General features: G+C 38.5%; 2 protein-coding genes across 2 annotated transcripts; both read left to right on the top strand.

Moving 5' to 3' along the window:
* Positions 1–23866: 23866 nt before the first annotated feature.
* On the top strand, positions 23867–33389 carry LOC108425502 (cysteine and glycine-rich protein 1-like). The gene is made up of 6 exons (XM_017694190.2): positions 23867–24037; positions 27897–28006; positions 29762–29930; positions 30033–30162; positions 30429–30522; positions 31859–33389. Exons 2-6 carry the CDS (start codon positions 27898–27900, stop codon positions 31933–31935), a joined length of 579 nt encoding a protein of 192 aa, XP_017549679.1. The 5' UTR covers positions 23867–24037; position 27897; the 3' UTR covers positions 31936–33389.
* A 14943-nt stretch (positions 33390–48332) lies between these two features.
* On the top strand, positions 48333–51445 carry LOC108425483 (cysteine and glycine-rich protein 1-like). The gene is made up of 5 exons (XM_017694161.2): positions 48333–48492; positions 48730–48895; positions 48998–49127; positions 49445–49526; positions 50567–51445. Coding segments are annotated over exons 1-5 (456 nt in total). The 5' UTR covers positions 48333–48491; the 3' UTR covers positions 50644–51445.
* Positions 51446–61245: the final 9800 nt, after the last annotated feature.

Raw genomic sequence — 61245 nt, 5'->3', positions numbered from 1 at the left:
ATTCAGCACAGAAAAATCCTTGGATAATTTGCATACCAAATGTACTATATAAACCATAAACTATATGTTTCCCCATCATTCTAAAAGTTTACTCCGATTGTTTTTTTTTGTTTTGTTTTTTTTTTTGTTTTGTTTTTTCAGAAAACAATATATTCTGCTTGTTTCCTTTCCCTGTACAATCTCTTGAGTCCACGGACTGTCTAGACTCCAACTCCCAAGAGCCAGTGGGAGATCACATTACTCTCCTCCCATCTACCACTTCGTTCCAGCGTTCTTCCTCACCGGATTTCTAAGCTGCCACACCCCGTGTGTCATTTCATTCCGTTCAGTAGTTAATATATAAAGCCCGGCTTTAGTTTGTAATTTATGAAGTATTGCCAACACATCATTTTGGTACCAACGAGGCATATTTTGCACATATTTTGTGTCTGCTCACATACATATAGTGGTCCTTTTTGACAATTAGCATGTATACATAAAATGTGAAATAGCACACTCTTCAAACTGGGCAGAGCTGAAAGACCTACCCAACAATCTGGCAAAATACATATCTAGAAATCAGTAAAATAGATCTCATATAAGGAAAATTAACAGACCGCTTAAGAGTAAAAATGAGTTCAGCATCATAATTCACCAGTTCCCAAGGTCAGTTATCGTTGGCAGTTATAAGAGTCAAACTTGTGAGTTAGGGTTTAGTTCTTCCCAACAGAGACATTAACGTCAAACTAAACATTAGATACAGGAGTTACCATACAAGGCTTTCTTTGTTAAGGAGGGAGACCTTAAAAGCATGGGTCTGTATATTAAAATCCGAGGTTATTGTTGACTCTTCTTGGGTAAACTGACCACAGGTCGCCACTCTGTTGCTCTCTTATCAGACTTTAACACTGCCTTGCCTGTTTGCCGCGAATGATGCAGACACCAGAGTAAAACTGCAGGATGAACCTCAGTCACTCTCACTAAAATTTGTGCTCGATTGAAACATTTCAAACTGTTTAAACAACTTATATGGTTATATGATCCATCATCTAACTAAACCAACCTTATATACTATAATGTTTCTGTGGCTGCAGAGTAATGGGAATAACTGTTTTATAAAATTATAACTGTAATATAATACTGAATTAAAAGGAGTTAAAAAAACAAAACATGCACAGCTGTGTAGTTACATTAAATTGGCATTAAAAAAATCATAGTTTGGGCATCTAACCTAATTAAGTGAGCACACATTTACTGCTTGGTTTGGGAATTACTGTTGTAAAATAATCACAGGATGTGACTCCGAAGTTAGTAAGCAAAGGAAACTTTAAAGCCAGAAATGTACCAAAGGCTTAGTCATACCCATGCCTATTCAGACTGTACTCAGGCAAATGGTGTTAAACAGGAACTATGACTAGAAGTATATCCACTTCACAAACCACAGCCCCAGAGCACTGCTTTTAAGAAGGCTATCTAAACATGTTGAGTACTACTAGATTAGACATGTCAATGTCCTATTTACCTTCAACAACCCGTCTTATTTATGTCTTCAAAGGATGACTTAACACAGTCAGCCATGAATGTAGTTCATATAAATATGCTAAACCATTAATACCACACAATCCAATAATATTTTATATCTATAGGAGGAGCTATGTTTGGGGAAATTCAGTGAATGTCACAGCCTTAGCATAAATCACAATACTGTCATGTACATGACATGTTCATTAATCACAGATCAATGATATAAAAAAGATAAAATAATCAATCATGTTATTTGCAATTTATGATAATAACTCATGTCTAGCCAGTTTTAGCACTTTTTAAAGATTTTGTACAATGATGTGTGCAAATGACATGTTCTATTTTTATTTATTTTTATTAAGTCCTGGAAAACATACATCTTAGAACTTCCTCTCGTATACAATTATTTAACTTCTCCTATGTGTTCAAACGTTGAAGTAATTAGTGACTAAAACTTATCCAATGGAACCCGTTTTTTTCTTTAAACTGAGGGACTTGCAACTTATGTTCTTAACTAAAACAGGCGAAACAATGCCATCATTAATATTAAAGCATTATATAAGCTTGGACCACCGGGATAGGCTCCAGCACCCCCGCGACCCAGAAGGAGAAGCGGCTTAGAAGTGTGTGTGTGTGTGTGTGTGTGTGTGTGTGTGTGTGTGTGTGTGTGTGTGTGTGTGTGTGTGTGTGTGTGTGTGTGTCTGTGTGTGTGTGTGTGTGTGCATAAGCTTGAATTAAATTACAGTAACTGACAAACAGCTGTACAAAAAGTCACCTGAATGACTTACACACTTTAAATGTCTGGGTTTTAGTCAGAAGTAGCGTCAAACCCAGGCTAAATCCCAAACGTGCAACATTTATAGAGTATGGATGTGACTGAGTCCTAAATTACTATGTCATTACATGTCAATTATTATTAACAATAACTCATATTTGCCCTGCGATGGACTGGTGACCTGTCCAGGGTGTATCCTGCCTTCCGCCCGAGGACTGCTGGGGTAATGCTCCAGCACCCCCCAACGACCCTGATGGAAAAGCGGCTTAGAAAATGGATGGATGGATGGATGGAATAACTCATATTGTTTTTTTAAAAATTGTGTATTTTATCATATTTCACATAGTTTTATAAAAGCCATAAGGCACTTGAGACTGTATGTTACTGCAGTTTTATTCCTGTGATTCAGCTTACTCTAGTATTACAGCTTGGAGCAAAAACAACCTCATCTCAGTTTCAGTGGTTTGTTAACTGACAATTGTTATGTTACTGGCGGAGTGGGAGTGAGCATAACTGAGACAGGGAGTCATGTTAGCAGTGCGGTAACCATGCTTGGTTTATTATTCCAAAATGACTGGGAGTGCAACATACAACAAGGTGTGTGTAACCCCCCCTTGCTATAGCTCACTGTAGTTCCACTTTACAGAACACCTCCCCCTTTTTAGTAAGTCCCCCTCACAGGCATTCTACCTTAAGACTCACATACTGAGCTCTAAAACACTGGAACATCCTTCAACATTTCTTTTTTCTCTCTTATTCTTTTTTTTATTTTCTTGGTGTACTTGCTACAAGTCCAGACACCTGGGAGGACATGACATCCTGCTCTAGTTACATACAGCTCATCAGTCACAACTGTATGTTTGTGGTTGTCTGCGTGTGTCGTATTTTGGATGTGTGCCTCTGTGTTACCTTGTTCCAATGGTGTGTCAGATGTAACTGGTTGCGTCTGCTGTTGTGGCTGATGTAGCATGTGAATTTGTACATGGTTTCTCCTGACCTGGCCTTCCTCAGTGTCAATAATGTAAGATCTAGGTGCTGTTGCCTGATGAACGACCCTGGTTTCCTCTCTTTTGCCAGCCACACTTTTTGACCAGCCTGCAGTGGTGGTAGAGGGCGTACGCTGTTTCGCAGGTTATAATTGCATTTCTGGTTCTCCTTTGCCTGCTCCTTTGCCTCCCTGAATCCTCTGATGTTGATGATGAGGAACTGTGCAGGGAAGTAACAGCACTCCAGAGATGTTATGTGATGTCATCACGCTTTTAGCTTTTCCTCTCCTCCATTCCACAAGCCTTTACTGTAGCCACCGCATGCTCAGCTTCACCATTTGCCTGCGAATGTCTCGGGCTACTGGTGCAGTGTGTAAATCCATATTCTTTGGCAAAGTTTCTGAAAAGATCACAGCTGTATTACAGCCCGTTGTCTGACACAACTGTCTCTGGTATCCCAATGGCTGCAATGACTGTCTCTGCTGTGGCAACATTGAGGTGGGCTACCTCAGTGTTGTGTGAAAAATAATCCACTACCAAGGGATATGTCTTTTTTTCCCAGAAGAATAAGTCTGTACCCACTCTTTGCCAGGGTCTATCTTGCACTGGAGTATGTAGCAGGGCTCTCTCTGTTCTGATCGGTGCTGTGTGCAGGTGCTGCAGTTTCCACTAGATGACTGATGTGGACAGATAAGCCCGGCCACCAGACAGACTGGCAGGTTTTCTCTAAAAGGGCAGAAAGCCCCAGCGAACATAGCCAGTGTATGGTCAACTGTAGGGAGAGTGTGTCTCTCTCACTGTACCCACTTATTCAGATGTGTAAGATCGACACAGAGCCTTATCTTTCCTACCATGCTGGCACACCATGGTGTGGGTTTGGTAACTTTTGAAATTACCCCATGTTTTCCATGTGATTGAGTTCTGCTCTCACTTTATCTCGCAAAGGCAGTCTGAACAGAGCATATGGAACTGCAGTGTCCTGTGGCTCTTGTTGGAGAAGGTACTGCTTGGTATTGCTGTAACAGTGGTTCCCGTGTCCAGCTTCAACATCGGCTTTTCCCTGTTTAACTGCAACAGTTAACACCACTCCTCCTCCTCTTCAGAGCACATTTCTCCCAAGAAGGCAAAATCCTCTTAATTGCACTCTTGCTTTACCTCTGTGATGTTATGGACGCCACCACTTGACCTGCATCCAGTCCAGTCGTGAAATTTCCTTGCTATTAAATATTCCACATTCAACTGTCAGGGGTATTATAAGAAAGTGGAAGTGATGGTGAATGACAGCAGCTCAGCCACAAAGTGGTAGGCCATGTAAAATGACAGAACAGCATCAGAGGATGCTGAGGCACATAGTGTGCAGAGATTAGCAACTTTCTGCAGAAAGTTCCAAGCAGCTGCATCCAAGCCATACATCACCAAGTGCAATGCAAAGCATCGGTATGGTACTTGTCTGACTGCATTGTGCCAAGTTTAAAGTTTTAAAGTCCCAGTTTTGTGGGAACAGTTTGGGGACGGCCACTTCCTGTTCCAACATGACTGTACACCAGTGCACAAAGCGAGGTCCATAAAAACATGGATGAGCGAATTTGATGTGGAAGAACTTGACTGGCCTGAATTAGAGCAGAGACAGTGAGCCAGGCCTTCTTGTCCAACATCAGCATCTGAGCTCAAAAATGTGCTTCTGGAAGAATGGTAAAAATTTCCCATAAACACACTCCTAAATGTTGTTGAAAGCCTTACTAGAAAAGTTGAAGCTGGAATCAATCAATCAATCAATCAACCTTTATTTCACATTGTACATTGAGGGCAACCCTCATTTTCAATGTAGCCGAGCATTTACAAAAACAGGGATTGACATGACAAAGAAAATAATAACTACATAACATAACTACATTTAATCATTTTAAATTAAAAGAAAATTTAAAATAACTGAATAAAAGATAAAATTAGATAAAAAATAGAACTTGAGATATAAATGGTAAGAAATTAAGATCAAAAGCAGATAAGAAATTAGTAAGGTAATAGTACAATATCACAAATTTAAAAAGTAATGATAAAAAAAACTTAAAATAAATAAATAAAAAGAGATAAATAACTAAGTAGAACTAACACAAAAATAAAAGTTACGAATAAATATGATTAAGTAAAACAGGTACAGGCTGTCTGTAGGTGGTTTGATATTAATAGTTTAAAATGACTGAGTGACACCAGTGAGCTGAGTTTTAGTGTTTCCTGTAGTGAATTCCAGCTCACTGGTGCACTGTGACTAAAAGCAGATTTTCCCAGTTCAGTAAAACTTGGCAGCTGATCCAATTACTAGAGCGAGTCTGATAATTACTGTTATTTGTATTCATCAATGAAGTGATATATTCTGGCAAATGACCGGAAAGTGTCTTATAAATAAAAATCAACCAATGTGTTTCCCTTCGTACCGTTAAAGAGGGCCACCCAACTTTTGCATACAGCTCACAGTGGTGAGTTCTGTACGGATCTCCAGTGATGAACCTCAGGGCAGAGTGATACACTGGGTCCAGTAATTTGAGAGAGCTGGAGGCAGCATATTTATAGATAACGTCACCATAGTCCAGCACTGATAGTAAAGTTGCTTCAACTAATCTTTTTCTGGCGTGCATGGAGAAACAGGACTTATGTCTATAAAAATAACCCAGCTTCTGTCGGCATTTACTGACTAGTTTATTTATGTGTGGTTTAAAACTGAGTTTATCATCCAGCCATATGCCAAGGTATTTATATTCCATGACTCTCTCAATAGTGGATCCTGGCAGGTTAGTAATATTTACAGTACTAAAATCAGTATTAAAAGATCTGGAAAACAGCATGAACTTAGTTTTAGTGGCATTTAAAACTAGTTTGTGCTTATATAACGCCACCTGTAGAGCATTAAATGAGCTCTGTAATAGCTGTAAAGGGTGGGCTGACATCATATTAAACCCTATGGATTAAGAATGAGATGTCACTCAAGTTCATATGCGTGTGAAGGCAGATGAGTAAATACTTTTGGCAATATAGTGTACCTTTCTCTAATGTCGACTCACTGTCCAGTTGTAAGTTTTCTGGTAGTTTAGCATCGCTTATGTTCATCACAGTTCTGTCCCTTGGGGGCAGTCATGGGCTGGAGGTTAGGGAACCAGCCTCATGACCGGAAGATCGCTGGTTCGATCCCTAGAACCGACAACACATGACTGAGGTGTCCTTGAGCAAGACACCTAACCCCCAACTGCTCCCCAGGCACTGTAGATTGGGCTGCCCACCACTCCAGGCAAGTGTGCTCACTAGAGTCTATGTGGTGTTTCACTTCATGGATGGGTTAAATGCGGAGGTGAAATTTCCCCGTTGTGGGACTAATAAGGGACACATAATCTTAACTTCTCATAAATTGTTTTCTCAGAGCCCCAAACTCGCAGTGTTCCGGCAGTGTATGTACAGCCGTTAGAAATGATTCACCTCTCTCACCCGGCTCTTGGCATCTTTGGTTGAAGCGTGCTCTTTCAAAAATGCTCCGTGAGCACCCGTGTGACTTTTTCCACTCCTCAGTTAATGGCAGCACATTAAAGATGTCCTCAGCATCGTCACCAGCAGCATGAACGCATTCACTTGAAATTCCTCCAATTTCTTGTTCAGTTCAGTTGCTATTCTATAGCGTTCATAGCGTTTCAGCCATTTATTAGCATCAGTGAAATCAAACTTGCCTTGCGGTGCTAACTGTGGTGCTGTTACACCTCTGTCTCTGTATCCTTCCATTTTCAGGTGTTTTTTCCCTTCTTTCAGTCTGCTTTAACTTCTGTTTTCCCTTCTGACTTCTGACACCATGTTATGTTACTGGCGGAACAGGAGTGAGCATTACTGAGACAGGGAGTCATGTTATTATTCCATAACAACTGGGAGTGCAACATACAACAAGGTCTGTGTAATCCCACTTTGCTATAGCTCACTATAGTTATACTTTACAGAACAACAATGAGCACAGCAAAATAAGATTGTGCAATAAATAAAGAAGGAAATGTTGCCATACAAAGTATATGGATACAGTGAAAAGACGTTCATACAGTAGGAGTAAGCAGAAAGCCTAAGACAGCTTTGTACTTAGTTATATATTCTACTGAATTACTTTAGAAGACCTGTATTCTTCCATCTTCAGCCAGTGTATACAAATTTATAAGAAACCTAGGTCTGGTCTCACGCCGGTCCCTATTCCATGTCAATATAACCTTGGGATCTAATGTTTTGAAGACGTTAGATTTTGGTTACTTTACATCACAACTTAAAATCAACAAAATATCAATGTCTCATGATGTTAGAATGTTACGTCAATGTGACATTAAGGTTATGACGTTAAAAAGATGTTGGGTTTTGGTCAATATACCTCACGACTGCAATTCAGTACTCTATGCCAATATGACTTTGGGATGTGATGTTCGGAAGACGTTGGATTTTGGTTACTTTACATCATAACTTAAAAACCACAATTTATCAACATCTAATGATGTTAGAATGTTATGGCAATGTGACTTTAAGGTTATGACGTTAGATAGACGTTGGGTTTTCGTCACCATACCTCATGAGTACGTGTCAGTATTTATGTTGGCATTTGACATCTGGAAAACATTGGATCTTGGTTAGTGAATATCACACTTTAAAAAAACAACAAAATATCAACATCTAATAATGTTAGAATATTACGTCAATCTGACATTAACGTTATGACGTAAAAAGACGTTGGGATTTGGTTACCATACCTCACAATTGTATGTCATTATTCTACGTCAATCTGACATTGGCGTTTGACATTTGGCAGAGGTTGGATTTTGGTTACGTTACATCCATCCATCCATTTTCTAAGCCATGGTTACGTTACATCACAACTTAAACCAACAAAATGTCAATGTCAGCTAACGTCATTATTCTACATCAGTCTGACATTAGAATTAGATGTTGTATGTGTGTTGGATTTGGTCATCCGATGTCACAACCAACATTCAACCAGATATCAATGTTTTTTGACGTTGGTGGCCAGCTGGGCTTCCAGTTAGGACCTTAGGGCCTGAAAGGTGAGGTAGGGCAGACTGGTGGCAAAGAATACAATGTTTAGAACAAATATCCATAAGTATGTTCCATGTTGTTTGTACTATGACAACAAGATATTGCTGATGGTATTTTTGTTTTACAGATACCGGAAGTTGGAAAACCAAAGAACCAACCAAGCATACTTCCAGTTCCACTAATAGATGACCATCCTGTGTTCTACAGGAGACAGTATCATCAGTGATCAATTTCAAAGGCTGAAATTTCACCAACCAAGATGTTCAACATAAATCCGAAATTTGTTTTTAGTACTTTCATTTTGTTCATACCATACACATGATTCCTGGGCAATCCTGTCTATAATGTAGCCAGCAACAGCACATTTAAATCTAACAAGACAAATGTTGTTTCCAGGACAATGTTCGTATCTTGCACCCAGTAAGTGTATCTGCTGGACTAGCATGGTCTGGACATGCTATTTCTCACTGCCATACATGTACTGTACTACATACTAATGTTCTAAATTTCAATGTCAGTTCATGCCACAACGTAACCTGGCCAAAGACCACTCAATGTTGTACACCTGGCATGCTAACTTGTGACCAAACATATGCTCCATCATATAATATTACAGACATTATAACTCCTTTTAAATTACCCTGGTTTGTTGAAAAACATTCAGTTACATCACCATTTCTAGGGGAAATTCCCAAAGCATTATGTGGTTTTGTGATACAGCTTAATCAGTTAAGTCATACATCCCAAAATCGATTACATTTTACAGCAAAAACAATATAAGACTGCATTCCTGAAAATGCTCAATGGATTAATTGGCTGTCAGTAAATTAATTCTGCCATATCACTGCACCATCAGGGACATATTGGTTATGTGGTAGCACTGCTTTCAGTGAATTACCCACTAAATTTAACAGTCGCTGTTCATTAACTTATTTCTTACTAGTAATGAGACCACAGAATTTCACACATTCTTTCTCAGATAGTGGTAATAAAGGAAATCATGTAATTTTAATGTATCATCCTGAAATACATCTGAGCTGAATATGTCTGAAATATCTCTACATGCTCCTAGTACTTGTGGGCCAGTAAATTGCGATGACCAAAAATGTACATGGTACAAAGACACTGAAGCATTTGCCAGTACTAAATATTTGGTACCAGATAATGTCCGGCTACAAAAGAATGGTACCCTTGATGTTTTGCCTCCTCATAAAGGATTTCAGCTTATGCTGCAAAAACAGCATAAAAAAAAGACACAACACAACATTAACTCCTGAGTTGTCATCCATAATCTCTTCTTTATTAGACATCAATGCAACACCTACTCTTGCCAAATCTGTGCATCAAACAGTTGCACTCAAACTTTCTGGTCTTGTTTTTTATGTCCACTCCTTCCAAATTATGGAGTCATGATTGCTTTAGATCAAATAAGATAATTATCTTTTGAATTATGCAATTGAGAGGTTAGCAAATGACACGGTTCACTCTTTAGGTATTATTTCTACCACCCTTCAGTCTCAAAGAATCATTATTTTACAAAATAAATTTGCATTGGATTATGTTTTGGCTGAACAGGGAGGTGTTTGTGCGATAGTTGGACCTGAATGCTGCTCTGATGTTATTGATCCCACTGCAGATCTTAATAGGTATATTAATGATCTAAAGGACCTATGTAATCATGTTACCCAAATGGATCAAAACAGAGGAGATTGGCTGAGTGTGTGGTTGGGTTAGTGGTGGCTGTACTGTCATGAAATTTTTCTGATCTTTGTCACATTTTGTGTTATTGTACTGATAATTTATTCCATGATACGATGTTGTATTTATACAGCTAAGAATATGCAACATGTACATATAGAACAAACAGATGTAGAACTTACCATAATAAGGGAAATTTCTGTGGTGACGAACAATTACATTTAAGTTAAAATGCCTGTACCTGATGTCCAGACGGGTATATGAATAATTAACCTATGTTGAACACAATTCTGTATGGTCAAGAGGAGGGAGTGTTAAATATTATTTTACTTTATTTTATTTTATTTTATTTGTTCCCTTCTGTATTCCCTTGCCATTTGGGTTAATCTCATTTGCATTTTGTATGTTTTTTCATGGGTGATGTGTGGGGGCTTTGGAGGTCCTTCGTCATGTAACGACCCCCAATGGTTAGCCTATCTTGATATCTGGTTATCTATACCTCCAAATCTAGCAACAGGGGAGACTGTAAATTCCTGGGTGGACCTCAACACCTCTATTTTAATTACAAAGGTAGAGGCAGCCGGCCATCAAGTGGGGGGGCCTTTTGAGTTCGTTGAGTCAAAGAGATAACTGGTGGGTGTGCTTTTACCGGAAGGAATATAAGAGTGATGGTTGTCTAAGCTAAGCAGACTCGTTTGGTGGAAAGACGTGTGTTCATTAAACATCTTTTTCCTCGAGTCTCCACTCCTGTTTTTCATCAAGAAACAAATGCTTGCCAGCAGTCAACAAACCTAACTTTTACTTTGGAAAAAAAATAACTATGATTCAAAATTAAGAACTTCAAAAATTCAGTCTCTGTTGAGTCCCGATAGAGTGGTGGGATACATTAAATGGCCAATATTGGAAGTCAGCCTCAACCAGTGGCTCTATGGGGCTGGGAACCCATAGGCTTGATTGACCTATGAAGCTATGCAAGGCTGGTCTAGGTCATAACTGGATGTGAGACCATGCTGCCTTGCCAGCATTTCACAGCCTATCAAGCAAACCTTTATTTTGAAACTACTTTATTTTAAACTATGGATACAGTGAAAAGAAGTTCATACTGTGGGACTAAGCTTTGCTTGTTGTAGCCTCATGTTCAGGTCACAGTTAGAATCATTTTGCTTTTAAAGGAATTCTTTTCACCACATGGGCAATGTCCATAAGTATACTTCTTTTTACTCCGTATCATTTGTATACCTCTGAGAACAAGTAATATGCTGTCCACTGTCCGGCTGTAGCTCTGTGTCTGAGTCTTCTGTTTTTTTTTTGGAAATAGTGTCTTTTTACCCACTTCCTTTCTTTTCTGGATATTGAAGCCTGGTCTAAAAGTTGTTATACAACTTTTTAAAACTTTTACTGACTTTCAGACTACGACTGCACCGAGCACCCTTGCTTTGTCTACACAAGGAATCAGCATTGAGGAAGCTGGTAAGGAGGTCTCAGCTGAGACCTCCTTACCAGGGCTGCAGAGCAGGAAAGAAACAGCGAGAAAAGAAGTGGAGATACAAAACAAATCTTCCTGCAGTAATTATGGGGAACATAAAGTCACTGGTTAACAAAATGGACGAACCTTCTGCTCTAACACAGACACAATGGGAATACTGGGAATGCAGCATTTTGTGCTTCATGGAGTCATGGCTAACTCTCATGTTCACCTGAATGGTTTTACTACTGTGAGGGAGACAGAGACAAAAATTAAACAGGTAAGATGAACGGAGGAGGGCTGGCTCTGTTTGTGAATAACAGATGGTCTAATCCTGGTCACATCAAATCAAATCAAATTTATTTGTATAGTGCTTTTTACAGATGTTGTCACAAAGCAGCTTCACAGAATTCCAGAAAAGCCCCCTGGCTATCAAGCCAGTGGCAAGGAAAAACTCCCTCAGAACTGAGGAAGAAACCTTATATAACTCCAAGGAAATCAAACTTCTGTGAAATCAAATTGTCCACTTAGGAAGCAACACTAATAGACAATCAATTTCACATGCTGTTGGGCAAATGGAATAGACAACAAGTGGAAATTATTGGCAATTAGCAAGACACACTCAATAAAGGAGTGGTTCTGCAGGTGGGGATCACAGACCACTTCTCAGTACCTATGCTTTCTGGCTGATGTTTTGGTCAATTTTGAATGTTGGTGGTGTTTTCACAGTCGTAGTAGCATGAGATGGACTCTACAACCCACACAAGTGGCGCGGGTAGTGCAGCTCATCCAGGATGGCACATCAATGCGAGCTGTGGCAAGAATGTTTGCTGTGTCTGTCAGCGTCGTGTCCAGAGGCTGGAGGCGCTACCAGGAGACAGGCCAGTAGACGTGGAGGATGCCGTAGGAGGGCATCAATTCCGTATTGATTATAAAATCCTTTTATTGACTTATAAAGCCCTACATGGTCTCCCGAGTACTTACAAGACATTGTTTCTCATTATGAGCCATCACGACCACTCAGATCACAGAGTGCTGGCTTATTAATAGTCCCCAGAATTCAGAAGGTTTCAGCTGGGGGAAGAGCTTTTTCTTATAAAGCCCCCAAACTCTGGAATGATCTTCCAGAAACTGTTCGGGACTCAGTCTCAATCTTTAAGACTAGGCTGAAAACTCACTTGTTCAGTTTAGCTTTTGGTACTTAATGTTCCCCCTTAGATAAAGGCAGAAGATCCAGGGGCCCATGGACACAGGGAATTATAGTGAACTGAGACACTGGTGCTGTCGTCCCGCTGCTCATACGCGGTCACTCAAGTTTGTGGACGGTGGAACGGAGGGATGCCAAACTGTTTCAGAGTGCTGCCGTGTCTGTGTCTCCTTCTGGTTCTCTCCTTTTAGTTAAGCTGTCATAGTCAGATCTGCCGGAGTCATTAGCCACACTCTGTAAATGTTTACATTCCCTGTTTATGTACAAACGGATAGAATAAAACTACTATAAGAATAAAACTTTCTTTCCGAGTATACAATCACCCATATGTCTGGCCGGACACTGAAGGACGACCGACTGCCGAGCCCTCCTGCTACTCACTTCAGAACAGCTGCCCACGCCCCAGCTGCCACCACCTGCCTTGGACAAGCTGCCCACCCTACACTGATGTTCTCATAGACTCCTAGTTATACCTAATACCAATATTACTGCTATTAATATTAGTAATATAATCACTTGTAGGTAGTTTGACCAGAGGAGGATGGGTCCCCCCTGGTGAGCCTGGTTCCTCCCAAGGTTTCTTCCTCAGTTCTGAGGGAGTTTTTCCTTGCCACTGTTGCCCCTGGCTTGCCCACTGGGGGGTTTCTGTACATTCTTACAGTCCTGTTGAAACTTTGTCTTTTCCGAAATTCTGTAAAGCTGCTTTGTGACAACATCCGTTGTAAAAAGCACTATACAAATAAATTTGATTTCATTTGATTTCATTTGAACAACCCATCAGCAGGACTGCTACCTGCGCCTTTGTGCAAGGAGGAACAGGAGGAGCACTGCCAGAGCCCTGCAAAATGACCTCCAGCAGGCCACAAATGTGCATGTGTCTGCACAGATGGTTAAAAACCGACTCCATGAGGATGGTATGAGGGCCCGACGTCCACAGATGGGGGTTGTGCTCACAGCCCAACACCGTGCAGGACGCTTGGCATTTGCCAGAGAACACCAGGATTAGCAAATTCGCCACTGGCGCCTTGTGCTCTTCACAGATGAAAGCAAGTTCACACTGAGCACATGTGATAGAGTCTGGAGACGCTGTGGAGAGCGATCTGCTGCCTGCAACATCCTTCAACATGACCAGTTTGGCAGTGGGTCAGTAACGGTGTAGGGTGGCATTTCTTTGTAGGGCCGCACAGCCATCCATGTGCTCGCCAGAGGTAGCCTGACTGCCATTAGGTACCGAGATGAGATCCTCAGACCCCTTGTGAGACCATATGCAGGTGCGGTTCCTCCTAATGCAGGACAATGCTAGACCTCATGTGGCCGGAGTGTGTCAGCAGTTCCTGCAAGATGAAGGCATTGAAGCTATGGACCATTCCCCAGACCTGAATCCAATTGAGCACATCTGGGACATCATGTCTCGCTCCATCCACCAACACCACGTTGCATCACAGACTGTCCAGGAGTTGGCGGATGCTTTAGTCCAGGTCTGGGAGGAGATCCCTCACGAGACCATCTGCCACCTCATCAGGAGCATGCCCAGGCATTGTAGGGAGGTCAAACAGCCACACACAATACTGAGCCTCATTTTGACTTGTTTTAAGGACATTACATCAAAGTTGGATCAGCCTGTAGTGTGTTTTTCCACTTTAATTTTGTGTGTGACTCCAAATCCAGGCCTCCATTGGTTAATAAATTTGATTTCCATTGATGATTTTTGTGTGATTTTGTTGTCAGCAAATTCAACTTTGTACAGAACAAAGAATTCAATGAGAATATTTAATTCATTCAGATCTAGGAAGTGTTATTTGAGTGTTCCCTTTATTTTTTTGAGCAGTGTATATGGTTCTTATGTAGATATGAACTAAATTGTTGGGCCACAGCTTTTTCTAAGATCTTCGATATAAATGGTAAATTAGAAATAGGCCTGTAATTAGACAATATGCTAACATCAATATTTGGTTTCTTGATCAGAGGTTTGATAACTGCTAGTTTAAAAGCTTTGGAAACATAGCCCAGACTAAGGGACGAGTTTACTACAGTTAAAAGAGGGTTTATAATGACTGGCAGTACTTCTTTGAGTAATTTTGAGGGAATTGCATCGAGTATGCAGGTTGTGCAATTTGCAGAGGAGATAATATTCTATAGCTCTAGCTGTGGGAGTGGGTGAAAATTTTCCAGGCTCTTTTCTACAACTGCATTTTCTTTTATATCAGCCAAGTCAGATGACAGCCAAGTTGGATTTAATACTGTGGGCTGAATTTGTTGTCTAATATTTTCAATTTTGTTATTAAAGAAGTCCACAAAAACTTCACTGGTGAGAGTTGCTGGGATTTCTGATTCAGTACCTGCCTGGTTTTTTGTGATTTGGGAAATCACACTAAACAGAATTCTAAGATTATATTTATTGTTTTTGATCAGCGAGGCCAGATATGCTGAGCAAGCTTTAGTGAGAGCATTTCTATACTCTATAAGGCTGTCCTTCCATCATGGTTAAAGAAATAATTTGTAAGCCGGACATTGAACTGTGTGTTGTAGCTATGTGTCCTTACTGTCTCCCCTGTGAGTTTTCTCACACCATCCCATGCGCATCATGCATCACTGACTACATCAACTTCTGTGCATACCCTCCAGGAATGTCTGATGCTTTCCGAACAACAAACCCTGGGTCACCAGTAACTTCAAGTCTCTGCTGATCCAGAAGAAAAGAACATTTATAGCAGGAGACAGGGAGAAACTGAAGAGGGTACGAAGATAGCTTAAAACCTCACTTAAGTAGACCAAAGAGGAGTACACGTCCAAGCTGGAAAACAAACTAGAAGCAACCAACGCAGCCCTACTCCAGCAGAGTGAAAGCATGAATAGGCAAATGAATTAAACCAGTTATTTGTGCAGTTTGACAATGGCTCCTTTCCTGCTCCAATATGTCTGTCTCCTACACAGGTTAACACACCTACACAACTACACCATGGTCCATTCACAGCCTCACCTTCCTCCACCACAGCCATTCACAATTTTGACCACCAGCCACCACTGTCTGCAATGGATGCCTCTCACCCACCCCTCTCAACAGGAATGTCTAGTGATGACATATTCACTGCTACTCAGATGAAGATTACACTGAAAAAAACTCAAGCAGAGCAAAGCAGCAGGACCTGACAGCTTTGAACTTAGGGTGCTGAAACTATGTGCGGAGCAGCTGTATGGAATTCTTCAGCACATCTTTAATCTGAGCAGCAGCCTGAAGAGAGTACCAGTTATGTGCAAAACATCTTGTGTGGTTCCTGTACCCAAGAAAAGGCAACCAACAGCAATGATTGATTATTGACTGGTTTTACTGATACCCCACTTAATGAAGACACTTGAAAGGCTGATGCTAGGTCATCTGAGACCTTTGGTCAAAATAGCTCTCAATCCTCTGCAGTTAGCATACCAGGATGGAATTGGAGTGGATGATGCAGTTATCTACCTGCTGGACAGTGTCATGATTTTTGAAGAAATATTTCCTTAAATCACTGTTTAATAAAAGCTTTGTAATAATCATTACCTTAGGAATTATTAAAGAGAGAGTTATGAGCAAGCATTAAACGGCGACAAACAGACCCATTTGGCAGAAGAGCAGGCCTAACACTTCCATGTATGGTGTGGAGAGAGAGTTTCCACTCCAGAAGCAGGTACTGTAGGCCATGAAAGAAATCTTTGATGGTAGAGGCACCTCGCCTAGGAGCCTGAGAAACGCTGCACATTCAGCGAAAACAAACTAGCCACTAATGAGCAAAATAGATAAGAGCCGGTAGAAACTTGCCAATCAGTCAAAATTAATGAGGAAATCACCCAACACTTGGTCAGAGTGACCTAGTGTGCCAGGTTCCTAAATAAAAAAAATATGGGTTCCTAAGAAAGCTACAAAAAACAGATCTATTGGTAACAAGGGTGATTTCAGGACATATTAAAAATAGGTGGGGCGATAAACTTGCCCAAGAGTGGTATAAAATATAAGGAGTTTGGAGTGTCAGTACATTTTAGTTTTCGGGCACCATTTTTCACATTGGAACTAATAAATGAAGAAAGCCTTTTCTTCCCTTCGAACATTTTTCCACATCGTCTGGGACTTTGGAGCAAAGGACAGGGAGCTCTGGGTCCCAAACAGAACAAACTCTCACCTGGACAAATCGGGTAGCACTGTGAGGTTCATGCTCTTAGTGCATTCAGTACCATACAGCCTGTGCTGTTAGGGGAGAAGCTACAGCTGATGCAGGTGGATGAATCCATCATCTCATGTATAATGGACTATCTGACTGGACGATCCCAGTATGTGTGACTGCAGGGCTGTGTCTCAGACATGGCTGTATGCAGTGTTGGGGCACCCCAGGGGACTGTGTTAGCTCCATTCCTGTTCAACCTGTACACCTCTGACTTCAAGTCAACACAGAATCAGGTCATCTGCAGAAATTCTCTGATGACACAGCCATTGTGGGGTGCATGAGGAATGGACAAGAGCAGGAATACAGGAAGCTGGTGAAGGACTTTTTTGACTGGTGTAAGCTGAACCAGCTGCAGTTAAACATCAGTAAGACTAAGGAGATGGTTTTGGACGTCCAAACCTAGCCAAAGCTATCTCTACTTCCTGAGGAGGCTGAGGTCTTTTGATATGTGCACTTAGCTCGTTTGGACATTCTGCCTGTCTGTTGTAGTGAGTGCTTTATTCTATGCTGTTGTGTGCTGATGCAGCAGCATCAACAAAAGACACCAGCTTCTGGCAGCGTTCTTGAACGAGCATTCCTGTTGTCAGCCTAAGGTGCAAGGTATACCCACACAGCCCATTTTCCTGTCGGTTCACCCCCTCTACTGGGTGAAATAAATATACTCTTTGTCTTAAAAGACTAAATGATTTGACATTCTCAGCACTGTCACAAAAATAAACAACGGTGTACTAACGTTCATAATAAACAAAACGTAAGAAAATCAAGTCAAAGGAATATAACAAAAAAATGAAATGTGAGGGTCCCTATTTTACTGAAACTAATAAACCCTTTTATTTTTCAGTTCTCTACACTACCACTCCAGTCCACTGCTCAAACTGGCTACTAAAGTTAGCTCATGGCTAGCTTATTGGAGTTTGTTAACTTACTTTAACCTGTGCACAATGTTTTAAAAATACATTTTGGGATGGAGTGGTAGACACAGGTGTTACATCTGATTCAGTTCTCCCGTCACAATTCACGCTCCTCTTCACAGGGATGGAAAGAGTAAAAACATTGTTACTGTAGTGATACTTTACTTGAGTACCAGTAAAAGAATATACAAAGAAAATTACTCAACTAAGTGTAAAGAAATATTTTATTAAAATCTACTTGTTGATTCAGCTACATTACTGGAAATAATCTGTAAACACAAAACTAATGGCAAACATGGTATTACATCCTTTTTTTCCTAAGCCGCTTCTCCGTCAGGGTCGCGCGGCGGGGGGGGGTTGTGCTGGAGCCTATCCCAGCAGGCATTGGGCAGAAGGCAGGACACACCCTGGACAGATCGCCAGTCCATCGCAGACACTCACACATTCACACCTAGGGGCAATTTAGCATATCCATTCGGCCTGACTGCACGTTTTTGGACTGTAGGAGGAAACCGGAGAACCCAGAGGAAACCCATACAGACACATGGGGAGAACATGCAAACTCCACACAGAGAGGACCCTGGTTACTTGGCAGGGTAATCAAACCCAGGCCCTCCTCACTGTGAGGCGACCATGAAACTAACAAAAATTTACCTGTTCATGTAAAGGTTGTTAGTAAACTATATAAAATATAATATGTAATAATATATAATAAAATATAAAATTATATTAACTGAGGTTCATACTACTTTATGCTATAATTTAAGGTATAGCCGGTGAGCTGCCCAATGACATGCCAGAGTAATAATTAACTAGGTAAGTGTAGTATTACATCAAGTACAGAGTAGTATATAACAAAAAATTGTAAACAAGGTAAGGAGTAGCTTGAATGTGTGTGTCTCTTCACAGTCAAGTTGCAGGTGGGACTATTTTCAGAGCACAAGAACAAAAGTTCTTCAGGCTGCTGTTTCTTGCTCTGATGCACTTTGGTAATGCTTCCCAGATGGTAGAAGGTAAAACAGGCTGGAGTTAAGGTGCGTAGGTTCATTGCCATTGTCAGTGTAAGTGCTGGGCTGGAAATAGTCCATCATACAAATACCGTCTATTCAACAATGATTCTAAGGCATAATGGCCATAATTCCACTGATAATCTTTACTTATATAGCACTTTTCATTTTGGTTACCACATCTTAAAAGTGCTTTGCACAACACCATAATCAGAACACATGAAACCAAATTAATGATTTAAAACAAATTACCAGTAATACAATTGCAGCTTTAAGGTATATATAATGTAAAAGTATGATTAGATTTGTTATTGTACCTGCAAAACAAAGCTCGAACTTGTTTTCTGTTTCAGTTGATTCAAGGAATTCACTGGCTTTTTTGCTGGACAGTTCATGGACTGTTTGTGGATTGAGGCAGTCAGACATCATAAGTGCTGTTTCCACTCAAAGTTCTTCTAGCTAACACCCTGTCACAGACAAGACAATAATTATTGAGCACATCAATAAATGTGAATTTACTATGAAACAAAAAACTTAATTCCTTAAACTGCTTTTAATTTAAAAATGTTAATGCATTTAGAATCACCACACCTCCAATTCAAGTTGCTTTAGATGCTTCCTAAATCTTGAGCTCCCTCATTTCAGAAGCAAGCTGGTCTGCTTGCCCTTGTGCTTTCAAGTCTGCAGCCTCCTGAATATATTTGTTCCTCTCAACTTCTCCTCAACTGCTCCACATGCTTTTTAATATCATTGTGCCTTAAAAGACAAAAACAGTAAGTTAAAAAAAAATTAAACTCCTTCTCTAGGATATTCACAAGCATGAGCATGAATATCATTAAGTGGTTTTAAAACTTTCAATGTTTATACACTAGTGTACAAAGAAATATAGAAGGGAAATGTTACAAACCACATCAGCCCTTACCCTTATTTATAAAGAGGTCAAGACAAAAAAAATTGTCTGCCGACAGCTCTCGTGTATGCAATCTAGACTTTGTTACTTTTGACACAACAGCTGCAGAATGTAAAGGTCTTTTGTAGTTGCCTTTCCAGTTCTGAGAAACAGATATTCATTAATTTAAACAGAAAAACTACATAACACCTCACATGACAATGATTTTAGATTACAACCATGCAAGATAAAATGCATGTGCTGATACGTAAAACACTTAAAATTCTATAGCCCTATTCAGAGCAGATTAGTTTTACTTGAGAAGGTGGATAATGTAATTTTACACCAGTGTTTAATGATTTTAGTCCCATTCGAACATGCCACATCAGTTGTTTTTATACTGACTGTGCACTCAGCCATGAGTAAATATTTTTGCTCTTTTTAATTTCTATTAAAACGTAATATAAATAAGCCCAGCATAATGACATGTCTGTGAAAATGCAATTATATTATGTGGAAAAGGAGCTCCTTCAGTATGGAGGCACTCAGAAGTGTTTACCTTTGTTCTCTGTGGCTGACATGTAGTGTCCTACCTCACCCTCAGAACTTTAACACTTACAGGAAACTTACACAAAAACAATTTGATTTCATGCAGTGATCTTCGCTGCTGGTCATGAATTTCCAAGCTAATGACAATGCTAATGTCACAGTGCACCCAAATAGAAAGGTAGATGGTTAGCGTAAACAAAATAACAGCTACATTTTTACATGTTTTCTACTCTGCAAAGTACAAATCTAGTAGCCACTCCCATATCTGTCATTTATACCAAGATTTCTCATCCAGCATGGATCAGTCATTATGGACATCCTATGTTAAACCAGCATTATCCATCTCCTCATGAAAAATCTCACCCAGAAAGGGCTTAAGACTAAAACCAATTAAGTTCACCTCGACAAAATTTTGCTGAAGGGAGTATGTTATCGCGAATTAACATCACGGCTGTGATGATCTACCTGCGACTAAACACAGCATTATGTTATTTCACAACCTTGAGTGTTCTATTGCTTTCACATAACAGTTAAATAAATAAAGTAAGAAATAAATACTTTGAGTCGCGAACGTGCCATTTAATAAATTTGAACATTTCCGCCAAAATATAGTTCCTTAACAAGCAGCTTGTTGCTACCTCAGAGTAACGAGCTCCGCTCACTTGCTGCACAGCTGGCAGTTCTTTCTCTAGCTCCTTACACACACCAACTGACAGTTTAAGAATTTTGTGTAGTCTCATCTTCAGAGTCTGAGCAAATCAGCTGTTGTCAAATGTAATCTTATGTGTCCATTTTCTGTTTGTGCACAAATTAAGAAGTTAAAAACATTCAAATGGCTTGAGCTTCTCCTATAACTGTCAAAGTCTCAGCAGAGTGATGCAGTGCTTGTGAAAATCCTGTGATATTATGGCAAATTAACATAACAGTTAGCGCTTCTTAACCAATCAACTAACTGTTGTAGAACAGCAGTTAACACTACATGTAATATACATCCCTACACTACATAAAAAAAGATTAGCCTGCCAGTATCTGAAAATTCTAATGATTAGACTGTGTAAGAAACTTCAATACTATCCAACCTCAGGATGTCTCAACATGGGAGTTGGCTGACATTAGAAACATTACCTCCTTGCTTGCTCTGAGCCATCCTACCCTGAAATACAATATTCCATCACAAGCTGTACTCGACTGACAGAACCATTTAGCTGTCAGAACCTGACCAGTGCATTTAAACTTGCAGAAGACAAATATAGCATTAATCACAGTAAGGTACTTGTTACCTAAATGACACCAACTGCCAGATAGGCCAAGAGTTTACCAACAGTCTTTGCATAAACAGGGACATCCAGCTAATTATTTTAGTTTCAACAGAGCAAACATGTTACATTTCCCAAAACTATTCTAAACTGCTGGCTACTTAGTTGGATTACATTTTATGGAAATTATTTAAAAAATGCTTTGATAATGGTAGTGATTGTTACTAAAGTAAATTTTCTCTCTATTTAGTTTTTATTCTGACATTTTTATACAACTTACCTTGATACAACATACAGACAAAGAACTGAAAGACAGAAAATGTGGTGGGAGTATATAGAGAGAGACAGAGGAATGAAATGAAGGACAGACAAATAGAAAGTAATAGAAGTGGCTCTTAAGAGTCGTTGGGGTGAAGACAACGGTTAGATTGCTGGCTGGCTAAGAATGAACACTATATGGAAAAGAAGAAAAACATAGTTACAAAACCGAAGTCTGCAATATTTTAAATGAGCAAAGACTTCAGTAAAGTAAAACTGGATCTTTCGTAATTACACAGAAGGACTGCTGTATCTTAATGTGCTGTGTTCACATACAGCATAATGTTACAGACGTTAGCAGGATTAGCAACACATTTAGGGTTATCAGAATTCGGCCAGAAGATGCAGCTGAACGCTATGGTTACAGTTAGCATTAGTTTAGCTGTTGGTTTCAATGCTTTGAGGCATGTGGTAGCTAGATAAAATTACTTTAATGGCAAGTTTTAAAAGTAGCCATTTTAACAGCAAGATGCACTTTTTTTGATTGATTTAACAAAAAAACGTGAACATGCAGCACAATAGCGAAGACAGGGCCTTTAAATCAGTACGGCAAACCACGTGGTTGCTTTTCATGTCAAGCGGGGAGACTGTCAATCATTTCTTGCATCATCAAATCACATAACAGATGAACTGTTAATCAAATCTTGCACTGGCCAATCACAAGTGTGAACTGGCCATCTCTCATTTTTTGCCTCAGCCAATGGTTTGAAGGAAAGTTCAAAAAAGTGTCACACACTGTTCAGGCATGTGGAAGTGGGAAGAAGTTTGAAGTTGCCTTAAATATCACCTAATTCCTTATTTTAGATGAATACATTTTTATAACTATTGTTTCATACTTTTCATTATATATATTATACACACACACACACACACAGCATGTACTTCGTTAATGTATTTAATTTTTTTTATGTATCTTTACTGAAATATTTCTATTTTTTAGTGATTTTTTACTTTAACTCCATTACATTTCAAAGTCACATCTCATTTTTTTCTCCACTACATTGTGTGAAATCTGTCGTTCCTTTTGGGTTATGTGTGCATGTGTACATGCTTATAAGTACATGCTTAGGTCTCTTTGGTAAAGGTAAAGCAGAATGGAGTTCATGCAAACACTGATTGACCATCATACATAAAACCATTAGTGAACTGATAGAACATATTCTTCCTGATTTTGTGGGTAAATACATGAACACAATATACTGTAGAAATACACAGTTACAGTTACAATACACATATACATTTATGGCTGGCATGTGTCTTTTTCTGAGTTTATACAAACACTGTTTCCACCTAAACCTTTGCTTTTGCTTCACAAAAAGTTATTCCATAGCCCATTGGTTCCTAATGGAAATGGTTTGCTTTAGTGTTTTGTGCTTATGATCATTTCTCTGGTCTGCTGAATTTCCCCTTCTCACAATATCTAGATTACATATTAACGTTTGGCTGCTTCTGCTTAGTGATATCATCACTTATTCCATGTATCATCCATAACACAGCTAGAGGATGCCATTTAATGTACAGTAGTAGCTAATGGTGTTCTGGGCTTACATCACAGTGTAAGAGATTCAAATTATTTAATTAGGTGTTCTGGGACTGATTCTATATACAGTTTGTTCCTAATGGTCTCTAAAGGCAACCATCAAGCCAATTCCCATTAGGAAGCAAAACCATCAGGTTTTATTCCTAACGGTTCTAATCGTCTTCAGCATGGTTTTCATGAGTTTCAGTAGTCTGTGTTTTTTCTGAGAATGTACCAGATATTGTTTTATTGTCGTGGTTTTCTTTTGAAAGTTTCCCTATTAAATTTCCTCATAATTAGTATGACAAAGTTAATATACATTCAGTGTAACTCTTGTTGCCCAGCAATACGTGGTTCGCAGCTTTTCTTCCTTCCATGGACTGGGGTTCTTGCTGGTACCATTTGGTGTAATCCATTACATTACCAGAAGAGGGGGCAAAAGCACTTTTGAACATGATACCAGGTGGCAGTATTTCTTTAATGTCTCACCACAAAGCATACTTTTGACTCACTTCCTTGTCCCTCTCGCTGTTGTTTGCCCCACCCCTAACCCTTGAGTAGGAAGCTCACACAGCCACGTACCACCAGTCGAAATTTCAAAACAACGTTCAGGACTCACAAATCTACAAATATAATCTGGATCATAAAACCAATTCAACTGACTTTAAGCTTCTGTTTAACGGCTAACTTAGTCCAGGTAATGTGATTTTTTTCATTATCTAAAATCATTCGCTTCTTTCTGGCGTTGTGCTACGGAGCTATTTTCAGTCTTTACAATAATGAAAACTTAGTTTTACAACTAAAGGCATTATCTGCATTTTACTGTACTGATTTTACTGAATTTACAAAGATTTGTGACGCGTCAGTAAACACTATGCGCAGACACTGCTTAAATATGCTTATCAGCCTGTGTGACCTGTCGTATCATGCCCACTAGCACTTCCATGCTGCACTGGCTTGAGGACATGTTTTGGGTGGGTCTGGCAGTAAATTTGGATATCCGGCATATGCAGTATTTCTCTGCAACGTAGTGATACTTGTCCATTTTACAGTAGTTTTTAGAGAAACTCTCTGTAAAGTCTGTAAATAAATAAATAAATTCTCTGTAAAATACACAAAATGTACAGAGGTAGCAGGACCTTCCTCTCGTTTAAGAAAATTAAAATTTGTTTTTAAATCTTATGTAATCCTAAAATAGTCCTCTTTTCTTAATAAAATTTCCCTGTTTGATTAAAAGGAATTGTTCCAGCAGGGAAGTGCCAGATATATTTCACTTTTAATAATTAAATATTTGTCATATTTTAGATTTATTTTTATTTTGTTTTATTGTTATATATAGGCAACTATAAAGAAACTAGTTGTGCACAAGTATTCTCAAACTAGTAGTCTCTCACTGTTTTATAAATAGTAAAACATAGAAAAGGCTTTTTTTTTCATTTATATTTATATGTTGGGATTAAGAAAGAGAGTCTAAACTGGGTAGCTAGGCACTCACACTTCTTGCTGTTTAATGTCCTTGCTGTTGGAAAGCTGTGTTTTGAGCCAGAAGGCAGAGTCAGTGTTTAGTCTGACCAAATCTGAATTATGTAGGAGTTCAGGAATTCAACTGCAGTGATCCTGTCCTTTTATGGAAAACACTTATTTCAACAATTACATCTGACAAAAAGATTTAAAAATCTCTAGTGCTGTGGAGGGCCTAAGCCTAAGCCTGGTAAATGTTGTACGCTGATGTCTGTGCCGCTCATCCCACTTACAATTTTAGGCAATTAGTGTCAAAGCAGCTGTGTTATAAGACGACAGAATGTATCCTGTAAAAAAAAAAAAAACGTGTCTGAACCCTGAAGCAGGTTTTGCAAAGTGGAAAAGGAGCGGACCAGATTTTATGCTCACCACAGCACACATCCCTAAACAGACAGATGGAAGAATCTTGCACATACTGCACTCTATAATGAAGGAGAAAAAGTCCTATGTAAGTTACTATGTAAACATTAGCGACATTAGCAAGTGCCTTGAACACCACAACCAGAACAGAGACACAGCATAGCATTTATTATTGATGCATTTACGAATGCAGCAACAACAGCAGTGTCAGCCATTCTTTACAGTGTCACTGGAAGCCGTTTAAGTCTTTTTATACATCCTAACAAACTTTAGCAGGGTTAAATCACATCTGCTCATCTTAACTAAAGCACTGTTACAGCGCTCAAGAAGTTATATGAGTGTTAGTTAATTTCCAAGCAATGAAATTGAGAGAAAGAAGTGGGTTCATGCAAGTTACAGCTTCGTAGATTCACCATTCATCATTTTCAGTAAAATTTGTTCAGTTTGGTCGTTTTGGTTTCTGTTGTTGTTTAAATTCAATTTAAACTAGCCATTTTTAGTTTTTATTTTAATCTAATCAGCTCCACTTACTATATAGGTGCATTTTGTAGTTCTACAATTACAGACTGTAGTCCATCTGTTTCTCTGTGTACTTTTTTAGCCTCCCTTTTCTCTGTTCTTCAGTGGTCAGGAACCTCCATGGAGTCTCACGGAGCAGGTACTTTGGGTGGTGCATCATGCTCAGCACTGCAGTAACACTCACATGGTGGTGGTGTGTTAGTGTGTGTTGCGCTGGTCTGAGTGGATCAGACACAGCAGTGCTACTAGAGTTTTAAACACTGTCCACGCACTCTCCACTCTGTTAGACACTCCTGACTTGTAAGTCCGCCTTGTAGATGTAAAGTCAGAGATAGCGCATCTGCTGCTGCACAGTTTGTTCTTTTAGTCCTTCATCAGAGGTCACAGCATGCTGCCCACAGGATGCTGTTGGCTGGATATTTTTGGTTGGTAGACTATTCTCAGTCCAGCAGTGACACCGAGATGTTTAAAAACTCCACTCAGACCAGCGCAACACGCACTGCTCTGTGAGGGTCCATGGGGGTCCTGACCACTGAAGAACAGTGTAAAAGATGGCTAACAAAGTATGCAGAGAAACACTCTGCAATTGTAGAACTACAAAGTGCACCTATATAGTAAGTGGAGCTGATAAAACGGACAATGAGTGTAAAAACAAGGAGGTGATCATAATTCTATGCCTGATTGGAGTATATTAAATTAAGTTTATGTACTTTTAAAAGTTATTTTCATGTCTGTTAAAAAGAATCTTAAAAAAGATGGTTCTTCAAAGGTTCTTTATTAAAGAAAATTATTCGTAATTGAACCGTGAACACTGAAAGAACGCTTTGATTTACTAAAAGGTTTTTTGCATCATAAAATGGTTATTCATATTGATGGAGAATGATCTGTAGATGGCTAAATGGTCTATATAAAGCCTTTTTGAAAAGGGTTATATAGAGCACCCAAAAGAGTTTTTTCTGTTGTTACAAGCTTGACATTGTAACAATAGAAGAAGCCTTTTGGTTGCTATGTATAACCCCATTAAAAAAAGTTCCATATAGAACCATCTGCAGCGCTCTTAAGAACTCTTTCATGAGGATCTGTGTACCATGGATTTTGTATTTTAGTTGGAAGGGTAACAAAAAAGTAATGAAAATTGAACCTACAGCCACACACTACTAACATGCTGTTGCTAAAAGGCCATAGTACTACTATTTTTCAGTGTTATGACCTTAAAGTAGCTGAAAATTGCATACTAACTTGTTTAAACTTGAAATTAGAACTATTGACTTTGGTACTCAAAACTCGTCTGTACTGATTCGTGGCTTGAATCAAGACTGAACTATCTTGACTTGGGACATGTCTCGGGACTTGTGTCAAGATTTGAAACATACATGTTACCTGCAACTTAGTGACTTGTTCCCGCCTCTGTTATTTACGCTTCTGCAATACACAGAGATGTGAGAATGGTTCACTGTAGTGAACTTCAATGATGAAAGAAGACCTAAAAGTCAGACTTCAGTGGCATTAACTGCAGTGTGAATCTCTTACACCAGACAAACATCCTCTGCACATAGTAACCATCATATATATTACAGTTCTTCAACCCCCCCCCCCCCCCCCCAACTACTACGACAACATAGAATATTCCAAATGGCTGCTAGCTTATGTTTGAATACTGCGATATGCTCCGACATTAATGTGTTAGGAGTGATACAAGTAATGGTGTGATTCATCATTGACGTGTCAAGCCAGTTAATGTTTACTGTTCATTTATGGGAATTTTTGACCATTCTTTCAGAAGCTCATTTGTGAGGTCAGGATGAGAAGGCCTGGCTCACAGTCTTTGATGGAGAACAGACATTTTCTTACTAATTTTTTAATTTAAATTGAATTTCATTTGTCTGAAAAAAATAAACTATTAAAAATATCATGACTTTTAAGCACAGTGTGGCTGAATATTTGAATAAATTAATCTTAAACAAGGGTCTTTCTTAAAAATCCAATGATTTGTTTTTATGACACGAAATTTGTTTATGCTGCTACTTTGTCTTAAAATGTTGCATGGTTCCATGTTGCTTCCTTTCAGTAAAAGAATGTGATGTATTTACTGTGCTTAGGTACCTAAGGACACACAGAGTACAGTATATGATCATATCTTTTGATGTGTGTTTCAGGATGCCTCTTGGGGGTGGAAACAAATGTGGCTGCTGTCAAAAGACAGTTTACTTTGCAGAGGAAGTGCAGTGTGATGGGAAAAGTTACCACAAGTCCTGCTTCCTTTGCAGTGAGTTCATTGTATTTTCCCAGTTTTATGGCAAGCATTATCTGAGTTAACTCTGTTCTGTATGTTAAATGAGCAGAATTTATTTGTAACATTTATAGAACACGTTGTCATACACTAATTGCTACAGAATATCTGTAAAAATAGGTTATCATAGGTTATCACAGATCATCATCTCCTTTATTTTTTAACATCTGTGGCAGACAAACTAACACTCTAGGTGGAGCTACAATTGGCAACTTCATTTGCAGACCTGCAGATTAGCCTCTTTGTTTTATGACCAAGGCCATAAGCTATAGGGCACATTGGTACCATGACACACAAAAACACATTCTGTGTCTCCTCATTGAAAAATAAAACTAATTGGTTTTATAGTAAATGTCTGATCGTATGACGAAGTTGTACATAAAAATGGGAATGAAAGTATGGATTAATACTCAGAGTATTAATACTCTTAATACTAAGAGTTTGAAGAGGTTGTGAGTGGTGGACTGTTCTTTGATGCCTTCTCCTATCTCACACAAAAAATTTTCTGTTATGTAGGCTGCATCCATTGCAAATGCTTTATGTGTAAAATGCATTGTACACATTCATTTGAATGCAAACATACATTTTTGAAGAGGTTAGAAATTATTTAGAAAAGAGACTGTCCGTGCCTTTGCTTTAGGAATATATATTTTGAATATTTAAGGCAAGGCCCCACGGCCCAGAAGGATGTAGAAAATTAGAAAGTGTGTGTGTGTGTAGGGCAACAAGGGCAAGACTTTGAAGCATTTTGTAATAGTTAGCAGATGAATGTGCATATTTGAGGAAGAATCTGAAAGCAGGAAGTTATTCATCTTAAGGAAGTTTTGATGCTGTTTGAGTTTGAGGAAAGTTCCAGACTTGATAATGTTTTAACAGAACTCCAAACCACACTTATTTACACACATTCTGTTAGCTACCAAAGCTAGCTAAGTATTCTAGGTATACTATTGTTATTTTTGTTTTTCTTCTCAGAATTTAAGCATTACCATTTTAAACTAGGATCACAAACTCTACTTGGGTGGTGTTTTCAAGATTACCAGTTGACTTTTCAAATATATATTACAGCTGAAATAGTAATAACATTTGTTTGCTTAAGAAAGCAGAAAAAAATCATTTAAAATGAAACTCAATTTTAGAAACGGTGACTAGGCTAAGCCACTGAGCGTTTACACCTGGGGTGTGTGATATTTATAAAGGGGCTGTGTGGCTGCATGTTTCAATTCCATTTATGCAGGAGCACACCTGATTCCAGTTGTCTGTGGGCCCCTGTCTTTTTTTTTTCATTCCAAAAAGTAGTAGTAAAGAGACTAGCTCACTCAATTTCTTGTGAAAGTTGTTGGAAAAATGTTCTTAGCAGCTGTGACACTGCAGTATCACATACATCACTGGTATCACTAGCTGTACACTGTTGTTGTCTTTGCTGTCATCAGGTATAACAGAGTAAGCATTGAGTGTTTCAACTTTTTAACAGAGCTAGGGATTCATAGGAATGTCATAGGATTGTTGTAGTAATAAGGGAAAACAAACTAATAAGCAGCATAGCAGCATAGTTTCCAGAGTAAAGGTTTTTGAAATGCAATATTACAATGGTGGGCTCCAGCATCCCCCCGCGACCCTGACGGAGAAGCGGCTTAGAAAATGGATGGATGGATGGATATTACAATGGTAGTAGTGACATCAAAGTGTATATTAGTTGTATATAACCACGCCTTGTCTCCCCTGTGCTTTCAGTGGTGTGCCGTAAAAACCTGGACAGCACAACTGTGGCCATCCATGAGAATGAGGTCTATTGCAAGGCCTGCTATGCCAAGAAGTATGGGCCAAAAGGCTATGGCTATGGTGGAGGAGCTGGAACGCTGAGTATGGACCGAGGCGAGTCATTAGGAATTAAACATGAAGTGTAAGCTTTTGATTCAGACATTTTTATTTGAAGAATTCCACAAAATGTATATACATTTACATCATAACAAAACAATGTAAATTTCTCTTTCTCTCTTTCCAGTGCCAAGCCTCATCAATCCACTAACAACTCAAACACCTCCACTTTTGCTCAGAGGTTTGGGGGCTCTGAGGTATGCCGACGGTGTAACAAAGCTGTGTATGCAGCTGAGAAAGTCATAGGAGCAGGAAGTGTAAGTGTAAAACAAATGTAATGGCATCGTTGTAACATTAAAACATTAAAATGTCCAAAAAAAAAACACTTTGTAATATTATTGAGGTGTTGTCATCCGTTGTCTGTTACACTTAAAGACTTTCATTGAGTGTATTATATAATCAAGAAATTTTAGCTATATTTTATGGATTTTTATAACAGTTCACAAGCTTGTAGACATGTTTAAGAATAAATATAATTAACATTGTTTTGAGACTGTAACAACATTTCTAATTCATTCTTCAGTCGTGGCATAAGACCTGTTTTCGTTGTGCTAAATGTGGGAAAGGTCTGGAATCCACCACTCTGGCTGACAAAGATGGAGAGATCTACTGTAAAGGTATATTCATGTTCAATACAGCACAATTTAGGTCAATTATATAGATAAACAATATATCATTTTTTTTTCTCTGTTTCTCTCTCTCATTTTCATGCTCCCTTTGTTCCTTTCTCTCTGTGTGCACATATCATTCAATTTTTGGTCAAAACGGCCATCATGTACATTAAATTTCAGTGTCAGGAACAAAAAGGAGGAAACATAAACATACACTCAGAGATACATACTTATCTCTGAGCTCATTATCCATTTTGATGTTTGCATATCACATAGATGTAGTTTATAGTTCTACAACTGCAGATTGTAGTTTTTCTGTATTATTTGTTAACCTCCATTTACTCGATTTGTCAATGGTCAGTACCACCACCACTGAGCAAGTACTATTGGGTGGTTAACCATTCCCAGCACTGCAATGACACTGACATGGTAGTGGTTTAAGGGTGAGTCGGGGCACATTTACTAACAATTTTCACCATTACAAATCCCATTTTGGCTTTAGAAAGTGTCAGTTGCGATTTAGTAAATTGCGCAATGATCCATGAGCACCCATAAAACAATTAAATGGGTAGTTACTGATCTTTTGCCTCTTGTATTTGTCATATGCATTTATAGGGGTTTATTTTTCAAAGTGCATAGTAAAGGGAGGAGGTTTTTATAATGAATCACCTATTCTGATTAATGATATCTGATAGTATAAATAAAGTGCCATTGAATAAATGAATAAATGCCTGTCATGTCACATTCTTGGTGTGATGAAGGAAATATAATAACTAAAACCAAATAGTTTTAGAAGCTGTCATTTCCTACAATTTTGAGTATGTTTTACAACATTGTCAAGGAACAGGTTTTGCCTAATTTATTATTTGACTGTTATTATTTTCCAAACAGTTGTTAAAAATATATCAATGCTGTCAAAAAAAGCAAAAAAAAACCTCGAATGTATCTGCATTTTTAGCAAGTTTAAATTTTTTTGCACCATTTGAACACTGTGGCTGTCACTATCTTTATTCCTTCCCTTATAAAGTTACTATTTAGAGGCACATGTTTCTTTGGACAGAGGTGATATATTAAAACTTTGGCTCTGCATGACCAAAACATTATAAAATGTTTTGTTTTAATGTTTCAAATACTAGGCATTCTCAATATTACCTTTAGGAAAACTTAATTCTTAATGTTATATAGCTTTGAGTAAAATCTGTTAATTTGCTTGTTACCTTATAGTTTTTAGAATGAACTGATTAACCATTTTACAGTTATTAAGGTATTACCTGTATTTAAAGCCGCATTTACATACATATATATTAATTGATTCAACCTTTAAATTTTGTGTTTTGTTTAGGTTGCTATGCAAAAACCTTTGGTCCAAAGGGGTTTGGGTTTGGCCAAGGAGCTGGAGCCCTTGCTCATGCTCAGTAGAACGGCATGATCCAAGAGAGCTACATGATCCAGTGCTTCATTCCGTATGCCTTATTTCAACTTGTCTGAGGAGACTCAGACCAGCAGGCTGATTCTTTCTGTGTGTACGATTATGTGTGACTCATAATTATCAGGTTTCTTAGAGTACAAATGCTTATGTAAGATTACTTATGAACATGACCAAAGGACAAGAACCATATAACTTTAATCTCAGTCGCAACATATATCTATAGAGACCAGGCCTGGGCGATATCTAAAAATAATCATTATGATATTTTCTAGTTAAAAAAAAAATCATGATTATCAATAATATGCAAAAAATAAAATGAAGTAAAATGCTGGGGCAGCTTTGTCCTACTGTCTGTTTCATTTTAGTCTATATGCTTTTTAAATATTGACTGTTTTGATAAAAATCTTTAATAAAACTCACATATTACATAAAATGATACTGTGAAAGCCTACATCATTTAAGAACTTCATCTGTCAGTACAATAAATGTTACTGCAAACACGTATTCAAGAGCTTCTTCTGCTGCAGATTTGCAGTGGCTTGCGTGCTAATGGCGCTCTCTGCTGAAGAAACATCAGGCTGCAAGTGATTTCCAAAGCTATGTAAAGGCACTTTTCACATTTAAGAACAAGTTTTTTTTTTTCCCCAATTACTTCATAATTCTCTCTCTCTCTCACTCTCTCAAACTGACAACTGGTGCACAAGCTTGCACACTTCTTTAAAGCACACTTTTTTCCCCCCATTTTCAAGCTGTTTAAAAAAAGTTAATTAGTCTTTTCTAATTCTCTTGTAGTTCTTCTAACACAATTACGATAATCAACATTTACACATTAGCATCAGGTTACTTGTCCATTATCTGCAATATCCAATTGTATAACCCCATCGCCCAGGCTTACTACAGACTCATAATTTCGGCATTCAATGCCTTTTGGTTGTAGTAGAGATTTCTTTGCCATCTTGTTTACTGTGTAATAATGTCACCATACTAGTATTCATACTGTAGACTACCAAACAATTGAACACTGCACTTCTATGTGATGCTTTAAGTTGTACTGACCAAGCTCTTGGCCTCATATAGTACTCTGGATTAAACGTGGGTTTTATCAAACTGGGTTCCTTCCAGGCCACAGCTCTGCAGTGAGTACCATTTTCTTTCTTTAAACACTCAAAGTCTGCAGTGCTGTTGTGGTCTTCTGTACTGTGCTGCTATATGCACATGCTACATATCGGGGTTGCACAACGCTGGTCCTACAGGTCTGGTGTTCGTAACAGTTTTGTAGTTTGCCTTCTAAAACATGCCCACTAAACATGGAAAAAGTGTTGAGTCAGGAGTGTGCACTCCTGAGCCAAATATTTCCAATAATTTTAAAATGCATTGTAAAAGTTAATTTCAATCTGTAATTGTTGTTTTGCCACCAAACCATTAGTAAAAATTTAACTCTTCAGTAGTTGTCAAGCCTGTTTCTTTTCAAATCCAGTGCACTCTGAGAACAGTACTTTTTCAGAGCTTGCTGAGAATAGTTAAGCTGGGTTAACCATTCAACCTATATTTTTGTTCATAATTGGCCAGAAGACAATTCATTTTACCCCCACAAAATGGTTGTTACAATAATAATACATACATACTTACAGTAATTATTGAAAAAAAAAACCTAAACAAATACCAATGACTGTAATGAAACCCTATTTACAGAAATGACCACCATCACATCCTTTGCCACCAGATCCTTGGAATTAAGTGTTCATTTAGCAGGCAAATAATACTACATACATTGTACAAGTAAGTTAACACTCCTGTGTTGATGTTTGCATATCACATAGATGTACTGTATAGTTCTACAATTACAGATTGTAGTCTCTGTTTCTCTGTATTATATGTTAAGCTCCATTTACTCGATTCATAAATGGTTGGGACCACCTGTCAAGTGATGAGTTTTCGGCTATCCAGTGCTAAACAAGTGGCCAAAAACAATGCTAAAATGTTACATTTCTACGACCAGCAATTATTAGCTGGCTCAGTACATCAGTGATGGATTACACCGCCTTAGGGTACATTACACTGCTCAGGTGCGTCGACGGACGTGAACGCACTCCCCCTTTAACTGGCCGCATAAAAACGTGACAGACATTCTCTGATGCATCCAATTAAATCACGTCCTGTCCAATTTGATTTAATAAATGTGATGATTTTCTAATAATCAAAAATCAAATTTATTATGTTATTAACTACAAAAAACACACACATATACATATGTACATATGTTTATGTTTAGGGGGTGATGGGGCAGAGGTGATCAGTGCTTGTGTTCGACACCGGCTATTTCATAGGATATTTACATCCAACCAGATGTTTTCCCGCTTGGATTTTGAATTCTGGAGGGACTGCTGTTGAGTATAAATATGTGGTCCTTCAAATTGCTGTTCTTATTCATCATGGATCGCAAGAAGAGGATTGTATCGAGGTAATTATGTTGCAAAACCTGAGAACCTGTAGGACTTGATCTGAGAACTTGTGGAATCTGTGCTTGTATTTTTGATGTGAGAACTTGTAGAACTCAAGAACTTGCATGTAAAAATTTTCACTCCTAGAAAATAATCTCACAACTGTGTTTTAAATTTGAAGTCACAGAGAAAAAGTCATCTGTGTCAACGAATACTAAGATAAAAGATTCGAGCCCACAACCTCTTAAACATGACTGCACAACTTCAAATCTGCTCGCCTCGACTTTTGGAACACTTCTCTCTGTAGACTAGGCAAAACCGATTTGTGCACTTGAAGATGCTTCATTGAAGGAGCAGAGCTTGGAAGGGAAGGCGTGATGGGGATGAGACGTTATTCATTACCAATCAAAGGAGCTTATTTTAGTGAAAAAAAAAAAGAGAACAACTCCTGGACGAAGCAACCCACGTTGCACAACACCAGTTAACTAGCTAAGAAAGCATCCCGGCTGCTGGATTATGGAACAACAAGCTCAGACGGTAAATTTATTCCTAATTTTGGTAACATTAACATTAACATTAATCTGTCTTAATTTTTGTAATAGTGTTGCCATGGAAGTAACGGTAGGTGATGCTTGCACTCTAGTGGACAAGTTAGCTAGTTAGCGTAGCTTTTTAGCTAATGCATTTACATGTAAACATTTGATAACATTAGTTAAGTGTAAAAATCAACTTATGGTTTTCACATTCAGAGTTAGATAGTTCTATCCAACATCCAGGATTGTTATAGGTATGTTTCTGGAATGTTCGGTGAGAAGTTGGTGGGGCTAGCTTTTTTTTACATTTAGAATTGCATGTAATGTTTATTTAATGTTAGTTAGCGTTAGCTAGAAAAGAAATGGATAAGCTATGGACTTTGTTTCGTATGTCCACTATAACCTAGGAGTGATTAAGTAAACTAACGTATTTTGCTATAGAATTGAAACCTCTGTATAATGTGGGCTAGTATTAATTAACCTATTTTACTTTGTTTTTAGGAACTGTTCCTCTGCCATTTATTGGAAAGGCTCCATACTCGACTTCTGAGTTGGCTTGACCGTGTTGCTCTTGATATAGATTACTTAGAATTTGTGTGTTCACAGGAGCTGGTACTCCTTAGTTCTATAATAGGCCTAGTTGATAGCCGTACATTTAGCTGTGTATCATAGTGAGGATATTGATCACCAGACAAAATTAATTCAAAGATTGAAGTCAGGAATGCCGTTCTCTTGAGCCTTTGTTTAAATGTATTTATTTTCCTCATTTGTATTTTTCATGTAGATAACGTATCTTGGTGTGTCAAATAACAATTTGGCTTCAACAACTCAGGCTTTCTTCAGTGATGCAGCTCAAAAGTTTGGTCTTCCACTGAGGTGTAAAAAAAAAAACAAAAAAAAAAACACCTTGTCAAGGCAACCAACATTACCCTACATAAATGTTTATAAATGCTTATTCCAGTAGGCATCTATCAAAGCTTTATAAAGCATCAGTTTGATCAAAATTGACAAATGCAACCTTTATAGCCTACTTGAATAAGCATTTGTAAACCATTTATGTAGGGTGGGGTGCCAAACTTATCCACAAAGGGCCAGTGTGGCTGCAGGTTTTCATTCAAAACACCTGATTACGCTTGTTTAATCAGCTGGTTTCAGTCTTTAAACTGCTGTCTTTGTTGGAATAAAAAACATGCAGCTACTGTCGGGATTCAGAGCAGTCCAGCTTCCACCCTAGGTCTCTGATGTAGTATTATGTTACAACTAATTAACTTTTTAATTAATATTCTAATTTTAATTTAATCTATTTTCTAATATAAAAAAGTTTACTAAATCAAAAGATACATTTTCTTGCAAAGTATAAAAAGCAATACCACCAAAAAGTTTAAAAGATTTTCTTGCAAGAATGAAGAAGATGAAAAACCAAATTTCAGCTGTTGGTTCTTTTGAAGGAAAAAGGCTTTTATTAAGTTTCAGGGGACAAGTCGGCTTCTGGATAGCCAAAAATGCAAAAATTCAACACATTACATCAGTTTTCATAATATTTTTCGAATATGCTCACTGCCCCTCCCCAGGGCGCTGTCTTCACTCCGACCATCTTAGGGTTTCCATTGGCTATCATTATATTCACTATGTTAAATTTACTTTTTGACACCTCTATGCTTTGTCTGACAAGGACCATTTTTACAACTCCATAATGGCTTTCTCAACTCCGAGCTGGGCATCTTCTTAATTCCTTAAGAGTTATGACCCGTTCCTGCTCGCTGCTTATCTGTTTCCTCACTAAAAACTTGTTTTTTAATGAAAAGGCTGTATTTCTTACAGCTCATATCTGCTCTTCTCAAGGCTTTCTAGCGCTGCAAGAATGCCTGGTACAGACATCCTCTTGCCTGAAAGTTAGGCCTAACTTTTCCTACCTAAGGCTGCCTGGGCCTTAGTTACAATGACGCTGTACTCTAGTTTAATAGTTTCTTAATTAATAATTGCCGCAAACCTTTTATTAATGATAACTCAAAGATATATTTTTTCAATAAATCCCTTCATTTCCCTCCTCTTTCATGATAAATTAATCATGAAATTCCATACTTATTAACTATTTCATACATTGATTATACATATCATGGTTACATATGATAAAGATATAGAACCATAAAACTACTTGTAACAGTAAGTCATACTTAGTTTGTAAGTAAAATGAAGTATATCAAATTGATGTAACTTTTATGGATTTACACTGTTTTAATTTTGAGTTAACTTTGTTTATACTAACACTGTTTATTAATCAAACACTCAAAATTGATTTAAATCAAAGAAGGTTCTTTCAAAAATCATACCCAGTTACTGATTGCTTAAGGTTCAAAATTGATTATATAAAGTATCAAAAAATTTAAGTCAAAAACTAATCTAAAAAATGAAAACATGTAAAATTTAAAAATGAAAAAAAAAACTTTAAAACTTAACCATTTCCCTCCCCTAGGGAAATCATGGCCTGTATCCTAGGACCCACCTAATGGCAAATAACAATGTGGCATAAGTATAGTAATAATATAAAATAACCCAAACTAGGAGTCTGATGAATTTCATAATGTGGGCGAGAAACAATCAAACAGCAGTGGGCACAGCATAAATGGTTCACTCTGTTATAAAGGAACAATATATGACCTCATTATATACATAACAGGCATCCCAAATAACTGTATAGCCCAATAAGGACCTTTCCGGTCCCCAGACCCTTCCGGTCCTGGCTCAGCCCCTTGGCAATCAGTGTCCAACCTCAACTTTTGCAACAGAGTAATTTTGGGTCCCTAGACGCAAAACAATGAAGTACAAATAGAAGGTTAGGTAAGGCTAAAACTTAAAAAAATAGAAAATGCGAAAGTTAGATGTTTCATGCAAATAGTATGTGAGCGTGAAGGCTAAATATAATGATAATAAGTAAAATTAAGTGAACAAATGTGTGAATAAATGATTTTAAACATAAACATCAAACAAAACATCACAAATTTTTAGACAATATGGAATGTCCTCTTCTGTCCTATTGACTTTACGCCAAGTAGAAGGGCTAGTTGCAGGCAGGAACGAGAGGTCATTAATACATCAATCCCACCTGATCGATCAATGAATCTAGATGTGAAAATTGTCAACATGATAATCTGAAAGATTGTCATACAGGGGTATGTCTAACTGCATCCTCATAATCAATAGTAGTCAGCATCTGATGCGCGTGTCTGGCATCCTTCTTCGCTAGGGCCATCTCAATCGGCCTCTCCATAAGTCCTTGTGCACACGGAAGTATACAGCAACCACACACAGCCAGGAATCATACAGCTGTTGCTAAGGACACTAACAGAGATTTAGCCAAACTGGACCATTTTCCATCATCTTAGTAAATGGATTATCAATGCCTGAATTCTCTGCTAATTTAACATTAATTTAATGTTCCTGAGTTTGAGTGGAACCCCCTCTCGACACTTACTGATTTATCAAATACTATGAAGTAACAAACTTGCTGCCCACATCCGTGGGGCCCTGTGACCAAAGTGAGTCAGGCAGAGTGGACAACATTCTAGCAGCATCCTGATGGTCTGTGAGCTCCCTTCCGTGATGCCTGGAGATCGTTTTATGTTCCCACTGCACCTGATCTGTCATTTGAATTGCAATTCTGTATGCCCCTGTGGACTGAGAAAAGGACACCACAGGAATCTGTGATTGACCCCAGTCTTTGGCGTCAACAGCCTTTCTTACCATTGGGCCTAATTCCTTAGCCTGATGGCCAATGAAATGTGTGGGACTGAGTCTTCCTCGTTCTTAAACCACTGTTCATATTACCCCAAATCTTCTCTGGTTGCCACTCTCTCTTTCCCAATAATAATACAATCCGAGCTAATTACACCTAGAGTCCCTTGTAGCTGCTCTGAAAAGGCTTCAAAGTAACACTCATCACTCAATCGGTCATAGTAGAGAGTAACCTAAAATGGGTCGAGAGCTTGCGCATATGGGCCTAAGGAAAGAATCCAGGGTCGCCATAGGTGGAAAGCCCCAAGAGCCTCCATGTTTGATTCAGTTAATAAATGTCCACATACTGCTTGGTTATATGGTAGTCCGAGGGCTTCCTTGGTCTGAAGTCATAGCTAGGCTCCCTGCTCTTACGATAGTTTCAGCTTCATTATACCCTTCCTTCGCACTACATAGCTGTTTCTGTAGGTGGGTTAATTGATGTAGGGACCTTTTGTTCATTTCCAGAGCCTGATCACCCACATCCCTCATTTCCCTGACTTCCTGGTGCGCCGTGTCCACGTGCTGTCTTAAAAGTTGCTGCACTTCTGCATACATTTCGTCCTCAGTTGTGGGTTCTAACCTGCCAGTCAGGGACATGGTTAAGGTTCCTTCAGGTTTGCCTTTTCCCCGACCGCGCTCTGCTTTCATTCCCTGTCCTCGTGTTCCCCCTTGCTTTCCTGGCCCATGTGCTCTAGTCATGCCATTACTCTTACCTCTGTCTCGTCTAACTCTCTCTTCGAAGGGCGCCTCATCCTTTCCCATCTCTTCTTCCTCACTGCTATCCGATTTCTTGTCCTCACTTTGTTTCCCATGATTCTCCGTCTGATTTTTCCTCACTATCTCCTCCCCTTGTGTTTTCTCTGATCCCTCATGTAAATCTCCCACACTCTTACAGAGAAGCGTGCCAGCTTGCCAGTTCACTGCATCCGTAAATAATAGAGTAAATAAGATACGAGAATACGAGAGTAAATACTGCTAAACAGGAGTAAATGATGCAAAACAATTTCGATATTTCCACAGTCAAAACCTTCTTTTACTGAAGGTGAAGTCACTAATTGGGACAAGTTAATCTTACATTAATCAGTCTACTTTATTTTAAAATTACCTAGCCAAGTTGAAATAAGGCATACTCATACTAATCAACTTGCAGAGATGATTCCAAAGGCAAGCTATACTTAGTTTCTTGAGTTGAAGTAAATAGTATTTTTAAACTTTGGACTTTAAGGCAGCTTTTGAACTTGAAACTGGTAAAACATTTTTATACAGTGAAGAGAGGTAACGCGTGGCATTACAAAGAAAGAGAGGAAGTTCATCGCAGAGGAAGAGAGGATATGCATCACAGAGGATGATTAGATGAAATGCATCACAGAGGTAGAGAGGAAGTTCATAGCAGAGGAAGAGCGGATATGCATTACAGGATGATAATGAGATGAAATGCGTCGCGGAGGAAGAGATGAAATGCGTCGCAGAGGACGAGAGGAAGTTCATCGCGGAGGACGAGAGGAAGAAAATGGCAATCCGCATATTATGAAGTGAATAACCCGTAGTCGCCAGTAGGTGGGGCTCTAAGACCGCAAACAACAAATGAGACCTGCTGCATGTACAGACTGCACTGATGTGCCCTTAGACAATGACACTTGATTTTGAATCAAAGTCATTTTTATTTCAAAGTAAAGGTTGGGGTCTAAACCTGATTGCAACTTCTCATCTTGGTTAATTTCTGGCATGAGATCAAACCAAGGGTTCTCATAGATCTGAATACCCTGGTTGAAGATGGAGGCCTATACAGATCTTTTCTTGAGTAATTCAATAGAATGTATGACCAAGAACATGTAGACTTCGTATTAACTAGCATTTTGCTTAAACCCACAGTGTGAACTTCCTTTCACTGTATCCATAGTATAATTTGAAAATAAAAGTTTGGTTTTAAAGCTTTGAGCTATAGGCAAGTCAGCATGTCCTCTCATCCAGTCCCTGACCTGGCCTAGCCTTGCTTAGCTTCTTAGATCAACACAACCTAAAGGTTCCTAGCCCCATAGAGCCGATGGCAGAGGTAGGTTTCCAGTGTTGGCCATTTAAAGGACCACATCACTCTAGCAGGATTTAATAGAGACTGGCTTTTTTTTCTTAACTTTAATTTAAACTTTTGTTTATTTCAAAGTAAATGTTAGGGTCATAAACTGTCTGCAACTGCTAATGTCAGTTAGTTTCAATACAAGCCCTGACCAAGTCCCACATTGCTTAGTTTCTGACATAAGACCACACATCATAGAGGACGAGAGGAAATACATCACAGAGGATGAGGGGAAATACATCACAGGGGAGGAGAGGATGAGAGGAAATTCATCACAGGAAGAGAGGATATACATCGTAGTGGGAGAGAAGGAAAAACATCACAGAGGAAATACGTCGCAGAGGAAGAGAGGAAAAATATAGCAGAGGAAGAGAGGAAATACATCACAAAGGAAGAGAGTAAATACATCACTGAGGATAAGAGGAAAAACCGCAGAGGAAGAGAGGAACCTCATCGCAGAGGAAGAGAGGATGTGAGGAAATACATTGCAGAAAAGAGGAAATACATTGCAGAGGATGAGAGGAAAAACATCACAAAGGATGAGAGGAAATTCATCTAAGAGGAAATGCATCATAGAGGATAAGAAGAAATGCATCACAGACAATGAGGTGATGAGATGAACTAGATCACAGAGGAATAGAGGATATACATCACAGAGGATGAGACGAAATACATCGCAGAGGCCGAGAGGAAATACATTGCAGAGGAAGAGAGGAAATGCATCACAGAGAAAGAGAGGATGAGAGGAAATACATCGCAGAGGCTGAGAGGAAAAACATTGCAGAAGAAGAGAGGAAATGCATCACAGAGGAAGAGAGGATGAGAGGAAATACATTGCAGAGGAAGAGAGGATGTGAGGAAATACATCGCAGATGACGATAGGACATAAATCGCAGAGGAAGGGAAATACATCACAGATGAATAGAGGAAGAGAGGAAAAACATCATAGAGGAAGAGAGGAAATGCATCGCAGAGGATGAGGGTATGAGACGAAATACATTGCAGAGGATGAGAGGAAATATATCCCAGAGGATGAGAGTATGAGACGAAATACATTGCAGAGGATGAGAGGATGAAATGAAATACATCGCAGAGGATGAGAGAAAATACATCGCAGAGGATGAGAGGAAAAACGTCACAGGGGAAGAGAGGAAATACATTGCAGAGGAAGAGAGGAAATGCACTGCAGAGGAAGAGAGGAACAACAACGCAGAGGAAGAGAAGAAAAACAGTGCAGAGGACGAAAGGATAAACATCACAGAGGATGAGATGAAATACTTCACAGAGCAAGAGAGTAAATACATCACAGAGGCTGAGAGAAATAACATCAGAGAGGATGAGAGGAAATACATCGCAGAGGAAAAGAATATGGGAGGAAATACATCGTAGAGGATGATAGGACATTGCAGAGGCTGAGAGGAAATACATCGCAGAGGAAGAAAGGAAACACGTCACAGAAGATGAGAGGAAATACATCACAGAGGATGAGATGACATACATTGCAGAGGCGGAGAGGTAATACATCGCAGAGGAAGAGAGGACAAGAGGAAATACATCACAGAGGAAGAGAGGATGAGGTGAAATACTTTCACATAGTAACCGTCATATATATTACAGTTCTTCAACCTCCCCCAAAGTACTACGAGAACAGAATAATCTAAATGTCTGCTAGCTTGTGTTTGAATATTACGATATGCTCTGACATGAATGTGTTAGGAGTGATACAAGTAAGCCAGTTAATGTTTACTGTTCATACTAAGCTTACACTGAGCATCTTCTACTACAGTATTCGCTTGTGTGCCTTCACACACATATGACATTGAGTGAAATCCCATTCTTAATCCATAGGATTTAATATGATGTCAGCCCAGCCTCTGCAGCTATAACAGCTTCAACTCTTCTGGCAAGGGTTTCCACAAGGTTTACGTGTGTTTATGGGAATTTTTGACCATTTTTTCAGAAGCGCATTTGTGAGGTCAGACACTGATGTTGGACGAGAAGGTCTGGCTCACAGTCTCTGCTCTAATTCATCCCAAAGGTGTTCTATTGGGTTGAGGTCAGCACTCTGTGCAGGCCAGTCAAGTTCTTCCACACCAAACTAGCTCACCCATGTCTTTATGAACCTTGCTTTGTGCACTGGTGCGCAGTCATGTTAGAACAAAAAGGGGCCATCCCCAAACTGTTCTCACAAAGTTGGGAGCATGAAATTGTCCAAAATCTCTTGGTATGCTGTAGCATTAGGAAGCATTCACTGGAACTAAGGGGCCAAGCTAAACTCCTGAAAAACAACCCCACAACATAATCCCCCCTCCACCAAACTTTACACTTGACACAATGCAGTCAGACAAGTACCGTTCTCCTGGTAACCGCCAAACCTAGAGTTGATCCATTGGATTGCCAGATGGAGAAGTGTGATTCATCACTCCAGAGAACATGTCTCCACTGCTCTAGAGTCCAGTGGCGGCGGTCCTTTACACCACTGCGCTTGATGCTTTGTGTTGAGCTTGGTGATGTAAGGCTTGGATGCAGTTGCTCTGCCATGGAAATCTATTCCATGAAGCTCTCTACAAAATGTTCTTGAGCTAATCTGAAGGCTACATGAAGTTTGGTGGTCTTTAGCAATTGACTCTGCAGAAAGTTGGTGACCTCTGTGCACTATGTGCCTCAGCATCCACTGACCCCACTCTGTCATTTTACGTGGAGTTACTGTCATTCCTAATCGCTTCCAATTTGTTATAATAGCACTGACAGTTGACTGTGGAATATTTAGTAGCAAGGAAATTTTGCTACTGGATTTGTTGCACATGTGCCATTCTATCATGGTACTGAGCTCCTGAGAGCAACCCATTCTTTCATATATGTTTGTAGAAGCAGTCTGCATGCCTAGGTACTTGGTTTTATACACCTGTGGCCATAGAAGTGAATTCAATTATTTGGATGGGTGAGTGAATACTTTTAGAAGTATAGTGTATACATGGAAAGCTTTACTCTGTGTCTTTAAGCGAAGAGCATTGCTGAATGTTATGCTTTCTTTTGAGCTTAACAATTTTGCAAATATAAGTCATAAAACAGTAATTCCACAGTTGAAAAAAAGATGAAGAACAGACATGTTCTTAGTAATTTTTGAGTTTAAATTGAATTTCATTTGTCTTAAAACAATAAATTATTGAAAATATCATGACCTTTAAGCACAGTGTGGCTGAATATTTGAATAACTTAATCTTAAGGAAGGGTCTATCTTAAAAATCCAATGATTTGCTTTTATGACACGAAATTTGTTTATGCTGCTACTTTGTCCTAAAATTTTGCGTGGTTCCTTGTTGTTTCCTTTCAGTAAATTGTTCCAAAAATTACAACATTGCCACAGGTGTCTTGTGGCTCATCATGAGAGCCTCCGCCTTTGAACTCTAGGGTCATTGGTTCGAATTCCTGTCATGGATGTTAAACTGAGTTGTGTAGATTGTAGCAGATCTATCACTTAGTGGTCTTAATCATAAGAAAATGAGATCTTTGTTAATAATCTAAACATCTCCTGCATTCTACAACTAGAGGCCTCTACTTAAATCCTCGATGTTGTCCTGGTGCTTGAACCCCGCAGATTGCAGCTTTTTTTTTTTTTTTTTTTTTTTTTACTCCTTTAAATTTACTGCAACATTTTTAACATTTGTGAATCAATTACTGCGATTATATGGCCAGCCTTAGCAAAGCATAAATAAACTCAGTAGTATTCAGGAATTCTCCCACCTCAAAATTACAACTTCCTGTTTATTCAAGGGCAAAAAGTATAATAGGTGTGGGTTGAAAACAAAGCTCAGTAATTTTCTGACCTTAACCCCATCAAACACTTTGGAGGGAACACAGAATGAGAGCTGATCCTTATGGTTCCACATGAGCAAATTGCACTAATGCTCTTGGTGAATCCTTGCTGCTATGTTCCAGGTAGTTTGAAGAACAAATTTTAGTTTTAGATTTCTCTTTGACACCTCCAGTCATCACATGGAATAATTCAATTCTGCCACCAGCACAACTGTTTTATTTTACTGAATTGTTGAATGAGCCAAACCACTCTCCTTGAGGAGAGGTTTGGAAATGGTTAAACAAATACACTGACAGACATAAACTTAGTACTTAATATATTAATGTTATTTATATTTATTCTAGTACTTTTGTTTTTATGAGCAAAAAAAAAAGTTTTTAAACAGTATACATACTCTACAGGCTATTCTTGTACAATAGCAGTTAAAAAATTAGATACACCTAACTGAATGTGTATGACTTGTGATCTTAAAACATTTTTATCTAAAGAGTTAGGTGTAAATGTAAATGAAAGACAAATAATCATTTTAAAAAGTTTGGAATCCCAAAAGTTTGGTACTTCAATAATTCTTGTCATTTTATTCAATTATAACTTTTATACAGTGTACATTGAAATACTGTAAGCTAAAGCCAAGCTACACTCCAGGGTGTATTTCAATGTTTTTATTTAATATTTAGAATTTTTTTAGGAGCATCAAAAAAGCTATTTTATTTAAGTTATTGTTATTAAATGACAAAGAATGTACTGTAATAATTTATTTGTAGTCATTTCATAAGTTATTTGCCTGAGATTTGATCACCACATTTCAAATACAAAGCATTTTGAATGTTAATTTTGTTTTATTCTTAAAGTTTTACAGCTTTCTTAGTCATTAAGGAATCATCCACAGTTCATAATTATTTTTGCAAAGCTTCCTACTAATTAGTTAAAATCTGTTGAAAAAAGTTGTATAGTAGTTGCATCATAGTAGTTTCTTATATTTATTTGCAACATTTTCTTTTATTGAAAACAGTGATCACAAACTTCTGAATTGTGTACATATAGCTTTACAATGTCCTTCATCAGAGAATGTCAAGAGTGTGTAAGACTGCAACGAGGCAAAAGAGGGCTAATTTCAAAAAGAAGCTAAAATATATTTTATGATATTATCTGATGTTTTTATTAGATATATAACTTCTTTGATACTGTTTTTGGCATTGTATTATTTCAAAATTTTGATGTCTTAACTATTATTTTAAAACATGTACAAATAGTAAAAACAATTACTTTGACTAAAAACCCTTCTTTGAGTAGGTATGTCCAAACTTTTGTCTTGAAATGTATATAGTCGTATGCAAAAGGTTGGTTACATTTTTTTCTCATAACTGTATATCCTCTACACATTTTAATTGACTGTTCATTTGGAATAAAACAAAATGTGTCCTGTACAAAAATTGTGGCACATTTTTTATTTTAATTTTTTTTTTCCCAAAATTTAGCAAATACATGGAAATTGTATATTAAAATTTGTAGGAAAATGCCATATTTAAATTGTAATCTGCAGAGAATGTGTTAACTTTTCTTGATCAAAGGTGTCTAAACTTTAGCATTTTTTAAAATTAAAAATAGCTCTTAAGAGTTAAAAAGTTAGTTCGTTTTTTACTGTATTTGTCTTTTTACATCTGTTCTAATGATATGCTTTTTTACAAACACATATTCTTAATGCCAAGATAAACAGTTATAAATATTTACTGTCTGTTGAATATGGACTGGCGACCTGTCCAGGGTGTGTCCTTCCTTTCGTCCAAGGACAGCTGGGATGGGCTTTAGCACCCTGAGGGAGAAGCAGCTTAGAAGATGTGATGTATTTACTATGCTTAGGTACCTAAGGACACAGAGTCTAGTATATGGTCACATCTGATCATATGACGAAATTGTACATTAAAATGGAAATGAAAGCATGGATTAGTATTAATACTCTTAATACTAAGTTTGAAGAGGTTGTGAGTGGTGGACTGTTCTTTTATGCCTTCTACTGTCTCACACTAAAAACGTTCTATTATGTAGGCTGCATCCATTGCAAATGCTTTCTGTGTAAAATGCATTGTACACATTCATTTGAATGTAAACATACATTTTTGAAGAGGTTAGAAATTATAAAAAAGATTGTCAATGCCTTTGCTTTAGGAATATATATTTTGAATATGCAAGGCAACAACCCAACAGCCCAGAAGGATAAGCAGTTTAGAAAATGTGTGTGTGTAGGGCAACAAGATTTTGAAGCATTTTATAATAGTTAGCAGATGAATGCACATATTTGACGAAGCATCTGCAAGCAGGAAGTTATTCACCTTAAGGAAGTTTAGATGCTGTTTGAGTTTGAGGAATGTTCCAGACTTGATAACATTTTAACAGAACTCCGAACCACACCTATTTACACACATTCTGTTCGCTACCAAAGTATTCTAGGTATACTATGTTTATTTATGTTTTTCTTCTCAGAATTTAAGCATTACCATTTTAAACTAGGATCACAAACTCTACTTGGGTGGTGTTTTCAAGATTACCAGTTGACTTTTCAAATATATATTACAGCTGGAATAGTAATAACATTTGTTTGCTTAAGAAAGCAGAAATTTTTTTTTTAATGAACTCAATTCTTAGAAACTGTGACTAGGCTAAGCCACTGAGCATTTACAACTGGGGTGTGTGTTATTTACAAAGGGGCTGTGTGGCTGCATGTTTCAATTCCATTTATGCAGGAGCACACCTGATTCCAGTTGTCTGTGGGCCCCTGTCTTTTTTTTCATTCCAACATGTGCAGTAGTAAAGAGACTAGCTCACTCAATTTCTTCTGAAAGTTGTTGGGAAAATATTCTTAGCAGCTGTGACACTGCAGTATCACATACATCACTGCTATAAATGTGTAAAATAAATAGTTCCTAAAATTCAGAAGGTTTCATCTGGGGGAAGAGCTTTTTCTTATAAAGCCCCCAAACTCTGGAATGATCTTCCAGAAACTGTTCGGGACTCAGACACAGTCTCAATCTTTAAGACTAGGCTGAAAACACACTTGTTCAGTTTAGCTTTTGGTAGGTAATGTTCCCCCCCTAGATAAAGGCAGCAGATCCAGGGGTCCATGGACACAGGGAATTATAGTAAACTGAGACGCTGGTGCTGTCGTCCCGCTGCTCGCACGCGGTCACTCAAGTTTGTGGACGGTGGAGTGGAGGGATGCCGAACTGTTTCAGAGTGCTGCCGTGTCTGTGTGTCCTTCTGGTTCTCTCCTTTTAGTTAAGCTGTCATAGTCAGATCTGCCGGGGTCATTAGCCACACTCTGTAAATGTTTACATTCCCTGTTTATGTACAAACGGATAGAACAAAACTAATCCCATTTACCTGCTTTTTTTTTCCCGAGTATACAACCGCCCACATGTCCGGCTGGACACTGAAGGACGACTGACTGCCGAGCCCCCCTGCTACCCACTTCAGACCAGCTGCCCACGCCTCAGCTACCACCAACCTCCTTGGATGAGCTGCCCACCCTACCCTGATGTTCTCATAGACTCCTAGATATTCCTAATATCAATATTACTGCTATTAATATTAGTAGTATAATCACTTGTAGGTAGTTTGACCAGAGGAGGATGGGTCCCCCCTGGTGAGCCTGTTCCTCCCAAGGTTTCTTCCTCAGTTCTGAGGGAGTTTTTTCCTTGCCACTGTGCCCCTGGCTTGCCCACTGGGGGGTTTCTGTACATTCTGTACATTCTTTCAGTCCTGTGGAAACTTTGTCTTTTCTGAAATCCTGTAAAGCTGCTTTGTGACAACATTCGTTGTAAAAAGCGTTATACAAATAAATTTGATTTGATTTGATTTGCTATCACTAGCTGTACACCGTTGCTGTCTGTGTTGTCATCAGGTATAACAGAGTAAGCATTGAGTGTTTTAACCTTTTAACAGAGCTAGGGATTCGTAGGAATGTCATAGGATTGTTGTAGTAATAAGGGAAAACATAATAAGCATAAGTCGATGATTCATTAAAGCAGCATAGACCTTTGACTTTTCCAGAGTAAAGGTTTTTGAAATGCAATATTACAATGATAATAGTGACATCAAAGTGTATATTAGTTGTATATAACTACGCCTTGTCTCCCCTGTGCTTTCAGTGGTGTGCTGTAAAAACCTGGACAGCACATCTGTGGCCGTCCATGAGAATGAGGTCTATTGCAAGGCCTGCTATGCCAAGAAATATGAGCAAAAAGGCTATGGCCATGGTGGAGGTGGACTGCTGAGTATGGACCGAGACGAGTCATTAGGAATTAAACATGAAGTGTAAGCTTTTGATTCAGACATTTTTATTTGAAGAATTCCACAACATGTATATACATTTACATCGTAACAAAACAATGTAAATTTCTCTTTTTCTCTTTGCAGTGCCAAGCCTCATCAACCCACTAACAACTCAAACACCTCCACTTTTGCTCAGAGGTTTGGGGGCTCTGATGTATGCCGACGGGGTAACAAGACTGTGCATGAAGCTGAGAAAGTCATAGGAGCAGGAAGTGTAAGTGTAAAACAAACGTAATGGCATTGTTGTAAGATTAAAAGCCAGTTGTCCAAAAAAAAAAAAAAGATTCAGAGCACTTTGTAATGTTATTGTAATGTTGTCATTCGTTGTCTGTTACACTTAAAGACTTTCATTGTAAGACTTTCATTGTAAAGACTGTACAGTGTATTATATAATCAAAAATCTTAGCTATATTTTATGGATTTTTTTTACAACAGTTCACAAACTTGTAGACATGTGTAAGAATAAATATAATTAACATTGTTTTGAGACTGTAACAACATTTCTAATCCATTCTTCACTTGTGGCATAAGACCTGTTTTCGTTGTGCTAAATATGGGAAAGGTCTGGAATCCACCACTCTGGCTCACAAAGATCGAGAGATCTACTGTAAAGGTATATTCATGTTCAATACAGTGCAATTCCAGGTCAATTATATAGATAAACAATATATAATTTTTCTCTTTTTCATTTTCCCTCTGTTCCTTTCTGTCTGTGTACACATGCCATAAAATTTTTGGTCAAAACGGCCATCATGTACATTATTAAATTGCAGTGTCAGTAAAAAAAAAAAGGAGGACACATAAACATATACTCAGAGATACATACTTATCTCTGAACTCATTATCCATTTTGATGTGTGCATATCACATAGCTGTGGTTTATAGTTCTACAACTACAGATTTTAGTCTCTATTTCTCTGTATTATTTGTTAACCTCCATTTACTCGATTCGTCAATGGTCAGTACCACCACCACTGAGCAAGTACTATTGGGTGGTTAACCATTCCCAGCACTGCAATGACACTGACATGGTAGTGGTTTAAGGGTGAGTCGGGGCACGAAAAAAAATGAAGCTGTCATTTCCTACAATTTTGAGTATGTTTTACAACATTGTCAAGGAACAGGTTTTGCCTAATTTATTATTTGACTGTTTTGTTTTCCAAACAGTTGTTAAAAATAAAAAACAGGATGTATCTCCATTTTTAGCAAGTTTAATTTTTTTGCACCATTTGAACACTGTGGCTGTCACTATCTTTATTCCTTCCCTTATAACATTACTATTTAGAGGCACATGTATTTGGACAGAGGTGATATATTGAAACTCTTTGGCTCTGCAAGACCAAAACATTATGAAATAGTTTAATGTTTATAATGAATAATTTTGTGTTTATAGTAATTTATTTGTAGATTTTCTGTCTAAAATTAGATAATGTTTAAAATACTAGGCATTCTCAATATTACTTTTAGGAAAACCCAATTCTTAATGTTATATAGCTTTGAGTAAAACCTGTTAAATTGCTTGTTACCTTATAGTTTTTAGGATGAACTGATGAACCATTTTACAGTTAAGTTAAGGTATCACCTGTATTTAAAGCTGCATTTACATACATATATATTAATTGATTCAACTTTTAAATTTTGTGTTTTGTTTAGGTTGCTATGCAAAAACCTTTGGTCCAAAGGGGTTTGGGTTTGGCCAAGGAGCTGGAGCCCTTGCTCATGCTCAGTAGAACGGCATGATCCAGGAGAGTTACATGATCCAGTGCCTCATTCCATACACCTAATTTCAACTTGTCTGAAGAGACTCAGACCAGCAGGCTGATTCTTTCTGTGTGTACGATTATGTGTGACTCATAATTATCTGGTTTCTAAGAGTACAAATGCTTATGTAAGATTACTTATGAACATGACCAAAGGACAAGAACCATATAACTTTAGCCATATAACAATATCCAATTGTATAACCCCATCGCCCAGGCTTACTACAGACTCATAATTTCGGCATTCAATGCCTTTTGGTTGTAGTAGAGATTTCTTTGCCATCTTGTTTACTGTGTAATAATGTCACCATACTAGTATTCATACTGTAGACTACCAAACAATTGAACACTGCACTTCTATGTGATGCTTTAAGTTGTACTGACCAAGCTCTTGGCCTCATATAGTACTCTGGATTAAACGTGGGTTTTATCAAACTGGGTTCCTTCCAGGCCACAGCTCTGCAGTGAGTACCATTTTCTTTCTTTAAACACTCAAAGTCTGCAGTGCTGTTGTGGTCTTCTGTACTGTGCTGCTATATGCACATGCTACATATCGGGGTTGCACAACGCTGGTCCTACAGGTCTGGTGTTCGTAACAGTTTTGTAGTTTGCCTTCTAAAACATGCCCACTAAACATGGAAAAAGTGTTGAGTCAGGAGTGTGCACTCCTGAGCCAAATATTTCCAATAATTTTAAAATGCATTGTAAAAGTTAATTTCAATCTGTAATTGTTGTTTTGCCACCAAACCATTAGTAAAAATTTAACTCTTCAGTAGTTGTCAAGCCTGTTTCTTTTCAAATCCAGTGCACTCTGAGAACAGTACTTTTTCAGAGCTTGCTGAGAATAGTTAAGCTGGGTTAACCATTCAACCTATATTTTTGTTCATAATTGGCCAGAAGACAATTCATTTTACCCCCACAAAATGGTTGTTACAATAATAATACATACATACTTACAGTAATTATTGAAAAAAAAAACCTAAACAAATACCAATGACTGTAATGAAACCCTATTTACAGAAATGACCACCATCACATCCTTTGCCACCAGATCCTTGGAATTAAGTGTTCATTTAGCAGGCAAATAATACTACATACATTGTACAAGTTAACACTCCTGTGTTGATGTCATATCACATAGATGTACTTTATCCATCCATCCATCCATCCATCATCTTCCGCTTCTCTGGGGTTCGGGTCGTGGGGGCAGCATCCTAAGCACTGAGGCCCAGACCTCCCTTTCCCCAGCCACTTCCACTAGCTCCCTGGGGGGGGGGGGTTCCAAGGCGCTCCCAGGCCAGCTGGGCGATATAGTCACGCCAGCATGTCCTGGGTCTTCCCCAGGGTCTCCTCCCGGGTGGACTTGCCTGTGACACCTCCCAAGGGAGGCGTCCAGGAGGCATCCTAACCAAATGCCCGAACCACCTCAGCTGGCTCCTCTCGACGTGGAGAAGCAGCGGCTCTACTCCGAGTCCCTCCCGGATGACCGAACTTCTCACCCTATCTGTAAGGGAGAGTCCAGACACCCTGTGGAGGAAACTCATTTTGGCCGCTTGTATTCGCAATCTCGTTCTTTCGGTCATTACCCAAAGCTCATGACCATAGGTGAGGGTGGGAACGTAGATCGACCAGTAAATCGTGAGCCTTGCCTTATGGCTCAGCTCTTTCTTTACCACAACAGACTGGTAAAGAGCCCACATCACTGCTGACCCAGCACCAATCTGCCTGTCAATCTCCCGCTCCCTTGTACCATCACTCGTGAACAAGGCCCCAAGATACTTAAACTCCTCCACTTGAGGCAAGAGCTCATCCCTGACCCAGAGAGGGCTCTCCACCCTTTCCCGCCTGAGAACCATGGCCTCGGATTTGGAGGTACTGATCCTCATCCCGGCCTCATCGGCTGCAAACCGATCCAGCGAAAGCTGATGTCCCCAATAGGACCACATCATCTGCAAACAGCAGCGATATGACCTTGAGGTCACCACACCAGACACCCTCCATCCCCTGACTGCGCCTAGAAATTCTATCCATAAAAATTATGAATAGAATCGGTGACAAAGGGCAGCCCTGACGGAGTAGATGTACTTTATAGTTATACAATTACAGGTTGTAGTCTCTGTTTCTCTGTATTATTTGTTTAACCTCCATTTACTCGATTCATCAATGGTCAGGACAACCTGTCTAGTGACGAGTGTGCGGCTATCCAGTGCTAAACAAGTGGCCAAAAACAATGCTAAACTGTAACGTTTCTCAAAAACGTCAACTTAGTACGAACAGCAATTATTAGCTGGCTCAGTACATCAGTGATGGATTACACCGCCTTAGGGTACATTACACTGTTCCAGCGCGTCAACGGACATGAACGCACTCCCCCTTTAACTGGCCCCATATGGACGTGACAAAGACGTTCTCTGAAGCATCCAATTAAATCAGGTCTTGTCCAATTTGATTTTATAAATGTGCTGATTTTCTAATCAAAAACCAAATTTAGTATGGTATTAACTACAAAAGCACACACATATACATATGTACATATGTATATGTTTAGGGGGTGATGGGGAAGAGGTGATCAGTGCTTGTGTTTGACATTGGCTATTTCGTAAGATATTTACATCCAACCAGATGTTTTCCCGCTTGGATTTTGAATTTTGGAGGGACTGCTGTTGAGTATAAATATGTGGTCCTTCGATTTGCTGTTATTATTCATCATGGATTGCAAGAAGAGGATTGTGGCTATTGCTCTACTGTACCTGTGGAGAAAACACTGCCAGTTTGTCTGTGGTTGGGAAAGTGTAGTGGTTAACACTTCTGCCTTCTACACTGTAGACTAGGGTTCAATCCCCACCTGAGCACACACCCTACACTATACCAATAAGAGTCCTTGGGTAAGACTCCTAACACCGCCTTGGCCTACCTATTTAAAATGTTCAAATTGTAAGTTGCTCTGGACAAGAGTGTCAGCCAAATGCGTAAATGGGTTCAATTTGGCAGGGATGGATCAAAAAGGACAGGAACCCCGATACTGCAATTATTAGCTTATCCTCTGTGCTCCACCAGAACACCTGAACGCGGAACGAATGTTTCGTACATTATGTTGTGAACACTTATCGTGCAAACACCAGCTATCTTCTGATTGGATAGACGCATCGCGTTGGCCAGATTAATTTGTGTGAAGTTTAGCTCGGCTCAACTTTTTGCCGTACCATATCCCCCAGACTCGACGCGTCAGACCCATCACGCACTGCATCTGGCGGAACCAACGCTTTCCATTTAAAACGAATGGGATACGTTGCAGTGCGTCAATGTACTGGAACAGTGTATTGCCACATCCATGTCAGAACAAATCACCATATTCAAACACCAGCAAGCAGACATTCTCTATAGTAGTTTGAGGGCTGAACCGAAATATATGCAACATTAATCAGAGTCCTCCTTTCAGGTATGTTTAGACTAAAAGCGGTGCTTTTGTTTTGTGTTTGATCTACAGTATCATCTGTTCGCCATGTGGTGTGAGTGACGGAGTGCTGCTTCAAGTTAGCCAGCTGCTAAAAAGAGCTAACCTGTAAAGATAGCACTCTCCCACACTCAAATGCCTCACAGCATCCTCAGTTTATTTGCTTTTAAATCAGGGCTGTAACTGACATGAACTCACTTCTTTCTTTCACTTTAGTTGCTTGGGAACACACTAATACTTAAATATGACTTTTGATGGTGCTGTAGTTGTGAGGATTGGGATTTAGCACTGCTAAAGCTTGTTAGGATGTATGGAAAGAGGTGAGTTAAATGTAGGTCAGTACAGCTACACCACTTATCTCGTCACACACACTTGGTCATAGGAGAAGAAAATGGATTAACGAATGGAGCCAGACGCTCCACTCATACAGGGAATGTATGACTCCATGTTTCAGATGTTGCTAAAGTATATTTGGCGACCCTTTTTACTCATAGCCCCTCCCTCTCTAGTCATGTTGAAAAACTCAGAAGTGCGCCGACAGCAGAGTAGTGTTGGTTACCTTGCAGTAGAAAACACCACCAGGGCTTTCGCTGAACATGGAAGTGTGAGAATAGTGTATTATATCCAACATTTATTGAACCTTTCTTACTGCTCTATTGAGGAAAAGTTATATCACGATAATTATCGTTATCGTTTTATCGCCCTGCCCTACATCAAAGTGAGCATTAAACTAAACACTATTATTGTACATCACCTCAGCTACTCAAACAGCTTTACACTGTGAAAACCTCTTACATGCCACATCTGCCAAAGCTTGGGGTATTTTAATGAGGTTGCCAGCTCTGTGATGTCAATTCAGCATAAAAAGAAAAAAAAGTCAATATTAAGGAGGTTAAATTAACAAACCATTTAATTAAATAAAGGAAAATATACTTGGACTATTACATCAGAAAGTATTAATTACCAATCATAGCTGGTAAAAATCATAGCTGGGTTGTAGGATATATGAATACTTTGTTTGAACCCTGCTACATGATGTTGACATAACCATGCCATAAACATGTCATGGCAGAAGTCATATGCTGCCATGAGTTGTCATGACAGATTATGCCTATTTATATAACAGGAATTGAAACAGTAATATAAAAAAGTGAGCTGTGACAAAAATTCCAGTTTATGTTATATGCTACTGCAATACTGTAACTGGTGAGTACCTTATTAATAGTGTGCTACAGATATTACTCATTCATTAAATTGTTTTTTCTAGCTTTGTTTTTAAATGTGATGCACATTCTCATGGACCTGCATTGTGACTTTAGCAGGCTGTAAATTCTGCACAAGTAAGAGGTATTAGCACTCAATTCTCATTGTTCAACTGAAAAGGGAAACATTGATTTAATAAGATTTAATAAGTAACCATAATTCAGTGAGACAGGAGAAGATGAGCTTCGTATATCAATTACTTTATGTCCTTATTGTAATTTCTATAATATGGACATAAGTAAAACATATCTATACTTTGTACTCTACGAAAACATGAAACTTCTTTATTTTATTAGCTAAGCAATCTAACTTTTACAAGTACAAGATTGACATTTTTTGTTGTTTTGTCAAAATAAAGTAACTCCAATTTTACTTAATTAATCTTCAAACTATGATCAGTACTTCTCAGCAATGACATTTTTCTACAAAGGAAAACAAGCCTTTTTCACTTGTCTTAACATTCCAACTTACTAATGACATTTCCTCTATAGTTAAAGCTCAATAATATGGCAGATATGATTTTTTTTGGGGATGCAGTATGTCCCATTGGAATGTTGGCAAGAGAGTTGTTGGCTCCTGAAAGATTCATTACTGTCTTCATTAAGCACTATTTTTGTAATAAAAGTACATTCTTATGGTCTCTGTTGGTATTAGCTGACCTGTAATCTGTTAAACATGGATATGTGTATAACATGTAAGTTAAGATGTAAAATACTGTACATTGATGTTATTGTGGTTGTCATAAACTGTGTGACAGCTTTCATAAAGTACCAATTAAAATGACCAAAAGTATGTAGATGCTCCCAATTATTGAGTGTAGGCGTTTCAGAAACATCTATTGCGGATATATAATCAAGTACATAGCCATGCAGTCTCCATAGATGTACACTAGCAGTACATTGGGTAATACTGAAGAGGTCATTGACTTTAAATGTGTAACTGTCATAGTATTTCACCTGTGCCACAAGTCAGTTTGTGACATTACTCTCAATAGAATATAAGTGAACTTCATGACCTTCAGCTTCGTGTCTGAGCCCTCAGAGAAAAATCAAATGTATTTACATGTGAAATATGTTTGTTTTGTATTTGTTCAAGTGATCACATTTCTTTTCAGAAGTGTTACATTTTTAATGTGTGTTAGACGATGCTTCCCCAAACTCCATAAGAAGACACAAAGTCACCTAGGTTAGGGTAGGTAGGTCACCTGTGTTTCACATGTGTTTTATTCACATGTGAAATTCATTTCTGTTAGGGAACAGCTGCCGCACAAGCCTAAGAGCACTGTATTTAATGTTATGCATCAGCTGGAGTGGTGTTAAGCACCACCAATAATCCGACTAATAGTTCAATCGGAATAGAATACATCCATGTAAACACCTCAATCGGAATAGACTAATCTGATTGAGGCCAATCGGAATACAATTTCTATCCGATTGAACGAGGTGGGTAAAACTCTAAATAAAATAAATAGGAGAATAATATCCGTGTAAATGCCTGAATCCGATTACACTCCAATCGGAAGGTGTAAGAACGTTCTGCACATGCGCGGCACGTCATAGCGAAAGGTTTATACCGTTCAATATGGCAGGAGCAGAAACTGGTCTGCAGAGGAGACGAGGTTTATACTCTGAGCTTTAAAAGATGGCGGTGGGAAGGACGTCCAGCTTATATGTCTCACAGCACAACGTTTTCCTTTATAAGTGCATGTGAATGATGTTTTTATGAGCCTGACATCAGTTTAAAGCAATTTTTTTTACAAAAAATACAAATTTTAAATTGAGCATTTTTCACCTCATTCATCTTAGCAGTTTGGCAGCAGCTTTAGCTTTGTGCTTGGAATCATTGTCCTGTTGGACTGTCCTGTTTCTCTACATCTTCAGTTGCTTAGGATCCCATGTTCTCTTACCATATTTTCTGTAGTCTTCGAGCTCTTGATTGTACTTTTCCAGCGAGTCACTCCAGAGTAATGAAGTCATCAAATGATGTGTACCATAATTTTCTGGAAAGCAGAAAGACTTGAAACCAGTGCATGCACTACGCTACAGAAACTAACCAGCCCTCTGTGTGTAGTAAAGGTTTGATTTTCACCTTCGAAGGTAATTATGGTGTACACTATAGGACCTTGTAGTATCACTAGCATTTCCTCCATGTGGGATAGCTATCAGTTTTGTTCTTGCTATGTTTAAATCTCTCAGATCAACACATGCAAAATCAATTTCCTCCTGACTGGACCACAATGATCTGAAATATCCACAGAGACCAAGTGTTGATCATGTCAGTCTTAAGGAGTCGGTCAGAAAAGCCTAATGCTGGGGTCAGACTGGATGGAAACGTTCCTGTTGTTTGTTCTCAGTTGTGTAGGTTGGGAGACAAAAGTTCTGTAGACACTATCTGGATTTAAACATGAACAACTTTATTTCAAATTAATAAGATAGTGTTAAAGCCCTGTGAGAGTCCCAAAGGCTGAATATGGGATCCCTAACTTTTTCAAACTGCCTCTGCTCTTATATGGTGAATGTATGCACACACACACACACACACACACATCCATACATTCCCATAAAGTAACATCTGGAAAAGCTTATTCTAACACAATCACATACCCCGTGCAAACACTGTTCTCATAACATTGGCATGCTTATTCTATACATTAGCTCCCTCTCTTGAAGGAGGGGGAGAGAGAGGCCCGCAACAGAGCACACACACATTAACAGAGGAAAAGAGAGCCTAACAACAGATATAAAAATGTAAAGAAAAACATGAATATAACAATATAACAAATACAAGATGAGTGTAAAGACACCTCATTCTCAAAGTGCTTTAGTAGGAGGGACACAGCTGACCCAGAGTTATTTCACTGACAAACAGCCTCAGTGTCACACAGTATGCAGTCAGCTCACTCTCCTGGCAAGTGAAGGACTACTGAGGACAGTTTACCATGAGGGTATTTATTATTTTAAATGTAATTCTTTGTGACTGAATGTTTGAATTTAGAGTGACTAGCTCGTTATCCTGATTCTTAAACACTCAAATGTTCTTTTTTCTTTTCTTTTTTTTTTCTTTTTTCCCAGCTGCAGGTGTTACCACAAACTTTATCTGTGATTGTTCTTCACTGATGACAAAGTGTGATAAAGAAATAACTTTGATCTTCTATGGTCTGAGGAGCTTCATATATGTCTTTGAGTTTTTGTACAGCCTCTCAGGGACTTTGTATCACTGGGTCTACTCTAAGAGCAGAGTAGAGTGCAGATTCTGTGAGCTTTAGGCCACTGATAGTGAGTTCAGTAGATGTATCAGTTGTTTTTACCTCGAGTCGAGTGTCAGCAGGAGTGCTCTTGTAACGGCTCTATGATTTTGCGCCTCTATACAGTAGATACTGTGGTGCTCTGTTAGAGCACTGTCTGAACCAGTAAAGCAAAATGTCACTGCTGGTTGACTCATAAGAACATTTCATAGTAACATTGTCTGTTTCTTTACTGATAATGCCTTACCAGAATACAGTGCATTGACAGCACTGCTATTTTCACCAGATGGTCCATTGCTAAGAACAGTCTCAGCATTTTTACTCTTAAACTCTCTGCTATTGTTTCTTGTTTGAAATTAAATTAACAGAAGTTCAGCTTCTGAGCAGATTCTCAGTTCACAAGAATCACTGCCGCCCTCTTGTGTTTGATCAGCACAACGTGTATATAAACTATAGACAGAGTCAATATTGTACTATATAGTAGTATGTTACTGCCTAGAAGAGGCCATCTTGATTAATCGTCATATTAAAAATTAAGAATTCATAATGATGAGACAGTGATGAAGACTACTATTAAACAGAATAATGTATTTCATTCAAACTCAATTAATTTGCTTCATTTGTTTCTTTCACAATCTTTAGTAAACGTGTGATTAACTCTTCTTCTCAGTAATATCAGTTATAAAGTTCCTTCACATCATATCTCACCTATAGACAAAAAAGTTTCAGAGTTTAAAGTTTCTGAATGGCAGAGTTCACAGCAGAGTATTACACTACAGATACATACAGGTTCTGGATCAATAAGCTGATAATGTGGTTTGTGTCTGTCGCTGCTAAAACCAGATTTATTTATACCAACACTGAATACTGTTCAGTATTAACTAAAGCATTAATCATTGTTGGATGATTATGATGATTAGGTCTTTAACAAGAAACTTGCAAGAAAGTAAGTAATTTAATTTGACATTCATTAATTTGACACACAGTCTGTAGACTATATGTAATCTGAGTTGAGCTGCAAGATCTACACAGGTTTTTGTACAGTGTAGCTAGGTTTCCTATCGCTGTGGGCTGCAGGGCACAGTAGGGCACAGTGCAGAGTCTGTTACTGCAGCAGACAAGATTGAGATCCAGGCGCTTTATATTGTTGTGAACTTGAGTTCAACAAGGATGAGGAGGATCTGCTGACTGATTTTGGCCTGATTCCATCACTAGAACAAGGAACTCAGGCGCTGCACTGGTACTTTGGTGATACCACTGTAGATTATTGATAGACACTTTATATTCATAATTACAGGAGAGTTTGCTTCTCTTTACCACTGACAGCAAAAGATGTAGGAATAACATTGTCTTGAATGCTGGAACCTGAAAAAGATTTTCACATTAATTCAACAATCAAAAATTTGAGAACAACTGAAATATTACTTCGTTGAATACAACTAAAGAACATTTGACATATAAATATAATGCTTAAAGAAGACATTGAATAAATGAAGCTAAAATCCTACCTGTGGGTGCTGTAAAAAACAGTAGTGAACAGAGAAACATTGTGCTCTACTTTCCTTTCCCGGAATCTGCACTGTAGCATTCTGTTTTACCTTCAACTGCTCCATTCTGCCATTTTTGTTAGTCAATCAGAATACAGTACGCTCTACTGTGTACAGGAGAGTGCATGCAACTTTTTATATTTAATTTTTTAATACATTTCAGCAAAGCGATGAGTTATATATACACAATTAACTCATACAGTTAATCCAGTTTTATGATGTCTGACGTATGTATTTTTTTATAACAACATAGCAAATATCAGTGAAACTGAAATATTTATTAACAAGATATCTAAAAACCCTATTTTCATTGTACAAAAATATGGTTTAAAATGTGGCTCTTAGAAAACATCTGTTTCTACTTGACAGTTGACTAAGTAAGTTGGACATATTATCTCAGATTTTACCCAAACTCTCCTCTACTGTATACGTCATCTTAAACATTTATAAGAAACTACTGTGATCTAGTCCACCATTTTTGTCATGCCATTTCATCTGAGCTACATAATCAATATTGTATAACAATGTTTTCTATGAGCTGGTAATCCTGTTTTCAATGAGGCTGTTTTACATGTATTGATATATTGCATGTCACAGACTATTTAGTTTTTTTTTTTTTTTTTTTTTTAAACAAAATCCATCCATCCATCCATCCATCCATCCATCCAGACTCACCTTCTCTCAATGTGGAGGAGCAGTGGCTCTACTCCGAGCCTCTCTTGAATCGCCAATCTTCTCATCCTATCTCTACGGGAGAGCCCGGCGACCCTGCGGAGAAAGCTCATTTTAGCCACTTGTATCCGCGTTCTTTTGGTCACTACCCAAAGCTTGTGACCATAGGTGAGAGTTGGAACGTAGATTGACCAGTAAATTGACAGCTTTGCCTTCTGGCTCAGCTCAGATATAGGGTCTGCATTACTGCAGACGCTGCACCAATCCGCCTGTCAACCTCTCGCTCCATCCTTCCTTCACTCGTGAACAAAATCCCAAGATATTTAAACTCCTCCAACTTGGGGCAAGAATTCACTCCCGACCTGGACAGAGCATTCCACCCTTTTCCGACT

Source organism: Pygocentrus nattereri, chromosome 9 (assembly GCF_015220715.1).
Source record: "Pygocentrus nattereri isolate fPygNat1 chromosome 9, fPygNat1.pri, whole genome shotgun sequence".
Lineage (NCBI taxonomy): Eukaryota > Metazoa > Chordata > Actinopteri > Characiformes > Serrasalmidae > Pygocentrus > Pygocentrus nattereri.
This window is presented reverse-complemented; position numbering and strand designations above follow the sequence as displayed.

Excerpts from the sequence above, each read along its gene's own strand:
- LOC108425502 (XM_017694190.2), top strand. The coding sequence starts at position 27,898 with ATGCCTCTTGGGGGTGGAAACAAATGTGGCTGCTGTCAAAAGACAGTT. Across the intron at positions 28,007-29,761 it reads CAAGTCCTGCTTCCTTTGCA|TGGTGTGCCGTAAAAACCTG; the intron begins GTGAGTTCATTG and ends CTGTGCTTTCAG. Across the intron at positions 30,523-31,858 it reads TGGAGAGATCTACTGTAAAG|GTTGCTATGCAAAAACCTTT; the intron begins GTATATTCATGT and ends TGTTTTGTTTAG.
- LOC108425483 (XM_017694161.2), top strand. Across the intron at positions 48,896-48,997 it reads TTAGGAATTAAACATGAAGT|TGCCAAGCCTCATCAACCCA; the intron begins GTAAGCTTTTGA and ends TTCTCTTTGCAG. Across the intron at positions 49,128-49,444 it reads AAGTCATAGGAGCAGGAAGT|ACCTGTTTTCGTTGTGCTAA; the intron begins GTAAGTGTAAAA and ends TTGTGGCATAAG.